The sequence below is a fragment of the Leptopilina heterotoma genome, unplaced genomic scaffold (genome assembly GCF_015476425.1).
Source record: "Leptopilina heterotoma isolate Lh14 unplaced genomic scaffold, ASM1547642v1 Lhet_212, whole genome shotgun sequence".
Taxonomy (NCBI): domain Eukaryota; kingdom Metazoa; phylum Arthropoda; class Insecta; order Hymenoptera; family Figitidae; genus Leptopilina; species Leptopilina heterotoma.
In genome coordinates, this window is record NW_025110930.1 from 297,457 (window position 1) to 358,404 (window position 60,948).

General features: G+C 29.9%; 4 protein-coding genes across 6 annotated transcripts; 1 reads left to right on the top strand and 3 right to left on the bottom strand.

Annotated features, from left to right (window-relative positions):
• The first annotated feature begins 27,020 nt into the window (after positions 1 to 27,020).
• On the top strand, positions 27,021 to 31,644 carry LOC122501577 (tumor protein D52). Of its 2 annotated transcripts, XM_043611143.1 has the most exons (5): positions 27,021 to 27,255; positions 29,083 to 29,234; positions 30,191 to 30,339; positions 30,984 to 31,146; positions 31,288 to 31,644. In XM_043611143.1, exons 1-5 carry the CDS (start codon positions 27,237 to 27,239, stop codon positions 31,414 to 31,416), a joined length of 612 nt encoding a protein of 203 aa, XP_043467078.1. In that variant the 5' UTR covers positions 27,021 to 27,236; the 3' UTR covers positions 31,417 to 31,644. The 2 variants fall into 2 exon arrangements, with proteins under 2 accessions (XP_043467078.1, XP_043467077.1); XM_043611142.1 differs by lacking the exon at positions 27,021 to 27,255 and having other exon boundaries at positions 29,048 to 29,234.
• A 1,046-nt stretch (positions 31,645 to 32,690) lies between these two features.
• Positions 32,691 to 55,785, bottom strand: LOC122501576 (putative uncharacterized protein DDB_G0277255). Of its 2 annotated transcripts, none has more exons than XM_043611140.1 (2): positions 54,519 to 55,785; positions 32,691 to 38,482 (listed from the first exon to the last, which is right to left on the bottom strand). In XM_043611140.1, the coding sequence occupies exon 2, from the start codon at positions 38,351 to 38,353 to the stop codon at positions 36,182 to 36,184; it is 2,172 nt and encodes a 723-aa protein (XP_043467075.1). In that variant the 5' UTR covers positions 38,354 to 38,482; positions 54,519 to 55,785; the 3' UTR covers positions 32,691 to 36,181. The 2 variants fall into 2 exon arrangements, with proteins under 2 accessions (XP_043467075.1, XP_043467076.1); XM_043611141.1 differs by lacking the exon at positions 54,519 to 55,785 and adding an exon at positions 52,039 to 52,164.
• On the bottom strand, positions 43,106 to 43,849 carry LOC122501681. Its single transcript, XM_043611340.1, has one exon. It carries the CDS (start codon positions 43,847 to 43,849, stop codon positions 43,106 to 43,108), a length of 744 nt encoding a protein of 247 aa, XP_043467275.1.
• LOC122501682 lies at positions 43,910 to 45,538 on the bottom strand. The gene has a single exon (XM_043611341.1). The coding sequence runs from the start codon at positions 45,536 to 45,538 to the stop codon at positions 43,910 to 43,912; it is 1,629 nt and encodes a 542-aa protein (XP_043467276.1).
• Positions 55,786 to 60,948: the final 5,163 nt, after the last annotated feature.

The following is a 60,948-nucleotide window of genomic DNA, read 5'->3' on the forward strand; positions in this document are numbered from 1 at the left end:
ATTCTCCATGGTTTCACATTCCTCTAATAGACTCTTGTCTTGAGGCAGGTCGTTTTGTTCAAGAATTATTTCTCCTTCTAAGATCGTTCAAATCCCTTGTTGTCATATTCAAGACTACACGTATGTGTTACTTTTCTTTTTAGAATTTAAACACTGAGAAAAGAGTTTAGTTTCGCCAACATAGCGTTTGGTTCTTATTTATTGTGTCAATAACGTTGTGTTTTGTTTGTCCCAACCAAACTTTAGTTGACACAACTAAAAGCTCCTTTTTATTTATTTGTTTATGTCAACCAAACTGTTATTTACGCACAACAACAAAATTTTGATTACGTAAATACCAACCAAACGTTTTATTGTCAAAACCGAACTATTCTCTCACTCTAATATGTCAACCGATGTTTTAGAATATCTTTAGGGTTACAAATAATCAATTTCAAACCTGATTGTACGGAGTAATATCGTAATTTTTAAGGATAGCAAAATAATGTTCTACCATTCTATATATAGATTTTACCCGCATAATACCGTAATAATAGTACATATCGTATAGCATCTTTTATTTAACATCAAAATTTACCCATTTATATCTCTTAGTGCAAAATTCTTCATTTTTTATATTTATTTAAAATTTTGTTATTCTATATTAATTAATTGTAAAAACCTTACAAGTTCTGTATTATTCAATGAAAAAATTAAGTGTATTAGATTATATAAAAGAAAAAAATTTTAAATATTTTCATTTCGTAATTTACTATTCTCATGACAAAGTACTTATCACAGATCTTAGAAATGACACTGCAGCAAGTTGGAGTGCAAATTATTACAATAAATTAATGAATTTTCGATTTTTCAATAACTCTCAGATATTTGAATCCATTAACTTAATAATAATTTTGTCGATTTTTTGATATCTGCAACACTTTTACACTAATATCTCAGTTATATATAGGATAGTACTTTTTGCAAAATTGAGGGGCTCCATAAAATAAGAGGACGAGCTCCTCAATTATGCGCTAATATACTCAATATAGATACTAGGGGAGTAATATATGACTGCCAATATTGTATTGCTTTCTAAGACTCGGGGCCGCAGTTTTGGTTTTCGGTTTAGCACTAACAATTATAATTGTTGAAATGTTTTGTAATTTTGTGCTTCTCACTAAAATTTCATATATACAAAACTGGTCCTCGAATTCTGGGTCAGTGAAATACTTTCAACACTTTTTCAGCGAAACAATTGAACCTTCGTATTCTATAACTCGCTATCGCGCACCATTCAAAGGCACCTACATGAGCCAGGTTGCAGCTGTGCAATGGACTTGCGCACTGAACAGATTGAGTTATTGGTCACGGAAGTACAACTTTTTTTCGCGTACGATAAAGAAAATATGCACAATGTGCTTTATGTAACAAAAAATGATTGCGATATTTTCATTACCTTAAAACAGTGAAATTGGAGATTTATAGTAAACGAAATTCCGGACTGTATAGATTACTACCTCTTAATAGTATTTGGCAATATTTATTAAAAGTATCCAGGTTTAGCTAGTTAAAAAACAAATCTTAAGGCTGAAACAAAGACGGCAGCACTTGAAAACATCTCATGTAAAAACTGACAGATGAGAGGAATATGCAATGAGAACACGCTTTATAGAATATCCTTTGAAGTTGCAAGAGAATATGTACTATATACCTATACTTTTACATTCTTCGCACTTGCACATGTTTTAGAAAGACTTAATTAATAGAGATGTGTGCTCCGTGGTAGTTTTTGTTCAGGTTCCTGCATGGAGACATATACCATACACTGTCGGGCAGAAAAATGTACTGCGCATTAAAGAGAAACTCATAGAAAACTACTGCGCAGGATGTCAAAAAGTAAATAAATGAATTCAGAATTCCGTAAAATAATTTACGGATTCCTAACAGGTCCCTTTACAAACATTGTATATATACCTACAAACTACAAAGGTTCATCTGTGGGTACATTGTATGGTTCACACAAATGTATTCCGTAGCATCCGAAAAATTAAAAATTTTCTTGTGTATACGATCATGCCAGTATTCCTGCGTATAGAAACCTTTACATGAAGTTTTCTTATAATTGGTATTCTATACAGGAATCTGCAAAGGAATATTCCTTCATTCCAGAAGCTTCTATTTCAAGACGTTATAAAATCAATTTGGATTTAATTAAAAACAAAGTTAAATGCATTATTAGAAAGATAATGAAACAAACGCAGCGTACTAAAAATCAAGGCCCTAAACGCGTACTTTTATTTGGCTTCCCTGCAGGTTAAAGTAATACACAAAAGGCCAAGCGGTTGTACGTTCTATCATTAATGATCCCGTAAAGGAATTCTTAGCTGGGAGACCTATAGATAACACGAACTGCATATAAACATATAACCTATTTCACTGAATATAAAATGAGACGCAACTCTCTCTTTTACCATGGTCTCTATGGTATTGAGTCAATATTAATAGTGGTTATCGCACAATTTCAGAGCCAATAAGTCAGCAACGTTCTGTCTTGATTTTGAGGTTATGTTTGCCGCTTGACCTATGACTTTGACCTTCAGTTATATGCTAAACATACTTTCATGCACGGAGAAAAAAATCAGGGCTTTTCAGCATGGAGTGGTCTGTACCTTTAGCGCATGGGCGCTTCCTTACGGCGAAAGAACGAATTTGTACGATTGCAGCAAGAGCTCGCCCTATTTTAGTAAGGAGCCTTGCTGCAATCGTACGAGTTCGTTCTTTCGCCGCAAGGAAGCGCCCATGCGCTAAAGGTACAGACCACTCCATGCTACAAAGCCCTGATTTTTTTCTCCGTGTGTGAAGGAAGTTATATGCTAAACAGACTGTAGTCCTCAAAACTTTCCGAATTAGCAACGGCGGCGAAATAAAATGATTTTATAATTGATATAGGCATACTAAAGATTATATAGGAACATTTATTGCATAAATTGAAAGAAAAATATAATTTGTAAATTCATATAAAAATGTTTGTAACAAAAACTTAAATAAATATTCAAAACTTGCAGAATTGCTCAATTTCTTTTATTAATTATTTTAACAGTGTGTACCTGACAAAAGAATAACTATGAATAGATAACACCTATTCAAAAATTATGAGGACTATATAGAGTGACTCGACTTATCAATCGCATGATCTTGATTATAATATGATCGTAGTTGAATCATTAAATCGACGAGAAGCAGATGATTGCCCCACATGGTGACTGCCCATATATCCCGCCGAGAATTAATGAATTGATCGTGGGTGGGACTTTAAATCAGCGTGGATCATTATAAAAATTTAAAATATGTATATACGTAGTAATTAGACAATTTTTTGCAATATACTTTGTGGAATTTAATTACATAGAGCCGCCATTAAATTAAGAAAACGAGAAATGCGACAAGACATATTTTGTGAGAAAGAAATTTCAGGAAAACTTTTTCGACGCCTTTGGTTGATGAAATGTTCATTCAATTGTCAGTGAAATATAAATCTAGATGTTGCTAATTCAATTATAATTTAGGTTGGTGGTCAATTTACGAAAAACAGACAGATAGGACTATCGCGGTTTTGCATTAATTCTCAGCAGCTTGATTGCAAATGAATGCGATTCATTCGATGACGTAAAATAATTTTTTGTGAGTTGACCACCTACCTTAATATGATTTCCTTGATATTTATAATAATACTGAATCGATATTTAAATATCTATTCTGCCTGTCAAATAAAATTTTAAAATTCTTCTTTATGATTTTCAATTCATTTAATAAAAAAGAACGTAAAGAAATTGTACTCGTTAATTATTTACTTAAATAATAATTGTAACAATAATAATAATTGTTTATTAACAATTATTTTTTGTTTGTTCAATGCATTGCACAAGTTGAAAAAGAATTATATTTTTTTAAGATTTAAGAAGGAGTTATATTAAATATTTGATAATATCTTATGCATACTGTCAAGATTATTAAACATGTGATATTTTGCAAAGCAGTTTGTTTCTTAATATAGAATTGTCAGAATAAGAAGGACAAGAACTCATCTTTGTTGGTTGTTGCTGCAAAATCGAGCGAAATGAAGAGAAGGTAAGCCATCTGGCAAGGCCACCCGCGAGATCTCGGGCAATGAAATGCGTGAAAAATCAGAAATGCTTAACTTAGAAAGAATCTCGAGAACAAATAGGTTTAAGTATCTATAGGTAGGAAGGTAGGTAGGTAGGTAGATAGATAGATAGGTAGGTAGGTAGGTATAGCTTGCTTGTAAGGTGTAGATGCTGTGGCTGACCACCCGTAGAAGAGAATGGGTGGGAGGGTGGTCGTTGAAATGATATAAATCACAGGAGCTATTTCCTTGCAATTATCGTTAGACACGCTGGCTGTTCGATTTATCAAATTTTCAAAGCATACGCGTAAGATTCTTATTTCTAATAAATTTGTCATTAAAGTAATAATTATATTTACACGTATCTACTTTGTGCAGTACAAGTGCTAAAATGTAAAAGTCCATTTAGTTTTATTGGAGAAATTGTAAATTCACTGAATTCACTGAATTCACTGAATTCACTGTGAATTTTGAAAATTAAGAACAAACAAAATTAAAAGGAAGACGTACACATAATAGTTCTGTCATATAATAAGAGAGGTGGAAAAAAGAAACCCAGAACGAGAAGAGAGCAAATTCCCAATTAGATATACTTAGTGGTTCTCCATTCACAAGTTTGACAGCATAGATGTAGAGGCCCTTCTTTCCAGCAAACCTACAAATATTTTTAAATTTGTCATAGCCAGGTGAAGAAAAACATACATTTCTATCGACGGATATACGGTTGTTAGGATTCGGTGAAAGGGGAGTCCCCAATGTGGTCTGCGAAAGCGAATAATGTAGAATATTGAGTGTAAACTATAGATGATGGAACTTGAAACATCTACATCATACTGGCATTTAGTAGGTATCTATTCATAGCAAGCGGCACATTATCTCTCTATTAAGACTACAATAACATTCAGCTTTACGACCTTTCATTCTTCTGAAAAAATTATGTTGTCACTTTTGTACAATATTCGATTGCAACAAAGATAACGTTTACAAACGTATATTGCTGTACAGATAACGTTTCATGTTGATTCAATTGCTAATAAAAAACTGCTCCTTTTAACTTTATATTTTGTGCTTATAATTTTTTTATCTTGGGCAATATTATGTTTAAGTGAAAAAAATAAGTCAAATCATATTGAAATAATTTTTATTCAAATTCAAATTCATATAAAACAAAATAATTATAAACGCAATATACGTCAACTTTTAGGTCCTTTGGAATTTTGTTGTAGTTTGCCTCCTTTCTATGTGTGGTTTATGGAATCAGCCAATCAAAGATTATTATCAGCTTTTCAAATGAAGGCATTGCCACACACGACTGTATACATGAATTTTCACCTGGGTGTAGATTTTAGGTATATAATTTAAAGAGAATGTGAAATTCTTACAAATTTCCACATAAAAATTAAAAATCCTGAAGCATAATTTAGGAATATAATTTATAACTGTAGCAATTTTTAAAAGTTGATACTAAAATAATTGCTATTAGCAATTTTTATTACAGAAATTACAATATTTACTTCACGCGAAGCTCTTTTTACACAGAATAGTAATTTTTAAAAGAAAAAACTGCTGCCAAGTTGCAGGCTTTGCACTCCATTATGAGTTTAAAAAAAGTAGGAAAAAGTAGCCTTGATGACAAAAAAAAGTAGGAAATAGTAGTCTCGATGACAAAAAAAAGTAGTATACATATATTCCAGGGTGTCGACTAACCGGAAAATCCGGGAATTTAATTTGACCGGGAAAAACCGGGAATAAGTCAGAAATTTATTATATTCCAAACCGGGAATTTTCTCTCGAAATTAGAAAAAACTTTATTATTTTAATTTGTGTTTAAAAAATCGCTTTTTATTTCAATTTTTATAGATATTTATACTGTTCTCTAAATTTTATTTAGATATATATTTTTATTTAAATTCTTCGAAAATAATCAAGGGAAGTTAATCACCGTAATTATAATTTTATTTTTAAAAATTTCTTCGCAATACATTCAATTATTTTCATAAATAGTAAAACTTGAAAAATGTAATTATTCTTGAGAATTTTATTAAAATTCGTCGAAAGAATTCAATTATTTCTAGAAACTGTAATAAATAAAAAGAAACTGTATAAATAACAAGAATTCAATTATTTTCAAAAATTTTTCTTAATTTAATAATTTGTATGTCTACTATTTTAATAAAATTTCCAAAAAGAATTCAATTATTTAAAAATAATTTTGACAAAATTCTACACGAATATTCAATTATTTTCTAAAAAAACAGAAATTTAATAGGAATTGAATTATTAAAAATAGAGTTTATCTAGATTTTTTTTTTTAATCAATTATTTGAAACTTTTTTTTAAAATCCTCGCAATAATTCAATTATTTCCATAAATAATAAAACTCATTGCAGAAATTAAATTATTTTTAATACAATTCTAATCAAATTCCTTGAAAAATGTAATTATTCTTAAAAATTTGATTAAAATTCGTCGAAAGAATTCAATTATTTCAATTATTTCTATAAATATCAAAATTCTTCAGATTTACTAAATTCTTTTGAATATTATTTTTGAAAAATATTCTTCACAAGAATTCAATTATTTATTTATTTATTTAAGTAGTAAACGGAACTATGCCCGTTTATTTATTTATTTTCATAAATTTTCATAAAATTCTAAAAAACAATTCAATTATTTTCAAAAGTAATAAAATTCTTCGCAGAAATTCAATTATGTTTAAAATTTTTTTTGAAAATCTCTTCGCATTTCAATTATATTTATAAATAATTAAATTGTTCTCCACAATTCAATTATTTTCAAAAATTTTATTAAAATTCTACGCAAACATTTAATTATTTTCATAAATATGTAATAACATTCTTTGGAAGGATTCAATTACTTTTATAAATAGTAAAATTCTTTGCAGAAATTCAATTAGTATCAATAAATTTCAATGAAATTGAATTAATCAAATTTTCAATTATAATTATGAACAAACACGATTTTTTTAAAAAATTGAAAAAATTCTTTGTTTAATTCAATTATTTTCCAAATTTTTAATTAAAATTATTAAAAAAAACATTATTTTCAAAAAATTTAAAGAAACTTCTCAAAACAATTTAATTATTCATAGAAAATCTAATACAAAATTTTTGAAACCATTTGTAGATTTATTTATGTTCGAAATCAAATAAATTTAAATTTGATGAGAAAATAAAACCGGGAAAAATTAGGACAAAGTCGGTAAAAATCGGGAATTTAAAGGTTATCATTTGCAAGAAAATCTAAGCACAATTTATAATCAGTCACTATTGATAGAGTAAATGTCGGTAAAATTATTCTCTAATATCTTATTGACGGTCGTTTTTCATTAACGATTTTAGTTTTTAACATTGTTTTTAAATGGAAATTTGAAAACTAAAAATCTAAATGTGACTATTTGTTGAGAAAAGTAGCTTTTAGTATAGCATTAGGCTCAAAAAAGTAGCCAAAAAGTAGCCTCGTATCAAAAAAGTAGCAAATAGTAGCTTTTAGTAGAAGAGTGCGAAGCCTGAAGTTGTATATTTTTTTATAATTTTGGTGCTTATTTCATGAACACTTATTCCTTCCTCATATTAGAGATAATACTAATAATAGTAGAAATATGTGAATAACTTTTCATATATATATGGTAAAAGTGATTCAATCTTTGTTCAATCAATGTATTTTTAAATACCCTACAAGATAGTTATAATAGTTTAATAGTTAAACAAAAAAGTAAAGAAAATGCGAGGAGAAAATGTAATTTTTCACAATTTTTGATTTTTAAAATACCAATAAATTCGAAATTTATGATCGAATCAGGTTCAAAAATATAGGCCAATCGAAGCGTTTTTTAATGCTCTACAAGTTGGTAACGATAATTTTAAAGTTACTTCTACATTTTTCTACAAAATTTTCAAAACATTCTTATTTTCCAAAATTTTTGATTTTTAAAAGTTTTATATCTCCGGTTAATATGGACAAAAAATGTTCAATAAGCGCTCAAAAGATGCGTCTAGGAAAACTCTACAAAATTAGAGAAAAAAATTTATAGGTGTCCTAAAATTTTTTTTAACCTTCGCGCTACCAATTTACGCATATTGCAGATAAAAATTTAATTATTTTTTGAACAAATTATTGTTGTTACACTGAGAAAACTGGATAGTCAAACTTAGAGGGTTATGTTTTAAGTGTTAAGCCTGATTCTCTGGATAGTTAACTTTTTCCTCCGAGTTAGTCAAATTAATCATCGGAGTGTCTATTTATCCCTCCCAAATGATTACGAAAAATTTAACCTCAAATATAGTCTGTTTGTCCCTCCAGATAGTTAGTTGAATACTCCAGTTTTCTCCGTGTATTTACCAACTTTTTACTGAATGCAGAAAGTTGCAGTTTCTTCCTAATTTTGCAATTTACTGAATTCTATATGATATTACAGATAAAGAATAAGAATTGAATTATTCAAACAATTTTTAAACAAATTAATAATTTGTTTATTAATTGTATTCTGTAATCATATAAGGTTTAGTAAATTGCAAAATTAGAAAAAAACTGCAACTTTCTAGGTGCATTATGTAAAAAGTTGGTAAATAACAATAATTTGTTTAAACAAATAAAAAATTCTTTGTGACATCAAAATATATTGTATTTATTGACATAAAACAATTTTACTGTAAAACTTTGATGATTTTATTTATAATTTTTTGCAATATACAAAATATGCACCCAGGCAATTTTCATAGTAGTCTCGAACATATACTTTTTTAATTATGTTATAAATAAACAAGAAGAAATGAAAAAAATTTTAATTTTTTTATTTTTCGAAAGTTAGATAAAATTTTGTTCAGTGACTTAAAATCGCGATTCGATTGATGAAAAAGTCGATCAGATTTACAACTTTTTTCATTGTTCGGTCACCCCGGTTGACCGATTCGGAGCGCGAAAGCTGAAAATACTCTTATATTATGTCCGCACGTGAGACCTTTAAAAAAATTCATCCCTAAAGCTCTTCATGATCTCGAGATATTTATGAAAATGTAATGTTTACACACTCACACACACACATACGAAATTACATTTTTTAAAAATGTCATTTTTGAACTCCTGAGGTCAAATAACATAAAGATATGTCAAAAAATCGAACTGTAAAAATAATTTTGGTATTACAATACTTCCTCTATATGTGGACGTCCACATGAAAAGGGCCCATATTGTCGGTTCTAGTTTTCGAGATAATCGCAATTTAGTAATTTTGGAGCAAAATCTTAATTTTTTTTTATTTTATATTATCAATTTACATGTTTTGACAAGTTGAATCATGCGATTTTAATCGATTTATCGATAATTTAACTGTTTGATTTCATTGGTTCTTTAGAAAAATGAAAAGGGCCCATTTTGTCGGTCATTTGCAAAAGTAATCCGTATTTTAAAAATGCCCAACGGGAAGTTGCCAATGTTAACGATTGGTTCAATAATGGGCCATGCTTGGTGCCCAATGGTTTTTTCTTGGCAAAACAATTGGCAACCATCATTGGACCACCAATGGTTTAAACTTGGGATGATCACGCTACTGCCAATGATCGGTAGCCAAGCATCGGGCCAATATTAGTTGCCAAGGAATCGCCAAGGAAACAAAATCGATTTTCAAAAGCTTGATTTTTTATTGGCAGCCAACAAAAAACCAAGGTTTTGAAAATTGATTTTTTTTAATTATTAATTAAAATTTATTTTTAAAAAATATATTTTTCAAAAATTTATTTAAAAAAAAAATATTTTTTAAAAATATATATTTTTTTAAATTAATAGAACATATTAATTTAATTTGTCACCTCTGGTAAAACAAAGATGAAAGACTGATAAATTCCCTCACTTTATATCTTACAGTGGAGGGATAACTGTGAATGTCTTTGCGAGAGAGGAGCAGGTACTTATATAGAGCCAGTGAAACAGGTCACAAGCGAGAAGAAATCACTAGCATGCACTCTGGCGGCGCTTGTCGGAAGTGGCGCAACGTTGGTTGCCAAGCGCTGTGTCGATAACGTCAGGATATGCATGCGCGCCAGAAAACAGTTCCGACAAGCGCCGCCAGAGTGCATGCTAGTGATTTCTTCTCGCTTGTGACCTGTTTCACTGGCTCTATATAAGTACCTGCTCCTCTCTCGCAAAGACATTCACAGTTATCCCTCCACTGTAAGATATAAAGTGAGGGAATTTATCAGTCTTTCATCTTTGTTTTACCAGAGGTGACAAATTAAATTAATATGTTCCATTAATTTAAAAAAATATATATTTTTAAAAAATAAATTTTAATTAATAATTAAAAAAAACCAATTTTTAAAACCTTGGTTTTTTGTTGGCTGCCAATAAAAAATCAAGCTTTTAAAAATCGATTTTGTTTTCTTGGCAATTCCTTGGCAACTAATATTGGCCCGATGCTTGGCTACCGATCATTGGCAGTAGCGTGATCATCCCAAGTTTAAACCATTGGTGGTCCAATGATGGTTGCCATTAATGTTCCAATAATGGAACGGAGTTCGCCAAGCATGGCCCATTATTGAACCAATCGTTTACTTCCCATTGGGTGGAGGTATAGAAAAATTTAAAACCTCTTGATTTTTCATCTCTAAGGTGTCCTGGACTGTAAACAATTCTTATCTGAATAACTTTCCAGAAGAACCAGAGATATTCATGATAGAATCTTTTTTTCGTAATTGTCGAAATGAAAATTTTAATATAGCGTCAATTTTTTCATAATAGAGACTGTCAAAAATTTTTAAATAAGTTTAATATCTATTCTTGTTCTTCAAATGACACAATAAAATTTTACTTAATCATTAATTTTGTAAAAAAATATTTTTTCAATAGAAAAACTGTCCTTTTTAGAAAAGGGCCCATATTGTCGGTTTTTAAATTAATTAATTAATTAAGGGGAGGGGGTGGTTCTAGAAATTTAAAACCTGTTGGTTTTTTTTTCAAGGTGCCCTGAACTAGAAACAATTCTTATCTGAATAACTTCCAAGAAGAACCAGAGATACAACAATTAGTTGGTATCGCAATCTTTAATTCCGTTTTTCTCGAAATGAGGTTTTTGGCGTTCTGAACTTTGAAATTCCGTAACTCAGCGAATTTTTAACCAAAAAAGTTCTAAGACCACTCAAAATTCTCCAAATTTTGCCAGGATTACACCCATATAGATAACTCCAATAGTGACAAAATGGGCCCTTTTCATGTGGACGTCCACATATGAGGAAGTAATATAATTGTTACTATTTCATAGAAACTGTTATTAGTTTAATGATTTCGCGATGGTTGAAATTGTCAGTGCCAGTTAATTTTCAAGATTTAATGAAAATGTATAGTAGGGTATGCACCGGTTTTGGTCAACTACACACTTTTATTAATTTTACTAGTCTTATGTTACCTCCACTGTTTATTTTTTGATAAAACGTCATTTCACAATTAGTGTTCTTGACAAATTCATTGAATGTTTATAATAATTACATTTATTATTCATGAAAACAAGCAATGAAAAATCGACAAATGGCGCAGTAGCGGGTCAGTATACTGTTCAGTATCGGCGTAGTACTGGAACCCAGTAATGGCGCGACATTGCAGTAATACCGGGATGATAACAATAATAATCAGTACTGGCTGCCGGTATAGGTGCAGTGGTGACGGAATAATGGCGTAATTCTATTTAAATATTGCTAAAGAATAAAAATAATTTACAGAAATAAAAAAAAAATAATACGCATCAACTTTAAATTCAGATTTTCAAGTTCTGATTAAGTTAATATTTAAAACTTCTGAAAACGCAAATCTAGAATATAAATAAAATCCTAAGCAATGGGGGGAATCGAACCTACTAAATTAATTTAATAATTAAAATTAAAATTATTAATAATAATAATTAATTTTTTTTTTTTATTTATTTATTATAAATTAATCAATAACTTTAAATACATTAATAATTAAATTAAGGCCTCTTAAGTAATTAAATAATTAAACAATTAAATAACAACGGTTCAATCACAACAACAAAAGAATGTTTACTTTAAAAAAAGAATAAACAATTAATTTTTATTAAAAAAAATAATTATTATAATTATTTTTTTCAATAAAATTAATTTTCTCACAAAGTAATTTTAATTTTTTCCTGTCAGTAATGTGCCAACATTGGGTCAGTACTGGAATTCCTTTACTGGCACTACGGTATTGGCGCTATACTAATGCATTGTTGCAGTCATTACCGCGCCAATTCAGACAAGACTGGTGCGGTACTGAACCTATTGTCAGCAAATGGTACTAATATGGAAATTTTTCATTGGGGTAGGCCAAAACTAGCAAAATTGACATTTTTATATATTTATTAATTTATTATATTATTAATATTTTTTAACCGTTAAAGACAAGAAATTCAAAAACTAAGAATGGTAATTAATCTATTAACAAGTGTCAGTCACTCATTTTGTATAATTGAAGGGCTACAGAAAATAAGGGGACGAACGCGTGGTTGAAAGGGATAATATCAGTCAGGTAGCAGCGAGCGGCTCAAGGCTTGTCACTGCTACCCGACTGGTAGTATCCCTTCCAAGCCTCGCGTTCGTCCCCTTATTTTATGTAGCCCTTCAATTAACAAGTGACCAAAACTGGTGCATCTATACCTATACCCTATAGCACTGTAAAAAATTTATTGAGTAAATGTCCACGCTGACTAATTTCTCTCATCACATTAAATCCCAATATTTTACTCTTCTTTTAACTCTAAACGCAAGCGACTTTTATAAAATCCGTTGGTAATTAAATTTTAACCCCCTTTTTTGACAATGCATTTTAATCATTTGAAAGATATAAAATCTTTGAAAATATTTACAGACAAACCTGCCGTAATGTAACTATATTTAAAACATTTTTTGTATTTAAGAATGCCCAACATTAATTGAGCGTATGGGAAGAATAACTCGTCGAGCGCGAGACCGTAAAGGATAGTTCCAGTCAGGTAGCAGTGTGTGGCTAAGAGGCGCTCACTGCTACCTGACTGATATTATCCCTTACGGTCTTGCGCTCGGCGAGTTCTTCTTCCCATCCGCTCAATTCTTTTAACTTAGTTTTTTGAATATTGTAAAAATATTACAAAATTAAATTATGAAACAATTTTTTAAGGATTTTTTACTGATAATAAAATTTAAAAATTCCAGTTGCATTCCGACAGGTTTCACTGATGTACACAGTATAGTTTTTCTAAAGATGTCAAATTGAGACAATTAATACTATGAATACAGTTCGCAGTTACATTTAATAAAGGAGTTAAAAAAGAAGAGTAAAATTTTAACTCACTATACATTTTACTCCTCTTCCATTAACTACGAAAACATATACGACTTTTATAGAATCCCATTGAGAGTTATAAAACTTGAACTCCCTTTTTTAGTGTGATGCTGATTAGAATAATTTTTTTATTAATGAAGTAATTTATTCATAAATTAATTATTATGACATAAAATTTGACTGCAGTTTTATGTACAACTAGAAAAAAGACTATAAAAAAATATAATTCAGAAACCATACGAGCATAAATACCCTGTAACCAATTTGTGACTTAGACGATAGTGACAAATACACGATATTGCCATAACGTATCGTTGGGACGATATCGAATTAATAGACCTTGGTTCTGACTAATAGCCTCATTAATTAATGATCCGCCAGTGCGATTAGGATAATCCAGCTTAATTTAGTCATCGCATGGATGCTATTCTATATAAGTTCCACCTACCTACTTGGGGAAAGGAGTCGAATTCCAGATTCGGAAGGTAGATATTTTCTCTCACAGCCGTTTCAAACATTTTTGGTATAGAGCGATATCATAAGGCGTAAGCGAAGCGATGGTAGCGATCACCGACTAGAGTTGAGTCATTTTGATTCGATGTGACACATCTAAACTGATCTGAGCAGCATCGGTGTGACTTTGCCTATATAGAAATTTACAGATAAAAAGTCAAATAAATGCTAATTTATATTTAAAAAAGTATTTTTTCAAATACCAAATAATCGTTATTAATAAAAAATGTTAGATTCATTAGTAATCTTGCTCTAACCTTCTATGGAACTTGTTCAACTTCTTCAACAATGGATGGAAAAGTTTTAGCAACATTAAAATATGTGTCTCATGGATTACTTTAACTACAAACATTTTTATACTACATTGAAAAAACTAATTTAGTGAATTATTTTAACAGAGTTCTGTAAAGTAAAATAGTTGGAATTTAGCGACCTCCGCACTTCAGTAACATTTTTACTCAAGTTCGGCAGTTGCTAAATTCCAACTATTTTACTAGTGAAATTTCACTGACTCAAATTTAGAGGGTGGTTTGTTAAAAATAAGGAAATAGAAACGAGGAAAATATTTTTCTTTATATTTGTTTATTAAAATGAAAATTTATTTCTTTGATTTAAAGAAAACATATTCCAAACGAAAAATATTTTCTTTGAAATACAAAGGAACCTTTTTCTGGGTTTATTTATGCTTGAAACCATATAAGGAAATAAAGAATTCGAATTTAATAAAAAAAATTAAGAAATGTTAATATTAAAAAAAATTGATATTTTATTGAAAAGAGTCATTAAGCTTTACTGCTTAATGAGTGTTAATGAGAGATTGAGAGGTCGGGCGCCCACGGTGCGGGTGATAGCCGCGTATGGTAGGGGAAAGCTACTTCCCCACTCGGGACGCAATCGATGACTGCCCATCAGTTCAACACCTCGCAGCTAAATCAAGAAGTTTTAAGTAAATGCTGCTGATGTTAACCCACATGGAATGACACGAATTGATCTGTTTACCTGTGTGCCAAGCATTCAAGCACGGTACAGCATTACAACTCAAACCTTTTAGTCATTGTTTGCCCGTTGCTTTTTTTATATTTGTATAACCGCTTAAACTCTTAGATTAGTGTGAGTGCAATCTCAAATGTGTGAGCCTTTGCTGGTTGCCTACTTGAGAGAATTGTTTGAAGCTACTACTCATCAATGAGCATTACAGTATGAAGACAACGCCATAACTTCTTATATTCACCACGGAAAAACAAATGAAAAATATCAAAGCTGTACCCAAACGACGGAAGTGGACGGAAGAAAATGTCGGCACAACATTTTTTTGCATTTCATTGCATTCTAAAACTTATGTTAAATTCAAGTAAATATATAGTACTATTATAGAGTTATCTGAAATTGGCTAGTCAGAAAATTGCAAATTATACAGCTATTTAGAAACAATTTAATAACAGGCCCACTGTTTTCTCGAAAGTATCAAATTGATACTAAACTGGATCAAGTTGATGCCAAAAATTTAGAACAATTTTTGATTCATTTTTTATTCATATTATTAAGTTAACAGTGCCCAGGTAGAGAAAAGCAAATTAACAATAACTCCCAAAATAATGTATGGATTTTTGTAACTTTACTTACTTGAGGGCATTTTAATTCTACTGAATTCGCTTTAAACAATTTACTACTTAAGAGTTCTTTAGGTTTTAAATATTAAAAACTTGCATGGTCCTGTACAGAAAATCTTTTAATTTTTTAGATGCTAAGGAACATTTGCAGGAATTATACAAATGCTCTTACACATGAACCTTTGTAATTTCTGATATAGTAGTTTTTGTTCATTTTCATGGAAAAGTACTGCGCAGGATGGTAAAGAGTAAAAATTCCTGCGTGTATAATTTCTTTCTATAAAAAAATCTTCAAGTTATCTACATTGATAATGTTTCCCTTTAAAATATCCTTGTTTTAATATCTTGCAGGGGATACTGGCAGAATCCTATATGTATAGGATACTTTTGTAAAGGATCCCTGGAGGATTCTTCAAGGTTTCTATAGAGGAGCATTAAAGGATATGTGGTGCTTTAATGTAGAAATTTGTGAATTGTCAATGAGAAATATAATATTCTTCATCTTTTATTTGAAAGAGAGACGAAAAATATGTGAATTGATAAATTCTACAAGTTTTGTGCTGAAGAGCAGAACGCAGGCGTAAACATTGTATAGATTAACAGTACAGGCATTTTGGTAAAGTTAATATTATATATATTATAAAAAAATGGAGTGGATTTTTTTTAAGATACAACATTTATAAGACAGCAAATGCTGAAATTACACGATAGATTTTTGAGGTTCAGCACTGAAGCAGACAGTGAATTTAAGACTGATCTTAAATTAAGATTTACTTTTGACTGTGATGAAAGAAAAATAGTAAGTAAAATAGTAGGTACTGACAATGTATTAATATACAGCCATACGTTTGCTGTATTTGCTATATATTTTTTTCAACGTATACATATATGTATATATGTGAGTCAGTGCCACGTCAATGATAGATTTTTACTCAGGAACCACGTCTTTTAAAACTTTAAAAGATGGTGAAGAATCGGTGATCGATCTCTTGTTAAATTGATCTCCCTTTTTAAATTCCATTATCCTCTAATTGGATGAAGATGCATATCCTTTTGTTCAGAACGAATAACGTCCTTGGAACAGCATCACTGACAAGGGTATTAGTAACTTGGATAAGGTTTAATTGTTTTGTCGAGATAATTGAAGAAAAAGAACATATAGCCAGCTGATCCTTCGTCTTGAGGAACCGCCTTACTTGAAAATATAAGTGCTTCATTGTTGAAGAGTATCAAAGCCATCAGAGAATAATCACATGTAAGAATGATGGCATGACTTTTGATTAGCCCATATGAACTGAAAGAACCTGTTAATCTTCTAGATTAATGACAACATATGTTATTAAATTTTTGGTTAAAGATTTTGAAATTTTAATGTATACGAGCAGGTCAAAACTATAAGCTGGGACAAAGGAGTTAATATTATAAATATATTTATTATTTCTAAATTATTAAAATTGTATTTTAAGGAAAAGTATCTTTAATTTCTTCATAGAAAATATATTTAAAGAAATGTTTGTCTAGAATAATAACTAAAAAAAGCTGCTGTAATTATAAAAATACTATGTGGCATGATAAATGTTTTCTTATTCAATAATATTTTCCTTAATATTATTCATGGATCATATAATATGTATGTACAGTGCATTTAAAAAAAGTTAAAAAGGTTTTGCCAAAATTATAATTTTTTCAACCATATAGATTTAACCAGGTTGAGTAAAAGGACCTTTCTCATCATTCTAAAAATCTTAAAAAAATAAGATGAGCTGAAAGTAGTCGAATGACTTCAAAGTATAGTCCCTCTTCCTTTAAAATGATAAGATCTAAAGAATAACACGGAAGCAGTGGATAGGTTCGACAGAACGAAAACTTTCTTTGTTTAAGAATTAAGATAAGAGATCAGATGGAAGAAAAGGTGAAAGAAGAGGTAGAGAGTCTCTTCATATTTGATCATTTCCACAGGAACAAACTGACACACCTTTTCTTATACTCACATTTCCAAACACCTGTTCAAAAATGATATCCATAGACAATTATTTACAATTAAACATAAAATAGAATAATCTATACTTTACTCAGGTACATTTTTTTCTATTGATAATTTCAACTAGAAAAATTGTACAGCAATTAATACCTATACAGAGTTTATTATGTATATTATACCTTACTGCACTCAAAGGAAATAGTGTTAATCCCTTTGAGATAAAGTATATGAGTGGGTCAAAAAAGACACATTTCTACTTTTTACGCTATAAAATATGAATTTAAAATTTTGTTCTTAAATTTCCAATTGGTACAGAAAGTTTAGTTATTTTGCTTGTTAATCCTTGACAGACACTTTTTTATTCCGCATGAAAGGACTAAATTATAAGGGTTTTATAAAAGCAATGTAACTGCCGTTCTTGCACCACCTGGTGGGGGGTAAAAGCCAACTCGCGATTTTAACAAAATATATTATTTTAATTTTGGTATTCTTAGTTTTCCTTTATTTATGTGACAAATAATCTTATTTTTTAAATATTTTAATAAATTTTAAAGAGTTTTTAGTAAGCATAATAAGCAACATTGAATATTATGTTAAGTTTACCTGTTTTCGATTTACAGTACCAATTTTCCGTACATTTTGTAAAAGTCTTCGTTTAGTTTCAGGACAGATACATTGGAATCTAGATCGGTGAGCTCGGGATCGTTGAGACTCTGTTTACATAGTTTGTAGGCGAGGAAAGGTGGAGGGCTAGCGGGGACTTTCAAATGTCGATCAATGCCGTGCCTAATTGTAGAAGAAAAAGGTTCTCAGTGCCCGATGCTATTTATTTTATTTGATAACTTCATCATTATTTACTTTTTTTTCTTTTTAATATAAATACATTTTATTTTTGTATAATGTTTTATAATATTTTGTGATTTATATTAATTTTCTAACATGAATTATTTTTTAAAAGAATGGTGCAAACAAAAAATACTTCGTACGGCCCTGTTTGTGTTGCTTCTCAGTCTCAACTAATCCGCTAGATCGGTGAGAAGCCATCCCCGATTAGTCTCACCGATCTAGATTCCAGTGTATATAGTATATATAGATACCATGTTTCATTGCAACCGCACGGATAAAAATACTTTAGCAACAGCAGCAAATTTAGCTGTGTACGCAAATCATTTGCTATAATACTTAATCTTTAATTGTTATACAAATTAATAATCATTGTAGCTGTAAAAGTTATCCAAGTTAGCCATTACAGCAAACAAGCTAGCTATTACATAACTAATAAGTTAGCAGTACGTGCTTGTGAACCCCGGTAGCTGTTCGCGCATCCACTATACAGTATTAAAAAAGCCAATGAGATCGCGTTTAGAAAATAAGTTTAAAGTGATAAATATTCAATTTTATTATTAGGGAGCGTTCACAAATGATATCACGTTTTTGGGGGTAGGGGGGGGGGTCTCTACTAAACGTGACACAATGTATTTTGTGCAACACCTGTAAGGAAAGTAATACTTTGCATGCCTGTAAAGTAGGCGCAAAACAGTACTTTGCTGCACTAGTGCGGCAAAGAGCTTACTTTGATGCACTAGTGCGGCAAAGTGGTTATTTTGCTGCACTAGTGCGGCAAAGTGCTTACTTTGCTGCACTAGTGCGGCAAAGTTCTTAAACTTTTGGGTTTTTTTGGTGATATACATAGGTATTTGTTTTCTATTTGTAGAAGACCTGTTTTTTACAGTAATATACGCGTAAAAAACCATGAATATTACGTGCGGTAACATACGTACCAAACCCTGCTAAACAGTACGTATGTTGGCGTCAACTAGCGTTTCCAAACAGCTTTTTTATCAAAACCAAAAGGTGTTGCACAAAGTACTGTGTGCAACACGTACGAAAGAAGATTTTCCAACTTCGTGCAAATTGCCGCCCTCGCTTCGCTCGGGACAGCAAACTTTGCACTCGTCGGAAAACAGCTTCTTTCTGTACTTGTTGCACAATATACTATTTACATATGAAATTGCATGAAATTGCGTGACAGGGGGGGGGGGGTCTAAAATCCCGAAAAATTGCGTGACATCATTTGTGAATGCTCCCTTAGTATTTATTTTCAGTTACAAAAGCTTACGAAAGTGTCAAGTGTTGAACTATTAGATTTGTTAAAAGTGTGGAACCTGGAGGATTGTGTAAAAAGATTTGAAAGTATAAGAGCTAAACTTTAATATTATATATGTATCAAATTAACCTCAATTCTTTCTTTTGTATACATTTTCATTTTAGTTTTTCTTATGTACTAATATATTTTTATAAATTAGTTTATTAATTTTATGTTAGAAATTATTGAAAATTTATCTTTTCAGAAGAGAGAATATTAAAAATTCGTACAATGTACACTGGGGTCAAAAAGTTTCAGTACATTTGTACTGATTACTTTTAAATGCTCGCTTCACTTCAAATTCAAATATTTCTGTAAAAATAGATGTTAGAGCTATCAAACTAGGATCATTTTAAAGTTCAATAAATTTAGAGTCAAATATATAGGCTAAGATATAACCAATGTAATAGTGCAAATATTGAAAATATAATTCTTTAAAGTTAGAGATTTTTCGTGAAAAATGCGATTTTGAAATCTAGAATTCAAGCGCACGCCAATTAAACTAATAGCGGATTCGTAATCAGCGAACCCAGAAACCCCCGAGTAAACATTTTCAAGCGAATATAGTCAATTTTTAATTTTGACTTTGAAACATTTTATACAGTAAAGATTATTAATTTTTTCATAGTGTTTTAGCAATGAAATATTTATTAATTTTTAACAATTTGACATTTTTTTTCTTGATTATATATTTTTGGAATAGTGGTTTGACAAATTTCGGCATAAAAGTTCATAATTTGTTAATTTAAAATGTAAATATTGCATCTAAATAGGTGGTACACTGGTGTACCACTGTGCTTCAAAGGGCTAGTTTTCAACTATTTTTTCGTCGTGTAATTAATTTTATTAAGTAAACACGAGAAATTTCGAGAAATAAGAAGGTTAATATAAATAGAAAACAAATGAATTTCACATAATATTTAACGGACTAGCACAAATAACGCGCGCTAAAGCGCGCGTGAAGTTTCTTTGTTTCACTTTTAACATATATATATAACAATAATGTAATTTTTACATTACATGTCACATGAAAAATTAATGAAAGCGTGAATGCCAATGAGACGATAATGAAAAATATGTTCATAACATTATTTTTGACTTATTAATTATCAAAAATAAATAACATTTAATTACAATTAATTATTTATTTTGTTTCTAATATTTTTCTAGTCAAAATTAATTAATATTATTTTCATATCATTAACATTCAAAAATTCAATTATTCAAAAGAATTCTACACAAAATCACTATTTTTCTAAATTTATTCAGGGAAATCAGGAAAAAGTCAGAAAATTTTGTCAAAAGTGCTGGAATAATATTCAATTTCAAGAATTCATAAGAAAATTCTGAATGTTATTCTTGAGCATTGAAAAGATTTTATATATTTCAAACTCTTCCTGTTTTTAACAATAATTAGACTTTACAGATTTAAAATTAATTTTCTTAAATAATTTAATTTTTGAAAAACTATCAAGAAAAAATTATTTTTTATTAATTATTTTGGAATAATTTTTTATTTAAAAATTAAAAAAATAATTGAATTTTATGAAATTTGTATTAAAAATTTTTTTATAAATAATATAAATTAGTAGTAAATGTCACGCCTGCCAAACAAAGTATTTAATTTATTATTATTATTATCATTACTCAAAAGAAATTCGATTATCTTTACAAAATTTCAATAAAAAATTCTTATGAAAAATTACAAAAATGTTATCTTTTGAAATTATTACAGCCCAATGGGAAATGCCAGTGTAGTGCCGATGTTCACCACTGGCTTAGTACTCAGACGATTGTTCGGCGTAGTCTAGCCGAGCCTCGACAATCAGTGCTGGCGCAGTACAGAATTTTTGTTTCGCCAAAGCTTGGACAAGCCACGGCGGCAAGTGCTGGCTGAGTATAGAAAAATTGTTCACAACGCTCTTTGCCAACGTTGCTTTTTTGACATAAACTTGAAAAAAATTATAAAAAAAGTTTATGAATGTTTATAAATATAAATTTATTGAAAAAAATTAATATTTTACTTTTCAGTTGTTCATTTTTTATTCTTATTAAATTTAATAATAACAATTTAACACAATAGTCTAATTTTGTAAATAATAAATTATTTAAACAAATTAAAATTATAAACAAAATTTAAACTTTAATCTCAATAATAATTTGGTTCCTATTAAAATACTATTATACTTCTTACTATGAATAAAAATTATTAAAAAATTACCACGTAATTTAAGAATTACGTAAAATGTTAAATGCAATAAGTAAAGTAATTTCATTATTAAAAATTTAGTTTAATTTATTTTATTTCAATTTATTATTTCTAACGTATCCCTATTTTTTTCTCATCTTTGACTCAATAATTGTATGTCTGAATGATACTAAGATATTAATACTTTACTGTACACACGTGTCGTTAGCATAGTGGTTAGAGCGTTAGTCTGTTAGTCCGTAGGTCGTCGGTTCGATTCCCCTCGTCAGCAATTTTGTTTATTTTCATAGGTTTGTGATATTTCTAGATTCCAATCGTTAGGTACTAAAATATGAAAATCTAATGCACACTTACTGTAATTGTTTATTATTTAATTTTTAGATGTTATAAACAATTTTTTTCTACTTTATTTACTATATCCATTGTTAGTCTCCATCTTTAATACAATTTCTTTGAGAAGAGAAATATTTTATGAATAATAAATATTTATTAATATTATTTACCATTTAGTTGTTAAATTATTTATAATTATTAATTTACGACTAATTAATAACAATACAGCATTTATTGCGGCAATATTCTCAGCCAGCACTGATCCAGTGCTGCGCCAGCGCTGCCTGGCAGCACTGACAGACAGTACTTCGGCAGCGCCAGACGGTGTTATCATCCCAGTGCCATGCCAGTGCTGGCTCTCAGCCTTGCCGCCAGTGCTGCCAGTGCTGGCGCAGTACTACGCCAGTTGTAAATTTCCCATTGGGAGGTGACAGCTAAAAAAACGCGCGCATGTACTTTCTCGTAGTATTAATAGATAATTAATAATAATGCCTATTAACAATAAAAACTGGTACTTAATCACTTAACTACTTAATCACAGAAAATAATTAAAAAATTTTAAAAAATTTCGTTAAAAATTGAAATTTACAAAATATATCACTGCTTTGCTAACATTGCATAAAATTTCATATTTGTGCCTTAAAAAAATGAATTTAAAAATGTTTTGATAAAATTCTTTATCAGACTTAAATTTTAAGAAATTTTAATTATTCAATAAATTATTTATTTTTGCATTTAAATTATTAAATTCTCTAATAAAAATTTCTTTCAAAATGAATTTCAGTTAAAGTTACATAATAATTAAATATTAAAAGCATTATAGCATGAATTTTAAGAAATAATTAAATTTTAAAATGGTTCCAAATCAAATTCTTTAAAAATTTGTATTTTTCATACTTATAACTAACAATTCTGTATAGAATTAATTATTTTTAAAAAGTTTAATTGAATTTTTTTCTGAAATTATTTGAAGTATTTATTTTTTAATTCGTATTTAGTTGAAGAATTTCTGAATAATTTGAATTTCGTAAACAAATGGATTTTAAAATTCTCAAAGAACTTTTTTCAAAAATTATTAAAAATAATTTATTTCTGTGGGGAAATAATAATGATTAAAATTTATTTAGAAAAGAAGTAATTAATGTTTTCAAATAATTTTAGAATTAAAGAAATTCGTAAATAAATGTAATGGAACATTTTTTGGAGTATCTAATCATTTTTAGAGAGAATCAGAATATTCTTTAGAGTCAAAGAAGAAGTCAAAATTTTGTTAAGTAATAAAGTTTTTCATATTAAAAAAAAGAAAATATTTTACAGGATTTACATTTGTTAATTTTCTAAAATGTTTGTTACAAAATGCTAATTTTTTAGAATCAAAAGAAATAATGAATAATATAATAATATTAATAATTTTTTTAGATTAATAAAAATATTTTTGAATTATTTGAGAAATAAAAATAATATTATTAAATTAAAAAAATAAAAACAAAATAAAGAAATGTAATATTATCTATCAAAACATATAAAAAACAAAAGCATAAATTTTGTTAAAAAATCGTTATTTTATATTTTATTTCTATTTTCTATCAAAACGGATAAAAAACAAAAGAATAACCATGACTAACTTCAGGTGTGGACAGACTGGACAGAATGAATACGACGATTATTAATAGTATATTACGATACTAGGCCAGAAAGTTGGATTTCCTGGCCGGCGTGATATATAAAGCCGAGGCGAAGCCGAGGCTTTATATATCACGCTCGCTAGGGTATCCAAATTTCTGGCCGTGTGTCGTATACAATTTTTCTGTATCCCCAGCCGAAAGTACGTTAAATAATTATTGTTTGAATAATAAAATAGCTCAATAAGTTGCCCGCCTGACTTTTGCAAAGTCGAGGCGAAGCCGAGACTTAGCTGGTCGGGGCGGGCATGAAAAAAAAATTATAAGTAAAAAATAATTGGAAGTAAAATTTAAAAAATAGTAAACAAGAAATTTTCTTTTACAAATAAATATTTAATAATTAAAAAATAATAAAAGAAAATAAGAAATTTCATGCATTATTTTGATGACTGTCAGTTGTTTTCAAAACGTGAGCTCTGTATGTAACGTGTCTGTGTGGTTGCTATGCTAACATGTACGTGTGTTGAAATTCTTGTAACCAATCAGAGCGCTCGTTGGGTCTGTCGAGCCGGCCACAAAAGTCGCTATTCCCGGAGCCAAATCAGACCGGGAAGACAGTACTTTCGGCAAAGGGATACAGAAAAGTTAATTTTTGTCCCTGGCTGTTATTTAACCCCCAACAACAGTTTTTCTAAAAGGTATAATAAATTTTAAATTTAGGTCATTTTCCAAAAATCAGCATTGCATACATTTTAAGTATGGTTTTCTCCTTATGTACAAAGAATTACTTTTATTTTCTGTTCCAATAAAAACTATATTATTTTAGATACAATATAACATCCAAACTAGAATCTAAAGTTGCGTATTACCTAATATTATCTTTGCATGGTAATATTATAATGCAGAGAAAAATTTGATATCCCAGTAAGATTACTGTAATATTACAGGTAATATTACGAATATCCAATGTAATGTTACAGTGACCTGCTTGAGACCTGTTGATGGTGGTGGCTGATCGACAGTCTTAACCGGCCTATTACCAACAGACTGTAAGAATCATAGTATAGAAAATATTCGATAGAGGCAGCAGTTGACGGGTTCAGAAAGCATAAGGCCAACGCAAAGCAGGTTCGCAGAACTCGTTGACGATCGAAGCTTAGAAAAAGACACAAATTCATGTCTGTCCTCTAATTTATGTTTTGTGTTCGCGAATATATTCTGCAAACAGGGCAAATGCTCCGATAAAGAATTTTCAATAAGTTTTGATTTTATAGTGCAACAATAGTTGCCTATTTCTTTGGCACATGAGGTATAGAAAAGGAAGATACACATAGATGTTCTTTTCTATCTCGTGTAAATTAAAATTAATTGCAATATTTCTAACATCACATGTAACATTACATCTATTTTCTGAGATGTTCTTCTTGTTTTGTTTTTATGGCCTCTTGTATAAACAAATATAGCCAGTACTAATTTTCTGAGATCATTATTTTATTTTAAATTTTATTCACATTTAGGGTGCGATCCTATGTAAGCAGAATACGTCGACCGAAAGCAAAAAATCATGAATGGAAAAGAGATAGGTAGATATTGTTGTTCTTTTCACTCTCATAATTTTCTGCTTTCGGTCGACGTATTCTGCTCACATGGGATCGCACCCTTAGGCCGCAGTCCCATGGCCACCAGTTGTTTTCTCACATGCGAGAACAATGTTTGACTGGATCGGGGAGTCTCAGCATGATCCAAGAGTCTCAGCACCCGATTCGGAACAACTCAAACACGACAAGCAGAGTAGCTCATAGCGACGTCTAGCGGGAACTATTACGTCTCGGTCTTGTCTCAGTGTAACGTAACAACCCACAAAGCACAGACATTTTCTGCAAGTTTTCCATGCAAATTTCGCAAGTTTGCATTGCAAGTTTGCAGCAAACTTTCATAAATATAAAAATGTCACCCACTTGGCAAGTTTGCACTGCAAGTTTGCAGCAAACTTGGATGCAAACTTGCGAACATTGCATGGAAAACTTGCAGCAAACTTGCAGAAAAATACTGTGCTTTGTGGGAATAAGTATATTGTTTGGTTACGTTTACGTTCCGTTCAAGAGTGCTATTGTCCCAATGCTAATTAAATGGGGACGCGTCGCGTCTGCGTTTGCGTCGAGTCCATTCTGGAACCAACCAAAGACACACACTGTAAAAAAATCTGGTGTAAATTTACTATGTCCGACGTTGGAAAGTTTGGTCACTATGTCCGACGTGGTATTTTTACACGCCGACTGTAATCTACATAACCTGCAAATATTTTTTGAAATAATATTTTCAATCGTAACTTTTTGTATTTATGAAATATAGCCCAAAACTTTTTGTAATATTATTATTTACTTATAAATTAGCATATACTTTCTATAAATGTACATTATATACACTTTTTTACAGTTATTTATAAAAACTTTAAAATTTTTTGAAAATTTTAAAGGAATAAGAAAATTACATTCGCCATGTAATTGTACAGATCGGGGGACGTAATATTACGTCAAAGTGTAGAAATACACGCAATGTAAAAATACCACGTCGGACATAGTGATCAAATTTTCCTACGTCGGACGTAGTAAATTTACACAAAACTATTAAATTACATAGTCGTATAATGTAAAATTATTAAAAATAGTAAAACTACTTTTGGAACGAAATAAATTTACTATACGTACAACCTATAATTTTGATGTGTGAAATTACAAGTTTCGTGTTATTTTACACCAGATTTTTTTACAGTGCACCGTAAAGAAAAAGTCAAAGGCAGGGTTGCGCCGTTACGAGTAACTCGAGAGTTTTTGAGATAAATTACATGGGTTTTTTTACATTTGTAAAATACGTATTTTAAAAGACAAGACTCAACACGATGCGCACGCATCCAAGTAACGTACAAATCAACGAATCACATTCGCAATGCAGGATTTTAAATACTATTGGAAAAAGACCTTAAAACCCAACAGATTACTGACGTCACTGTACGTTTAAAAATCAACGCAACGTTTGCTCTTGGCATTCTATTGCAGACACACCATCATCTCCGGCTTCCGTTCCGTATAAAGGCGTTGGTCTTTATTCAATCCCGACTACAATCTATACATTTCGAGTTTTTCATGGAATTATCCATGTCTCTACTATTCAATCTATAGTCATAGAAATTATAATAGTATTTATTACAGCTACTCATTTTCAGCGTTCTAAGAAATAATAATACAGGATACATTTTTTCATACCGAACAAATTGAATTGTGTCTATGTATTTGCAACTTACTTAAAAGTGCTTTTTTCGTGTATATTTGTAGAAACAGTATCAAAGAAAGTGAAAAAATTAATTTTAAAATGAGTTCCATTCCAACAGGTAAGATGACAGAAAGAAAGATAATTATAATATAAAAACGCAATCATATTGTAATCTATTTTTTAAAAAAATGTTAAATATATTTTTTATTAAAACGAAGAAATTTATATTTTAACGACATTTTTGTTAATAATTATCTCATTTATTAATAATTTTTTTATAATTTTCTATATTGAGCATATGATAAAAAATAGTCGCAATTGTACGTCTCCTGCAGCACTATTGGTTTATTTTTATTTAGGTAAAAGCATAGAAACTTACATGTTTTAACCTCAAAATATATTATTCTTGCTACATTGAATACACTAAAAGTAGACCATTTTTAACGAAATAATTTGGAAAATCATTTAGGAATAATAATAATAATTTATTTTAAATGTTTTAGTCTATATATGTGCCTTACTTACTTCTCTCATTTCATATGTGAAAAATTTGGCATATGTTTGTAGTTTGCATTTAAGTTCTTTGAAAAAAATACAATTCGAAGTCAAGTGAACAATAAAGGGTGATAAAGAAGTTTTATTAAGAAAATATTTATGTTATCATAAGATTCAAATGAATTCAGAACAAATTTAAAAAATTTTAGCTATACATTTATAATTATAGGGGATGAATTTATATTAAATTATATGAATTATCTATACCTACAGAGGAAAGAAAGTGTTCAATATGGTCCGTGTTTGAATCATGGTGTTGTGGATAATGATGTTTTAATTCTAGTGTTGATATAGTTGAAATATTCAGCAGGAAATGATATGTTGCTTTTGACAATAAATTAGGTCGAAAACAATTTTTTTTCAAAAAATGGAAAAGAATCAAACAAAGATTTTAGGTTAAAAAGTATCGTAAACATTTATTTTAACTTCCTTGGTGAACGAAAGAATGAAAAATAGTGACAATTTCATTTTTAACCCTCCGTCACACACATGGGAAAAAATTACGACTTTACACACGTTTAGAGGGAATCCCTCACCACATTGTAAAATAAGCAACATTACAACATAAACAAAGGAATCAACAAAAATTTAGTTTTAACACAAACTTACAAATATGTAGTAAATTATTCTAAATTATAAAATTATTAAAATTAATTTTCGGTCTCAAAAAAAAACATTAATTACACGAATGCACATCTTCGAAGGAATTCCACTTTACATGTAAAAATAATGTAACATTAACAAATAAGCAAAAAAATCATTAAACAATTCATTTTAATTATATTTATAATATAATTTTGCCATTAACCAACAGTGGAACAAAAAATGTTTTGAAAACTTGATTTTTTTATTTAACATAACCTCACTTTTTCGAGTTTTTTCTGGCTTTGAAGCTTCATAATTAAATATTAATTATGTTTAAACTAAATGTTTTTTTAGAAATGTGTTGAGGAGTAAATTGTTGAAAGGTATAGAAACTGATTATATTTTGCAATGAGGAAAACAAAAGTTATTTAAAAAATACTGAAACCGTAGAGGGAATCCCTCCCTAGGTGTGTGACGGAGGGTTAAAAATTCCTAATAATAGTTTTGGACGCTAAGCTTCGATGGTAACTTCAAGAACATAAGAATACAGCTAATAATATTAGCTTTCACAGCAAAAATTCCTATTATATTAAATTATTTAAAGAAGTTGAAAAGTTACCAAATCTACTAAAAAATTTGTTGAATGTACTTTCTTTATTCCGAGGGGTGCTGCATAACCAGTCCTTGTATTAAAATTTCTCATGGTGTAAATATTTAAAAAAAATTATTTTCATCCAAATTACAATCGAATATATTTTTATTATTTATAGATAAATGAGTACATATTATTATTCTTCAATTGTAGGAGAAGATGCATCACTTTATTCAAGCGGTTCTTTAAATTCTATTGGATCTGTTTCACCTTCCACGACTGAGGATTTTACAAATGAATTACAAGGTCTTTCACCAGAGGAACGGGAAAGGCAGAAAGAAGAGTGGAGTGCAGAACTGGCTAAAGTACATATAAACTGGAAATTTTTCTTTATAATATTTACACTGACGAACTGTCTATTTAGTGTTTAATGCCCTGACATCTAAGTTTAGAGCCTTCATCTTCAGTGCACTGGAAAGCTGATTACATTACATTTCCAACCATGTATATAACTTTGTTTTTAACTAAACCCAAATTAATTTTATAACTTCTTGAAATAGAGGCTTCCGGAAGGCCCCTTGTACGTTATATAATTAATGAATTCTTTAATTATTATAGTCCGATTTTTCTCTTAACTCTCAAGGCGTCTACACACTTCCAAGTTTTTGGGCGAACGAGGTCGTGAAAATCTACGTTACTAAATATGATTGGCTTTGACAAAAATTTATTTTCACGCAGCTTTTTGTAGAGCCAATCATATACAGTTAAGTGAATTTTCACGATCTCGCTTGGCCAAAAATTTGGATCATTTCACTTAAAAATAAACAGACTCCATTCTAAATGCAAAACTTATGTCAAATTGACAACCCAATCAGGTAACTCGGACGATTCTTAAATCTTAAATTCATCTAAGACTGACTACTTTCTTAATGGACCGCCATTCCTTCTGGGGTTCTTTTGTTTAGCATTGTTTAAATTCCAAGGCCAAATACTTACCAGAAATACCAACTGAGGGTTTTTTGAAGCCCAATAAGATGTTTTGCTATTAACAGCTTAAGAATCATTCTTGAAAAAACTTTCTGTTCAATTAATCTGTGCAAATATCAGTTTCACTGTTCAGGTGGTACATCACATCGGCTTTTGTATGTATACTTTGAACGAATCTTGTTGAAAAGTATTTTTCCACTGTTTAAATAAAGTGAATAGTAGTAAAATAATTTATTAATACCAGTTAGTACAGATGCTATACATACATTTTTTTATACATATATATGAAAGTAATTATAATGTTAGCATTATGTAATAAAATAGTATCTTTCAGGTAGAAGAGGAAATTCAAACATTGCGACACGTATTATCAAGCAAAGTAAGAGTTTCACATGAATTGAAAAGAAAATTAGGTATAAGTGTTTGGAGAGAATTATCAGAAGATGTCAATCAAGGACTCCGTAATGTTAAAGAAAGTCACGTGTAAGAACTTTAAGTATACAATTTTCATTTACGTTACTATCAAGAAGTTGATGTAATTTTAAAATTCAGATTTACAATCATTTTTAAGCTGTACTTGAAATTTTAGTGTTTTTACAGACATTTTAAATAAGGGGACGTTCATAAACTAAGTTACCAATTTCACAACTATGTAGACAATGAGTCCAAGTACAAGTTTAGTCCGATACTAATGTATGGGATTGGACTTGGATCAATGTTTATACTAAAGCTAATCCTTCTTCCCCCCTCCATTACAAATTAATAATATGGCCAATTCTCACATATTATATTGGTGGATATGGAACAGCCATACAGTATTGCTGTTTCAGCCATACGCAGTGTAGAACAGACATATGTATGTGGAGAACACCAATACTGTATTTTAAGAACATCAATACAGTATTGCTGTTTCAGCCGTTTCAGCTATACGTCCTAACCATACGAGTATATGTCAAAATTGATATTATCATTTTTTTTAGTGTAATTTTATTGTAAACATAATTTCATTTCTCTGAATTTTTTACCAAGTTTATGAGCGAAACCTATAAAAGAAAATAATGTCAAAAATGTAGCATTTGATTGGAATGAAATATTTATATTCCACTGTTAGACAATATATTTTTTAGATTTCAGAAAACAGAATCAGTGTTTAAATCTACTGCAGAAAAAACAACCAGCATTCTTGGTGGTTTTGGAAGTGGACTTTCCATGAAAATTGGTCAAATGAGAAATTCTAATAGTTTCCGTTCTCTTGAAGAAAAAGTCGGATCAGCTTACGAGAATGTAAAGGTATGTACTACTAAGTTAATTATTCGAGAATGCTTCTATACTGGCCAAAACAAAATTTTCTTTCATAATATATGTTTATTGCTTTGATGCGTATAACAATAAGCATACTCTTTAAAACGAAGTTAATATTTTTGTTCATAGACCAAAGTCGTGCCTTCTAGATCTAATTCTACACAAGGCTTTGATGAAGCTTTAAGAGAAGCCGAAGCTTCTAGACGTTCATCCACAGCATCGAACATAACCAATACAACTGATAAACCTCTTCCTTAATTTATTTTATGCTTTAAGTTAATCATAAATTGTACTGTAAGAAAATTTGTCATTTTATCCTTAACAAAAAACTTATATGACTTTCGTCACATTTTTGTACAGTAAATAATTATGTATAATTCAAGTTCTTAAACTAACATTTATTAAATATTTTTAGGAAAAATATTTATTGTATTGAACTTGCGCACTTGCACTTTTTTAATAACACTACATTTGTGTGTACGAAAATTTCACGTTTAAAATTTATTTATTCCCAAATTAAGTTAATGAATTCTAAAACAATAATTTTTACAATCAAACTTACCCAAGTAACATGTGGTAATCACGGATATTACATTAGACACTTGTAATATTAATTTTAATATTTCAGTGATTTTTCAGGAATATTAAAATGTCCGCTAATACACGGTAATATTACATGTAACATTACCTCAATATCAATGTGTAATATTACCTTGCATCGGACATTCTGATATAACAATAACATCACTGTAATATTACACATTGATATTTCGAATATCGAATGCAATATTAAGATATTTTTACGTGCTGCTTGGGTACCTTCAGAAACCATCAAGAATTGTTTCAACCACTTTTAATAAGGTATTTAACTTTCTGACTTGAGTATTAAGCTTTTTAAAAGAATGTTATTGCGCAACAGTTGTAAAGTAACTGAAAGTTATTTTTTCTTTGTGCAATTTTTTCAGACAAATATGTGCGACTCCAGCAGCACCCTCACAGATGACAGAATTACTTGAAACTAGGTAATATGGCATTTATTTATATAAAGTTTTAGAAAATCAACTTTTTGAGTCAAATGATTAATGGCATTCTATGAAGGGGTTAACGCAGCTACAAAAGCTGGTGGTTTAATTGCAAAATAGATGTCACAACATTAACAATTATTTAAATATGCTAATAACAAAAATTGTGTCTTATAAATAAACAACAGTTTTGGTTCAAATAGTTGATTTTCTGAAACTCTATATACCAATAAATGCAATATTACCAAGATTCAAGTAATTCTGTGAGGGTGCCCTGAAAACATATATTATTTTATAAACTTTTCATTTGTCAAATTTCTTGATCGTATCAAAAGTTTTCTTGAATTTTTCAATACAAAATATATTAAACAAAACTTTGTTTGCTTTATTTTCCTTTCATGTAAACTATGGCTGCCAAAGGTTGACCGATCAAAATATTGGGTAACCGTTCATTAATGACTATTAAAATATTGACAATAATTGTAAAAATATATAAACATTTACATTCACAAACAACACTTAAAAATTCTTTTAAATTATTACCTTTAAAAATTTATATTTGCCTATCTTTATACTTTTTTGTCCTGCCTGCACGTAAAGTGTGTTATTTCGTGCACATGAGGCGGCGGGCGCAAAGTAAGTGATTCCCGCCCAGAGGTATGGAGAGCGGGCGCAAAATACATTCCTGCCCGCAGCCATTACAGAAGCGGGCGTAAAATATTTTTTCGCTCATTTGTGCATCCAGTGACCTTAACTTTTGGAAAATGGCATAACATGTCATTTTTAACAATATGGAACAAAGAAACAATTCATTCAAATGTGTGTGCACTTAATAACACACTTTCCATGCAGCAGAACAAAAAATGTTGTTCGCAGCACGGGCGCAAAAGGTGATAGAGTCTCAGGCGAGATTATGGGGAAACCTCGGCGACTCTATACCCTTCGGGTCCCATTGGTTTCCCTAATCTCGCCTTCGCCACAATCACCTATTTTGCGCCCTTAATACGAAAATAACTATTTTAAACAGCTGGTGCTTATAGCGTTTTCATGAAAAATACTAATCGATTCACAAATTAGTACATTAACCTTTTTTCATAAAAACACAATAATTTCTATATTTTGACAATAAAACAATTGATTTAAAGTCATATTTGCTTTAAAAATCAATATATCTTCTTATAGTAAAAAAATATTTTTATAAAAAAAAACATAAAAGGCATTTTTTATTCACTTTTAAGTGTAGTAGAAATTTAAGTAGTCCACAAATAGGGACATTTACCTTATATATTTTTACAATTGTCAGTATTTTTAATAGTTATTAGGCTGCGTCTACAACAGAAAAAATAATGTGTAGAAAATTGTGTTATGTATAGTGTAATCGACCCTGACAGTTGGCAGTGCTAAAAACAATACACATTACACTACAAATTACACATTTTTCTACACATTATTTTTTTCTATTGTAGACGCAGCCTTAAGGAACTTTTATCGGTTAAACACATTATTAATCACGTGTAATTAAATGTGAAGCATGTTAATAAACATTGTCATTGTGAAACATTTTGATTGTCTTGCAGGTCAATTGAGGAGCTGGGTTCTAGAATCAAGCTCCTCAATTGCATAGGTATTACATATTTCGTATAAATCAAAAAATTCTTTTTTAAGTGCAATCTGCAAAAAAATTTGAGTTACATTTTCCTTGTATTTAAATCGAAAAAAACACACAGTTTAGTTTTACTTGACAAGGTTATTACAAACTTATTACATTTCTAAGCTAAAAGTAGAAATGCTGAAAATACATAATATATACTTACGTCATATTATCCGCATAATTTCGTTAAGACTAGAAAATATAGTAACAGTTTAAACTCTACTTGAATCAATTGTAATTAGGGTAGATCGATAGCTTTTAACCACTAGAAGTTAGTTTTAACCAATTTACATAATCATTAAAATTATTATATTTAAGTTTATCTAATTATACGTATTATTATGTATTAATATCTTATGAGATGTTAATAATCACAATAATATATGACGCAAAGAAAATATAAAACACTGACCTAGACATCTGCGCTGGTCAGAAATATAGGTGACAAATCACAAATAACATTTTTTTTCTTTTTAAATTAATAAATTATTACCTCTACAGCATCTAAATCCACACAGCACCGAAACTTTCCTAAAAATTCATTAAAGTTTTACTTGCGAATTTCGAATTAGTTACTTGCAAAGTTTAGTGAAAATTTTGTAAAGATTTAAATGTCCCACTTCAATAAATGTTTAGCGTGAAACTTTCCTGAAAAATGTATGCTACATTTTCGCTTATAAGAGAGAAGTCGAAAATTTAATTTAAATGTTCAGAAAAGTTAAGCTAAATTTTTAGGAAAATTTGACGATAAACATTTATATTGAAGTGGGACATTTAAATCATTACACAATTTTCACTAAACTTTACAAGTAAATTTTTCCAAGTTTGCAAGTAAATCTTTAATAAATTTTTAGGACAGTTTCAATATTGTGAAACTTGCGGCAATATTGTCAATGTTGCTGCAAGTTTAGATGTTGTGGTGGGGGTATATATGTATGTTAATAAATTTAAAAGAAGAAACAAAATTGTTCATAAATGTATATTTACTATTTTGTATACCTAATTATTAATAAAATTAACTAAATATTAAAAAAGAAATTGAATCAAGTTGACGATTAAAAAATAATTTAATAAAGTTTTGTACTGTTGAAAGATTCTATAGGAGCAATAAATGAAGGGATAAGATTTGCTTTCTTCAGATTTTCTAAAGATGAAAAATTTGAACAGTTCTCAATAAAACTAAATTATATTTTATTAAAGTAATGTCAAAGGTATAAATTTTCACTAAAATAAATTGTATAAAAATCTTGAGTAACATAAGTGCTTTATGAATTAAATAATTCTCAATATTTAGGAAAGCATATTTTCCTACTACTAATAAACTTTATAAGTACAAATAAAAAGCTTTATTAAAAATCTCTTTTAAAACCATTGACAACGTAGACAAATATTGTATCTAAATCACAGTTTGTGCTAATAATTGTTCCTTACATTTGTTATGAATATAATAAAAGTCTAATAACAATACGTGTATATTGTTAAGTTATGATATTATTTATATGTAGCAATAATGTAGTCAAATTTGGTTTCCACAGAGGAACAAACGCATCAATACATAATGAAAATGTGTTATACATATAAAATAAACTAAAGTTATTTACTTAAAAGAAAATTTAAATTAATAAATATTAAAGTAAATATAATAATTTCACTTCATTAGAAAGTTATCATAGATTATATATTCGTTGCATTGGTTCAATCAATAAAATACATAATTTTTTACTAACAATACAATAATTTGATATAGAGATTTACGATAAGAGAAACGAAAAATAAGGAAAACGATAATAATAAAATTGTAAATACAATGTATGCTTCTATGAAACACGTTTAATTATAATTAACAGTGAATTGTATTCTAAAAGACTTTGATATTGCATTTCTGTTAATAAAGATTTTTAATTGTTATTATCAAAGTAGGAGTAACAGTTTTTTAACCCAAAGAGTTGCTGCTCTTTCTAAAAAGGAGTATTATTAAATAATTTATTATTAAAATAACTCAATATCAATTAATTAATCAATTAATTAAAAGAGGAGGCAAATTGATATAGAATAAGCTCTTTTAAAGTCATTTAAAATAAGATTTGAGCGAATGTTTCAGATAGTGATGCACGTCGAGTGAGTCTCGCTCAAAAAATATGAAAAAACTGAAAATCTCGGGAAGAACACAATGTAAAAAATGAGTGAAATGTTTTTACATTTATTATTTATGAAACAGGAGATTCTCGACGCATTTCACTTGCTACAGATAAAAAAATAAAAAAGTAAAAAAGGAGTACCATATTTTTAAGGCGTAGAACACATTGTGTATCTTTCAATAATTTTTTACACCGCTCATCACTCAGATAAATCAATTGCAAGTTGGATTACAACTGGCTGCAATGGTAGTAACAAGTTGTGGTTGTGTCCTTCCCGTTGACAAATCGGCAGAAGAATTATTGTTGCTACTGTTATTGTTATTACTACAACTACTACTATTACTATTACTATTGTTATTGCTATTGCTAGTTGTACTAGTGCTTGCATTATTGTTGTTGGCGTTGGCAACATTTGGCTTTTGTGCTACATGTGTCTGGTAATGTTTGGCTAAATGAGCTTTCTGTCGGAAGCTCTTTCCACATAGTGAACAAGCAAAAGGCTTCTCTCCAGTGTGTGTCCTAATGTGCACGTTTACACTATATTTATCCTTAAAACCTTTACTGCAAATACTGCAGTAATGAAGAGATCTTTCTTTCCTTTGAACACTACTAGGAGAACCACTGGGCTGTCCAGATTGTTGTTGATTAGAGTTATTGTTACTATTACCACTACTACTATTAATGCTATTATTGCTACTTAGAAGAGAGGAAGACGATGACGCATTAGCCGCTCCAGTATTGGAATTGTTTGTGCTATTGTTCTTGCGTCTGCAGTATTTCTTGCCGGACTTTGTAGTCGAGCTGGTACTCCCACTAGTAGTCACCCTTGCATTCGTTATCTGGTTAGATGTTACTTGCTGCTGGATTGATTCCGAAATGTCTGATCGGGTGCTGACGGCTTGTTGTAGAATCTCTTGTTGAGCAGCGAGGCTGCTTGCTGTCACCACTGTTACAGTTCCAACTTGGCTCAAATCAGCTGGCAAAGTGATAGTTCCGAGACTACCACTGCTTGGATCCAAGGTGTACATAACTGTTGTGGCAGCAACGTTGCAAACAGGTTCCAAACTGCAGTAGGACTCAACCACTTCGTTCGCAATATTCTTCAGCTTTTCATATTCTCCTGGCCGATATGTAGGTGTGTCTAAGTGAGATAATATTAGATCTTCATCGGTGTTTATTACTTCCTCTTCCAAATGATCTTGCTGCTGATGTTGATGGAGATGTTGATCGGCAATAAGTTGCAATGTACTGCCAGTGGAGGAAGCTGTTAAGGATATAGTAGAATTAGCTTGAGATGTTGAGGATGAGGACACCAAAACAGGAGCAGAAGAACATGTTGTGTATAACTTTCCTTGAAGAGCGCTTCTAAGTAAACTCTCTGCAGAATCTGAAACAACAGCAGAGACTGTTGCTGTTGCAACTGTCGATTCATTTAAGTGGTTTTGATCAGATAGCTTCCAGTCATTATTGTTGTCACCTAAAGGGTTCGGTTGCAATCTCGGTAATTCTTTGCTGTCGACAAAATTCCCATCGTCCGTGGAGTAATGAGTGCTTGGATGATTTGACGTGTGAAAGGAGTTTCCAGAAGAATCTATTCCAATTCTTTCATGGTCTTGTTGTTCCGTTGTTGCAGGCTCTAAGCTAAGAATCGCGTCCAGGTCAAGATTGGGTCTCAGAGACCACGTGTCGGAAACTGTCGGAACTGGACTCTTGCAGCAGTCCAACGCATCCATCGAATCAGTTTCATTGTTGAGTACAGTCAAAGTATAAATGGCGCCATCTGTATTCTGTCTACCATTGTCACTACAAGCAGTTGATACAGAATCATTAACTTGTTGATGTAAATCAATAGAAGCATCGGCAGACTGACCTACAAGTGAATGATGGCAATCCGTATGGTGCGTAGACCAACAGTATTTATTTAAATCTTCAAGAAGAATATTACATGCTGAGTCTTTATTATCTCCAACAGCGCTCCAATAATCACAGTCAGAATGTTCCATTGAAATATGATCATTATTATCGCAATTATTATTTCTAGAATGCTGACTCAAAGAACTGGTAATTGTAGAAACCGGTGGTAATGCAGTCAGAGTATTGTTATTTGTTTCTTTAATGAAAGGCAATACGCGTTCGGTATCTTCCATACCTAACTGTCGATTATGTAAAAAATCCAAGGCCCTACAGTTTTGTGTTTGACGCAAAATACTCTCTTCATTAGTTTCAATTGAAGTACAATGAGGGGGTACTGACTGAGTTCCTTGAGCTGATGACAAAGATTGTGGTGAAACAACAAAATCAAAGAAATCTGTTTTTTCCATATCTTCAGTAACTACAACCCCGCTGCCACCACCACCGGGAGTAAAAGCTTCAGTTAAATCCATCTTGAGCCCAAAACTATTCCCTTTCTTTTATGGTAGTTCTTTTCTAATGCGGATTCCTTTGCTGACTAGACAATGTAAATAGATTATAGCTTAACATCAGTTTTCGGTTCTTAAAAAACTCCAACGAACCTGCAAACAAAAAAGTTTTTTTTTATCATTTACTGCAAGACATTTATAGGACTGTAGGTAAAAAAGAGGTTAAAATTAAAATAGAGATTAATTGATAATCAATAAAATTTAAATTTAAATTTATTAGTTATGAAAAATAAAATATTTTGTTTGAAAACCAGTAAACTTATTACTGACTCATACAGTCAAATCTGCTTTATCTATAACATGTAATAGTACTGTAACATTACTATAATATTACGTGCTACTAGTATTACTGGTATAGTAATATTAAAATATCCGTCTGATGGTCATATTATTACACGATTTATAAAAAAAATTTCAATAAAGTGTAAATTTATTGATTAAACAAAAAAAACTTCTCTTCTTCAATCATTAGATGTACATATTTTATTTACTTTTGTACAACACTAATATTGTTGCAATATTAAAGTAATGTTACCAGGGCTACGATTTTGTAATTTGACTTTGATTTTCAGTGCGACTTTGACTTTCGCATTAACTTTTTTTAGAAACTTTAACATTGATTTGGACTTTGATTTAGACATTGAATTTTGAAAATCATTTTCATTTGGACTTTAACTTAGATTTTGACTCTGATGTTGATTTTGAATTTGAAGTGAAAATAAAACTTAAAGTAAAAGTCAAAGTCAAAGTGAAAATGAAACTCAAAATAAAAGTCAAAGTCAAAGTGAAAATAAATCTCAACGTCCAAGTGGAAATGAAAGTCAATGTCGAAATCTAAGTCAAATTACAAAATCGCACCCCAGGTAATATTACCATTACATTATAACATGAGTGTAATATATTACGTGCTTTTTGGGCAATGTTTTATTGTTTGCATTTGACTTATAGTAAAAGAAATGAAATGGTTAAGAATTTTTAATTTTACATATTTTATGTAAAAATTCTATTGATGTCATAATGCATTGTTATATGTTTAAAAAATGTATTATTGTTATTTATTAATTTTTTTATTACACCAGCAGAAATAGGGTTTTTTATAATTTTACAGTTTATCCACATTTTTCACTAATTCAAATTTAGAGAATAAAGTAAATTTTGAGACAATTTATTTAAACCTACGACAAAAATGAATTAAAAATTATCTGGTTTTGAATAAATGAATAAGTTATAAATACCACTAGAGAGAGCGAGAAGAAAAGAAACACGCTTATAATTTTAAAGGAAAACTCGGATTGACCTTCGCGCTACCAAAGATTTTTGTATACGCGGACTACCGGCTGGCCACCCGGTGTGTCCCAACGCTATTTTACTTTTATGTTCCCAAAACGATTAAAATTCATCAAACTTTTTGTATATAATTATGTGTTAATACAAATACTGTATTTTAATAATGTTTTATGAATATTGCAACATTTACTGAAACGAGTCATAAGTATTATTAAAAAATTATTTCAACAAATTATTCTTGTTATTTAACAACTTTTTCCAGAATGCACCTAGAAAGTTGCAGTTTTTTCCTAATTTTGCAATTTACTAAATCTTATATGATTACAGATAAAGAATAAAAATTGAATTATTATTTAAATAATTTCTAAACAAATTATTGTTGTTATTTACCAACTTTTCCCAGAATGCACCTAGAAAGTTGCAAGTTTTTTTCTAATTTTGCAATTTACTAAATTCTATATTATTACAGGTAAAGAATAAAATAAAATTATAATTTAAACAATTTATAAACAAATTAATAATTTGTTTATAAATTGCAATTTGCAGTCATATAGAGTTTAGTAAATTCCAAAATTAGGAAAAAACTGCAACTTTTTCTAGGTGTATTCTGGAAAAAGTTGGTAAATAACAACAATAATTTGTTTAAAAATTGTTTAAACAATAGTTCAATTTTTATTCTTTATCTGTAATTATATAAGATTTAGTAAATTGCAAAATTAGGAAAAAACTGCAACTTTCTAGGTGCATTCTGGAAAAAGTTGGTAAATACAGTAGAACCCCGGTTATCCGAGCTCGCTTTATCCGAAGTCTCGATTATCCGAGCTGGCGTCAGAAGAGGAAATACCCAATTATCCGAGTATTTCGACTGGCCTAGTTCGACTTATCCGAGTCGCGACATTAAAAAAAATTGGATAAGTGCGAGTTGAACTCGCACTACAATGGCGGGGTCCGTACACAAATATTTAAACAATACTTGCAACATTTATCGGTAATTGGTAGAATTAAAATAAACAATTAAAAAAATATATTAAAATTGTTTGATAAAAAAAAATAACTAAAAGAAATTAAAGTATTGTATAACTAATATTGTAAACAATAATACACGGAGAGACCCACATCTGTAAAAATTACTAAAAATGGTTGCAATGACCGGAAATAAGGGGACTTTTATCATAATGTACTACAGAAATAGATAAATTTACAAAAGAAATAGATACATTTGCTACATTGAAATAGCAAGTTTTAATATTTTGTGTAAGAGTTGTAAATGTAGCAAAAATTGATTATAGTTTTCTCTAATTTAATTAGACAAAATCTGACAAATGAAAACATAGCGAGTGCAGTCATATGGCGCCTGCATTTCTATTGGTTGCTAACTTCGTCAATCTCCGTAAATGAGCCGATGCCATCCGATCATTGACAGTGACTATGTTTCGCGTATGTAAAATAAATTTGGATATTATCTACAATAATTAAATATAAAGTGAAACGTAGGTCGTTCGTTATCTCGGAAATTGACCATTATAAATTAATAAATTTTGCATTTATTCCTGTCCCAAGAACTATGTCTTATAATAAGTTGTTAAAAGTAAACTGCTTTCTCGTAAGTGCTGTAAATTTTCATCATTCAATATATAAGGAAACAAAGATGTATACTTTCAGTGAAATTCGTTGTTGTGCGTGCAGTTGTGTATTAGTGTATTAATTAACCGCGTCTGTACATATAAGTGAAATAAACACGTGTGTGTCTTCAAATATTTATCCAACAAATATATAAGTGTGTAAGTGTGTGTGTGTCTGTGTATGTAAATATCCTTCCAGTTTACCTCCATTAGTCAAGAATTGATGGGAAACCGGCGATAAAAGTCCGTATTTTTTGTTTCACTCTTTCTTTCTGCATTTACAAACGACTATAGTAATTTTATGTACACAATACTTCTGAGTTTACTACAGTTGTTTGGAACTATTGGACGAAATAGTAAGAAACTTTGCTAATTTGGTGAACATTTGTCGGATTAGTGACTTAGTGAAGAAAATAGTAAAAAATACAAAAAGTCCCCTTATTTCCGGTGGTTGCAATGTGAAAATAGTAAATTCTAGTGTGATTTTATACAAAAATTATTAATAATCTCGGTCTCTCCGTGTAAGTCGAAAAACTAATTTTGAAAATTTTGTTCCTATACTTATTATTGTTTACAATTGTTTTAATAGTTGAATTAGTTTTCTTACAAAAAGTTAGAATTTAATTAAATATGCAACTCTACTTAAAAAAATGCATTGGATTTCGTGTAAATGAAACGCATAGATTATTTTACGGATTCTATAAGTATTTATTCAATGTATAGTTTATTACAAAGACGAAGAGCAACTGATTAACCTGGATCTAAGATCGGTTTTCTATCCTGAGATTGTAGTTTAAAAGTGGGGATACAGTGCAAACAAGAGGGGATATAGCTAAATTCGTACACGGAAAAAAAGTACAACTGAAATGGAGAAATTTTTCGCCATAACAGCTAAACATTTCGTCAAAAACGAGCGAGCGATATTGGCATTATCGCTAGAATAGCGATATTGAATTTTACTTGAAAGACAATCTAACCCTACAATGACAGATATAATTAAAATTCTGTGAAAATTAAAATTAAATGCGGATTTTTAATTTTTTTCAATCGTATGTTTCAAATTACAACCATATGAAAGTAAATTATTGAACTTAATACTGTTTTAAAACTAAAAAAACACAAAACTGATATTTATGCTGTCAAACAAGATTTCCATATACTTCCCATATGGCTGACGAATTGCACTCAACCAAAGCTCACTATCACTGAATTGGTTAAACTTTCGGCTAATGTTGTTAAGCTTAATTCCCAACGTTGGTTATGTTGTTCTTTATTTTAATTATATTCCCAATATTGCTCGTTCGCGTCATGAAATTTTTTTCCGTGTACAGTTTCAGGTAAAGGGTCCTGGGCCCTAATTACAAACAGATGAGAAGTCCGTTAAGTGCAATAAAGTTCAGAGTACAATGTCTATTGTCAAAATAGTTTCCAAATCTAAACTCATCTGGCTCTTAATCCCAAAAATAACTTTAAAAACACGTTCAATTTTATTACTTAATCTGTGAGTTTAAGTTATAAAAAAAGGTACTAGACCTAAGTACAGTAGTTGTAAAGTCATAAATATTTTTGACAAATTTTTACTGAAAATATCTATCTTAAATTTATTCATTATTTTGAATATTGTAAAATTTTGTGTACAACACAACATACTCCCCCCGTTGAGAACGGAGTGATCAACTAGAAATTACATAAATTTGTTGATGGGCAAGGGTGATAATCCCTTTACATTTCGTTTTAATTCGCCATTGGCAGTTTTTACTACCACTGTCCGGAGAATGCCATCATCTCCAGGATGCATTTTTATTACTCAACCCAATCTCCATTGCATTATTGGTGGTAAATTATCTTCCTTGATACTTACAAGTGTCCCTTCCTGGATCGAATGTTGACCTTTAGTCCATTTTGAGCGAATATTCAATTCGTTTAAATATTCGTTGGACCACCTGGCCCAAAAGTGTTGGCGAATCTTCTCCAGATGTTGCCAATTGGAAAGCCGGTTTGTAGCAGTTGTTGTGACATCAAGAGAAGGAATACTTGTTAACGATTCGCCGATTAGGAAATGACCAGGTGTTAGAACAAGAAGGTCATTAGGATCATTTGAGATAGGAGTTAAAGGTCTGGAGTTCATAATGGCTTCAATTTCTATTGTAAAAGTATTAAATTCTTCAAATGTGAATAAAGAATCGGTTACTACTCTTTTAACGTGATGTTTAAATGATTTGACACTTGCTTCCCAAAGTCCTCCGAAATAGGGAGAAACAGGTGGAATAAAATGCCAACGCACACATAAATCGCTTGAAAACTTGAAACATTTTGATTGATGCTCATTAGAATTGAACAAAGCATAGATTTCTTTAAGTTGGTTGTTCGCTCCAACAAAATTAGTCCCATTATCAGAAAAAATGTTAAGAGGTTTTCCTCTGCGTGCTATAAATCTTTTTAATGCGGCCAGAAATCCTTCGGTAGTCAAATCGCTGACTACTTCCAGATGTACTGCTTTAATTACGAGGCAAACAAAGACAGTAATTCTAACCTTCGGTAAATTGCCCATTATATACTCAACCTTTGGTGGATTTGTTCGAAAACATTGTACGCATTTACGAATAACCTTTCATACCACACTTCGACTATCCACTACCCAATACTTTTGTCTCATGGAATAAAGGGTCGTTTGAATTCCTGAATGGTGATTCTTTAAATGACAAATACGAATGATAAGATCAGTTATGGCATGAGATTTAGGCAAAAGAATAGGATGTTGAACCGCATATGGCAAATCTGAATGTTTTAATCTTCCACCCACTCTCAGAATTTTTTCCTCATCTAAAAATGGGTTAAGTGGAAAGATTTTGCTTCCCTTGGAAAGTTCTTTTGATTGAGATAATAGTCGAATCTCATTTGCAAAAGATGATGTCTGAATTATTTTAATTATCCTTTTCTCAGCTCGATTTAATTCATCGATATCCAAAAGTTGTGTGTTTTTTCGATATTTAAATCTCAAACAATATGCTACGGCTTTCAATAATAAAGAATAACAAGAAAAGGATAATAAAAATTCAGGCATTATCTCGCTTAACAAAAGACAAACATTTTCTTTTATTTCAGGAAGTTCGTTCATTTGTTCAAATTGAGATTGTGGCCAAAATTCTTCTTTGGTTTGAAGCCAATTTGGGCCGTTAAACCAAAGATGATTTTTGAGAAAGTCGTACGGTAATTGACCTCGTGATAACGCATCGGCTGGATTTTCTTTCGAAGATACGTGTCTCCATTGTTCGGGTAACGAATAATTTTGGATTTCCGAAACACGATTCGCTACAAACGTTTTTAATAAGTGAGGAGACGTTTTAATCCAGTTAATAGTGATAGTTGAGTCAGTCCAGTAAGTAATTGAATCGAATTCTAATTTGAGGTCCTTTTTCACTTCGTCAGTGATTTTAACCAACAATTGCGCGCCGCATAACTCGAGTCGCGGCAAGGAAACAGTTTTTAACGGAGCCACTCGCGATTTTGCATACACTAATTTGACAAGAATTTTTCCATTTTCGTCAAATGATCTTAAATATACACAAGCCCCGTAACCTCTCTCACTGGAGTCGCTGAATCCGTGTAATTCAATCTTAATAAAATCAGAAATTAAAATTCTTCTTTCGAACATAACCTCCTTTAATGCTGGTAACTGATTACAATACCGCGACCATAAGGTGAAAATATTAGCGGGTACTAATTCACCCCAGTCTAATTTTAATTTCCAAAATTCTTGCATTATTTGTTTTGCGAATAAAATGACTGGACCTAAAAGACCTAATGGATCGAAAATTTTTGCTATTTCGGAAAGAATGTTCCTTTTCGTTTTTACCAAATGTGATTCGATGGGATTAACCGTATATTTAATGACATCGTTTTTCGCGTCCCACGTAATTCCCAAAGTTTTTACCGTTTGTTCTTTATCAAATTCAAAATCAACGCATTTATCGTCTTTATCTATGTCGCGAATTATTTCCTCATTATTAGAGGCCCATTGACGAAGATTAAATCCAGCACGACGCATAATCTCAATTAGTTCGTTTCGCATTTGAATCGTGTGTGAAATGGTTTCACCACCAGTTAAAACATTATCGACATAAAAGTGATTTTTTAAAATTTCACGTGCTAAAGGAAATTCATCGCCTTCGTCTTCGGCAAGTTGATAAAGACATCGGATTGCTAGAAAAGGGGCCGGAGACAAACCGAATGTGACCATGTTTAACGTGTACGTTTAAACAGCATCACCTTCTTTCCATAGAATTTTTTGAAATTTTCGGTCTTTTTCGCGAACAAAAATCCGTCGATACATTTTTTCTATATCTGTTATAATGACAGGATCCTTTTAAAATTTATAAAGAAGAGCTTTTAATCGTTTTAAAGCTCTTGAATACGAATTTCCGAGTTCCGGAAGTTTGGAATTAAACAATAGCGCGACCTAATATTGACCGTTTTCAACGCGTTTTACCGTTTTGCGAAAGAATTCTTCACATTCAACTTCTTCCTTCGACGAAGTTACATTTTTATTTCCTTCCTCGATTTCCCAAAAACGAGTTAACGTGTCGAGCAAGTTAATTAAGTTACATTTTGCTGAATTTACTTGCTTTGAATAATTAAAGTTTCCTCCAATTATCCATCCTAATCGCGTTTTTTGCAAAAAAATGTCTTCGTGATTTTTTGATAAATTAATTTGCCCTATGCATAACAGAGACAATGTCGGTCCAGAACCAATCAACACATTAATTGGAGCAGGAATATGAACTTCTGGATCGGCAAGAGGTAAATTTGAAGGCAATCTCAAACTTTCGCGATGTATTGGTTCGCTCGGGATACAATTTGATATAGAAGGAATTGTTAAGAAGTCAAGGGTTTTTTCAAAATCAGTGTATGTTGAACGAAAGGTTATCGTGACTACGTGTTTTGTCACCGTTGTCATATCATTTATAGAGCTCCTACTGGAACCGAGCATTTTCTTTTTATTAAACCCAATTTGTTTGCTAAATTTTCAGTGACAAAATTAGCAGTTGAACACGTATCTAGTAATGCGCGACATTTAAAAAATTCATTATTTCGATTTGCAACGCGTAGGCACACACTAGTCATTAATTGATTGTTGGGCTCTCGAATATTTACTGAAAATGCGTAGGGCTTTGATACAACAGAAGAATCTAGTCTTTTAAATGATCGCGGATGTTAACGTTAACAGGAGTAGAACTTATTTTTAGTTGTTCTGCAAGTGTCAAAAGATCTAAATATGTTTCTTCGATTTCATAACGATCTACTGAATGATCAACTTCTTCATCAAGAAGTTCTAGTTGATCAGCAATATCGTCAAAATTGTGAAAATTAGCTTTAAATTTATATAACCGAACATTTAATTTTATTATATTTGGCGCGGTCGTTTGATATTCTTCAAGAAATTGTTTAAATTTTGTTGCTTGTGCCTTTAAAGTTGTGAACTTTTGTTTATTTTGTCTTATTTGAATCTCTGCCATTTTTTAGGAAGGAAATATTAAAGGATTCGCGAATCCATAAATGAGCGTTACCTTGTAGATGTTCTGCTAGATCCCTTTGCTGCTTCTCGATCCAAATTGCCTCTGTAGTTATTGGAACAGGATTTTGGTCGTTGTTGTAAAATCCAGTATGTTGTTTAAAATTTCACAAACAGTACACGGATTTAATAACTTTCGTATAAACGTCCAATTTCAATTGTCCAATAGTTTTTAATTATTGTTATTTTTATGACACTCTCACTTTACACTTTGTTCATAATGTCACTTGAACGATTTTTAAGAGGTCATAGAGTTGCTTTACGTTTATTAAAAGTGATATAAATAAATTGTACGATTTATTTAACACAAATGCACTTAATGTTTACGCATAGACTGTAAATTACTTAAAATATTCACAGTTAAAACATATTATTTAATCACTTATTTCTTCACCTTTACTCTTCTTTATAGAATCCGGCTCGAAGGACCATGTTTTAAGTAGAGTTGCATAGTTAATTAAATTCTAACTTTTTGTTAGAAAACTAATTCAACTATTAAAACAACAATATTAGATATACATTAGTTTAATTTCATTTAGTTATTTTTTTTATCAAATAATTTTAATATATTTTTTTAATTGTTTATTTTAATTCTACCAATTACCGATAAATGTTGCAAGTATTGTTTTAATATTTGTGTACGGAACCCGCCATTGCAGTGCGAGTTCAACTCGCACTTGTCCAATTTTTTTTTTAATTTTATTTTTAAATTTTTTAAAAAATCTAAAAAAAATTAAAAACATTTTTTTTAATATATTTTTTGTGATCAGACTGTAAAAATATACTAATAAACCCATTTTTAGTTAATTAGATCAAAGAATGTGGAAATTAGAAGAAAAAAAAATTTTCAAAAAATTTTTTAGTTTTTCCTTGACAACGCTATGGCTATTATTACATAGCAAGTTCTCTATATTTTTCCTGTAATATTCGCGTTAAAATACACCAGTATGCCAAATTTTAGCCCCCATGTTGAATAGCTTAGAAGTTAGGGGGGGGGGTGGTCACTTTTTATGCATTTTTGGCCAAAAATCTTGTTATTTCCTCGACAATGACAACGCTATGGCCATCACCTCCAATCAGATTCTCTATATTTTTCCTGGAATCTACGTGTGAAAATACGTATCTGTACCAAATTTGAGCTCTCTAGGTCAAATAGTTTAGCCACTAGGGGGGGGGATACGATTTGGCTACGGACACAAGAGTCTCACCAATAAGGCTATTCAAGTTGGGTGGGGGAAAATTCAAAATGGATGCTAACTGGTGCACAAACATTGTATAGACAGTGTATGGGATAGAGTCTAATTTTTTAAATATCTCGCTTAAACGAAATTTTTAACCATAAGTTTATTAGGATTTTATGTTTCATTTTTAAAGAACATTTTTTTGCAATAATAAAAATCGATTTTATTTTTTTATTGATTTTATTATTGCAAAAAATAGTTATTTAAAAATGAAACATAAAATCCTAATAAACTTATGGTTAAAAATTTCGTTTAAGCGAGATATTTAAAAAATTAGACTCTATCCCATACACTTTCTATACAATGTTTGTGCACCATTTAGCATCCATCTTGAATTTTACCCCACCCAACTTGAATAGCCTTATAGGGTTCCGCAGATACACCGTAGGTGTACGGAACCCTAAAAAGTAGAATAATTTTGAAAAATTCTTGTTTTTTAATAAATTGATAAAGTTATTATGGAATATGAATATAAAAGTCCCTTTCTCGTTTATCGTAGAGACTTTTTGAAAAATAAAATGTTAAATTACATATACTAAAATAAAAGTCCGTTTTATCCGAGTTTTCGCTTTAACCGAGGTAGGTCCGGTCCACATTAGCTCGGATAATCGGGGTTCTACTGTAACAACAATAATTTGTTTAAACAAATAAAAAATGTATTGTAACATCAAAATATATTGTATTTATTGATATAAAACAATTTTACTGTATAAGTTTAATGATTTTATTTTTATTTTTTTTGCAATATACAAAAAAAACACCCAGTCAATTTTCAGTATTCTCGTGCATACTTTTTCAATTGTTATAAATAAACAAAAAAAAATTTATTTTTGTACTTTTCGAATATAGATAAAATTTTGTTCAGTGAGTTAAAATGTCGATTCGATTGATACAAAAGTCGAGCAAATATACAACATTATATGTATTACTTGGCCACACCGGGTGGCCAGCCGGTAGCGCGAAGGTTAAAATGATACTAATACATTATTAATTATTATCATTGTCCGTTATAATTTTTTATATTTGAAATTTATTGAAAAATTAAACTATGGAAAAATGGAGGACTCAGTCCGCTTGGGATCGAAACCCAGGACCTATCAATAATAACCAGAGATCCCTGAATAGGCACATCGCACAGTGGTGCGAATTATTAGTATTTAGGGGTTTTAGAAGTCACTGGTTACGAATATAAAGTCAATTTGTAGAAATTGAATACGGCGGATCCAATGTGGCGACAAAAAAAACCATTGAAAGCTATTTCATTATCACGAGTTTTTATATCTATCGCGGGTCTTAATAACTAAGGCTGGAGTCCCATGATAGCGTTTTGCGTTGCGTTTTGTAACTGGGCAATGAGTGTGAGAGAGATACAGATATATGTTTGCTCTATTTGCACTCATGGCCTAGTTACAAAACGCAACTCAAAACGATGCCACGGGACTTGACCCTAAGACATACTCTTTTAAACTCTTATTGTTAAAAATCTTTTATAGATTCACACATTTTTCACACATTTTTCTTAAAAAATCGAAAAAATAATGTATTTTGGGGGTAATTTATTTCCATAGAAAATATCACGGGGTAGAAATGTGAAATTTGTAGGTTTAGTATCTAGTTTTTCATAGGTAAAGAAATTTTGTATTACAGAAAATTTAGAGGAATTAAAATAATACAAATAATATTAACATCAGGTTCGTAATTATCGATCTCTAGAACCCCTAGGTTCCTAATTTTATAAAAATTTAATAATTTTTCAAAAAGTTTATCCCACAAGATAGGGGCCGTTCGCAAAGTACGTCACACTATTTTGCATAATCCCCCCCCCCTACCCACGTCACAAATTTTACATGCTTTAGCGCCATTTTTTCTACAGAACGTCACAAAAAATGAATTCCACCCCCCCCCCCCCCTCTAAGGCGCGACGTAGTTTATGGACGGCCCCATACCAAGGTGTTGTGGTAATTAGTCAGTTTTTTCAAAATGTAAGATGCCATGTTGGATCTGACATTTTGGATTTTTAAAATTTTGCCCTGCTCTTGATTATTTACAGTAACCAAAAATATTCCTAAGTACTAAATGTGACGCGACCCCAAGAAAGGTACCTAAGAAGCAAACGAATTATAGGTTGGGTTCGAGTTAGATTTATCTTGATTAAAAGTTCGTTTTTAATTATTTAAATTTGAAACCAATATTCATTAAATATTTTGAATATAATAAAGACTTGAAGACCAACAATTTTTAATTATTAATTGATTCTCTTTCTGTATTTTTACTCAAAAAATTTAAAACATAACCTCAAATTTTTTCCTTCTTAGGAACGTTTCTTCGGGTCGCGTCACAAATATTAGAAAAATGGAGCCTGCAGATTTGTGGAAACAATATTTATCTTTTAAGCCGTACCAGTCAAGAAGTTAAAAATTTTTGATGACATAAAAATTTTGACTTTTGTCCAGCTAGAATCGCAATTTGTTAAATTTGTACCACTGTACACCCAGAGGAAAAATATTATTTAAACCAAATAAAATTTATTTCAAACAAATAAAAAGTCTAGTTGGTTCTGAGACAAATATACCATTTCTCTGGGTTCTCTGGTTCTCATCTATCAATATTTTTTCAGTGTAAAGTGCAAAAAGTTTGTCCAATGTACGAAGTAGTTGAAATTTTTCAAAACCTCATACTTCATTCGTTATACAGTTTTATAAAATGTGCTTTTTGTTTTTTGTAGGTTAATCATCTGTCTTTAGATTGTATTAGAGTATAATTAAATAGTCTATAATACTTTAGATAGTTTTAATTTTTCTGTTGACATGCAAAGAAAAACAGGGTAAGGAAGAAAGTAGCACCTTGTTACTTTCTGGGCACACGATGAAGCTTGTACAGCTGGTGAAAGTCATTACGTTTGACATAGTAATTGTTAATTTTGTTTAAAATCTTTAAACTAAGTTATTTTTATGTTTTACAAGTTTAATGTAAATTTTTTTAGTTTTTTACTGTTTAGGCTAAAAATGTGTTAAAAAAAGGTTTCATTGATTTTTTTGAAACTTGTTATCCTAAGTTTTTCGGGTCCCAAGTAAAAATCTAATACTGCCATAGTACTGACCCAAGACTGGAAAAATCCTGGCTGGTAACTCTGTCAGTGCTGATTTTATATTGGCAGTCAGTACTGGGTCAGTATCTTTATAAGCTAATATTATAGCCTGTTATTTGATTATTATTAAAGCATGGGGAGTAATTTATTGAATATTAATAATTATTGTCAGATTAATTTTACGAGGCCTTTAAGGTATATTACATCCTCTAAACGCTTTTCTATAGAATTTTTTAAAAATTTGCCCATACGTTCTTATTATCATTCTTGAAATATTTGTAAAATTTTCACCGCACGGAACCAGAGATAATCGCTATCAAAGTTGCGTTTTTTGCAAGTAAAACGTAAGTAATTTATAAAATATAAATAAATATAAAATAAAATTTATAAAATTTATAGTTTACCGTCTTGTTTTTTTACAATTATGAACTAAAGCTTCTATTTTATGACGTTATTTGTATTATGTAGCACCCCCACCTCTGTGATTTGGCATATGTACGACATAAGTATGTATTTGTGGTAGTAAGTACAGGTTGAGCTAAAAGTATAAGAACTTGAGGGGGAAAGTATAGTGCGTTCAATAGCATTACGAGGCAACAAACTTTTGACTCCGATTACAGGGGATGTGATACCTTAAACGGATTTAAACAGGTGTTATTTTAAAAAACTGTATTTTATAAGGACAACATGTTTCGACAGAATATGTTGTCCTCTTCAGGCCATTTGGCTTTTAATTTTAATTTTTACTATGATAATGATAATAAAAATGACAACATTTTTCCTTCAGAATCGGAACTAGAAATTTCATAAAAATTTTTTTTTTAAAATTAAAAACTTACCTAAATAAGAGGAAATGTTGTATATATTTAAAAATTACATAATTATTTATTTATTAAAGTTTAAAAAATCGCACATGGTACTGTGGTCATGCTATTGAGGTTATGTTAATTATTTAGCGGGAAATTTCTCATAAAATTTCAATGAAATTGAAAATGAGATTGAATTGAATTGAAAATGAAATTAAGCTTACTTTTTGGCGGAAAATTTGAATTTAAATTAAAAGTTTGAAATTAAAAATGAGTAAGAGTTACTCAAATTATTTATGTCAGTATTATTTTAATTTTTCTAAAGAAATTTTTTATCAAATTTCTAGTTCACCGATTCTAAAATATCATCTTCATTGCAGGAAAATGTTGTCGTTTTTATTATCATTGTCAAAGTTAAAATTAAAATTGGACCTGAAGAGGACAATATATATTCTGTCGAAACATGTTGTCCTTAAAAATTAATCATTATTATTAATATTTCTGTAGGAAATAAACTTTTATTAGTTTCAATAAAAATGTAAATAATTATTTGATTTGCTATTATATTGAAATAAGTTTTTTAAAAAATATTTTTCTTCTTTTCTTTCATTAAGTTAAACAAACTATCTTATTTATTTAAAATAAATGAGTAAATTAAAATTTAAACTTATAATTCATCTAACACCGTTAACAATAGTACATAGAACATTTAAAAGTGAAAAATCTCGCACGCACGGGGCATCGAACCCCAGACCTCGAGGACGTAAGTCAAATACGCATACCACATAGCCACACAAGTTTGGAACTGACATCACGTCAACTTCCTTTTGAATTATGGGACCGTTATATACAGTGCTATAATAATAAATTTTATATATTTATATGCATTTAAATAAGTAATTGTATATACATTTAACAAAAAAAAATTTATTATAAATTAAAAATATATAATAATAAAAATTTTTAAATAATTAGTTAATAATAATTTATTATTGTATTATTATGATATACATATTAATTAATAATAAATTAATTAAATGTTTGATGTTATTATTGACGAATGTTTCAAAATCTTGAAAATATATTTTAACAGTTAATAAATCAAAAGTTGTTGTTGTTATTAATAGTGGCCGGTTTAATAATGTTTATAATACCATAATAACAGATTTTGTTTTTTTAACTCCTTCGAAGTACTTATTTGTGTTTACGCTACTTTTCTGCCAGTACTAATTTTAATACTTTTTTAACTCCGATATAGTACTGATTCGGTTTTGGAGTCGTTATACTCCCAGTACCTACTGATCGGGTTTTGAAAGTCAGTTCCGATGGTCAGTACCATGCCGGTGTTTAACTCCGCACGGAAAAAAATTTTATCTGAAACAGCGATAAGTTTCTCTAACATAGCGAAAGTCTTAACTAAAACAATTAAACATTTGTCATTTTTTTAAAAATTCAAAATGACGGAAAATTTTTCAAAATTGGTCGGATTTGGTTGAAAATGGTTAATAAAATGTTTTTAATCACTTATTTTTTAAAGGTTTACTCATACGTGCGTCATACACAGAGAAAACTGGCTATAGTAATGGCGTTTGTCTGTTCATTTCTGATAACTAAACAGTTTAGTTAATTTTCGACATATTGACTGTACAATCGAATTTACTAAACAAGTAGCTTTTTTTCTTTTGTTTATGCTAAACAAATAGTAGAAAAAAATGAACGTTTTATTATGGTTGGGTACTAAATTTGATATTGTCTCTGTGTAAGTATTGTTGGTTAAGTAATAAAATCGTCAAAAAGAATTTTAAGAATTCAGGTATCATTTTACGTTGTTAGATTTTGAAAAAATTATTGAAAAAGGTTTGTTTACTAATGTCACGTCATTTAAAGCAGTTATAAATAAACGAAAAAATGTAAATAAACCTCAATTTTTTCATTAAATATGAGAAAATTAGAATAATTGTGAAAAAAAATGTTCTGAACAAATTAATTGTTCTTGTTTTGTTTTCTGAGAACGTGTTAAATGCAAGGTTTTGAACCACCCGTAGGGCAGAAAACGGGTGGTCTCAGTAAAATGAATAAATCTTGGGATTTTCTTTTCAAATTTATTCGATTATTATCTTCTGAGAAATTTAAAGCAATATACCAAAAATTTTCTGTCAGGACTTTAGTTAGATTAAATAATATTCATCAATTTTTACTTAAAAACTTAAAATTGTATAATAGTAATTAAGTAACTAAGGCATCTAAAAATTGGGTATCTTTTCTTCTCCGTGTATTGGAAAGAGTCAAAACGCATTTAGGCTCAGCGAGCTCAACCATCTGTTTTCTATATGTATTGCTCTGACAGTAAAAGCGTTTTTATTTCACTGAAATAATTAGATCATTGATAGAGCTAAGGATATTTTTCATAATAGTAAAAATACGAAAATACGATAGGCAAGTTGCAAACAGGTATGTAGGTATACTAATTTTCTTCATTTACAATTTCTATGAAGTTAAATGTATATACGAACCTATACATAACTGAGAGACATCATAAACTCCTCTTGAATCGTTGTTTTAACATGGGTAACTTTTAAAAAAAAGAGCAATTAGATTTTATACGGAGCATTTTCTGGTTGCAAATAGTTGATGCATAAAGTGCATTTAAATATGTAAACACTTAATCTCGAAAGCACAACGAAGAGTAAAGTCAATGGTGAGATTATAATTAGTGTCTACTATGAATGACACGACACTAGTATATTTAGTTCATATGTTAGGTCCTGAAATAAATCTTTTATTTCAATACTGATTGTGAGGGTAATGATAATGCTGTCAATGATAATAGCAATAAGATGATGAAGACGGCTTGCTTTCACTCGCGTCCCTCGATGCTAACAGATGTTCAGATACTCCACTTTGTCACCTTTTGTCGGTCATTGCGCGTGCCACAATTACACCACTCTCACTTGCACTTTATTATTAATATATATATATATATTGTTTTTTGCAATTCTTTAATTAAAAAACGAGCAGTGAATTTTAGCATAGAAAATGAATGTTCATTTTGTATTATATTTGTGGCGCACACACATACGGCGCGCACACCCACGCAACATATATAAATATGTATATATATTTATTTATTTATATTTCTATATACACACATTTTAATTTGTATAAAAAATATACAGAATATATAGCAGACAATATACTGATACTTTTTTACATAAATAAGGTTAAAAACGAATTGTTAATAATTTTTTGCATAATAAAAATCCAGTAATTTGAACAAAATGTCGCGCACAATACAACCATAATCCTTTAAAACATTCATGAAAAAGTTTAATTGTGCTTGAGCGAAAAGTTTGGAACTCAATGCACCTATCAAGGAATGAAAAAAGTTGAAAGAGTTTTAAAAAGTTTATATAGTTGAGAGTAGGGATGTATTCTTCAATAATTTCAGGTTAGGTGTAGGCTTGCGTTCACAACAATATTGCGGCATTTGAATAAAACTCTAAGCTTCTTGAAAACACATGATGGATTTTAACAAAATGGTAAATCCGAAACAAAACCAATAGTCACTCACGCACATAAAATTAGTCAATTGGTTTGATGATAAAATTTGAAGAAACCTCGCAGCTGGTTGAAGACAACCGATCTTTCTAGGGAGCGCGCGCGAGTGTTCTCCAGCACTATAGTAGCGTTGCAATGGTATAGTATATAGAGAGCAGCAGCAGCAGCAACAGCTATTACCTACAGTCTACCCAGAGTACGCTTTTCAAACAAGTTAAAATTATATCGACAACCGACAGCGGTAGTTTAGCGCTACGGCATGTATTTTGCCTCGGGCTACTCCGTAGCGGTACTTTCACGTCTCTCGCCCCTCGACCCGATCACAGGTCTTTCCTCATCACATGAAATACTCCCCTCCCCCACTAACACTATTTCACTCATACTAATTCCTTTTTCCTTTTTAAGTGTCTTTCTTTCTTCTTCACATCTTATATATCTACAATTTTTATAAAGATAAATGTTAAACGCACCACAGTCCCAATAGTAATAATAATCATAATAATGATAATAATAATCAACTTTAATTAATTAAATATCCTATTCGAGAACGTAAAATTGTTCATGTATTTCACAAATGAAGCATGAGAAAATTACACATTAAATTTATTTTCAAGTTTTCGCTTCAACTATACAGAGAGAAAATAATACAAGGTGATAGTTTCTGTCCGTTCATTGAAGTCTCCGTGTCAGCGTAACTCGCATATGGAAAATTATGAAAGATGCAAATCAATAAATATAGCTAAATCTACAAGTTCTTCCTCTTTCTTTTTATAAATTAATAAGAATATAATGTAGATTAATGTAGATGTAGATTAAATAAATAATAATCATAGAGGACAACATTTTATAATTATAGGATTATTTAAGATGCATGTTGCAATTAAAATCTAATATGCATAAAAAATCGGAATTAAATATTTATAAAAAAATAACATGCATCCAATAAATTTGTATGCATTATAATATTATATAGCAAACATAACTTTGGACAAGTCTGCCGTTTTCAAGCGTTATACAAGGGAACAAACCAAGTTCACTACACGGTCTCTGCTCCGTAAATACATACAACCACAACCTACTTACGTCATATCCCTGCTTTTGCCGTGTTAAGTTCTTGTCGAGTTCTTGGTACCGTTAGGATGTGACTACAACAAAAGAACTTTTAGAACAACAAAATTTAAATTATAAAACTATATAATATACAAATGTATAAATAATTTGTAACTTATTTAATTTCATTTAAAAAATCCCAAAAAGAACACAAGTATTTATATACGCGTAAATAAATGATAAAGCACCTTAAATATAATATACTCAATTACTAGAGTTCGAAATAAAAACAAATACATGACATAATGTAGGAATAATAAAATACGTGGATTATTTATAAAGAGTATAATAATAGTACAATATCGGTACTTTTATATTATATATATATATATATACACCGCATAAACTGTTGGTTGGGCTGACCCAATTTGTCTTCGGTCATTGCCTATACAAAATACTGTATAGTACCTGGTACAATCTGAAGGTATGGACATAATTAGTACAATGCCTTTACTATAAGCTGGTTATCTGCGTACATAGTATTAAAAATTAATCAATATATTTTCAATTTTTTCAACTTGAAAACAATACAGTTTGAAAAAGCACAAAATACGTTTCAAAAATGCATTCATTTTAAATAATAATTGGGGTCCGCCCCAAGGTAATATATAATTACCAGCAATGTTACAGTGACATTACTGTAATATTACGTCAATATTTCCGGTAACATCGCCAACAGGCGGACATTTTAATATTACAGTAATATTATATGTACGTGCTACTTGGGTGACCTTGAAAATATTGGATTGGTTCTAGTTTTCGAACGCCTGTAAAACAATAAAGCAACACATTAAACAAATCTACATCTGACAAAATGAAAACATAAACAGGGCTCTTTAACACCCAAAAACAAAAAAATAGATATTAATTGTCCACTTAAAATACTTGGAAATAATTTTTTGCATGTAAAAACTACACGTATTGTTTTCATGTATGTAATCTCTTGGATTGTCATGACAATTATTACTTAGAGATTTTGTAATCAGCGACACCGAAAACCCAGATTTAGAAAACATATATGTACTGAATTTTAGAAGTACATACTTACCTCATAGTGTTGCAAGATTCAAAAGAATTAAAAAAAATTTCGATGCTACTCGATACAATTGTACGTAAAGAAACACATTCAAACTATTATTTAATTAATTATTCAACCAAAATTTCTTGTTAAATATGCGCCAGAATTTTTCTACTAAAAAAATTTTAGGCTATTTTTCAAAATAGTGAATTTTCACTGATCTTACCAAAAATTTGTACTTTGTATGTTAACCAGAATTCTCAAGTCTTATTACCCATAAATTCCCATAAATTTCTATCCACGTAGCACATTATCTTGCTGCAAGCTTCCCTTGAGGATATACACGGAAAAGTGTGACTGTACGTGCTACTTGGGTTATGGTTCACAGGCTGTCCCTATCAAAAAGTTTTACTATACACGCAGAGAAATGGTTTTTGAAAACCAAGTTAAAAACGCTATTTCACATAGTAAAATATCGAATCGTTATGAGATATAATTAAAAAAACTACCAGTTCTAATATTAAGTACTATTTCATGATTAATAGTGCTATTTGTACATAGTAGAAATTACCATTTTTTAAAAATGGTATCTTGAATTATTTTACATAGTTTTTTTAACTATGACGCGTTAGATGTTTTGCAAAGTGTGTAGTTATTTCAGTTAATGCTTTAAAGTATCTTTTACTAAAGTATACAAAGTATGGAATATTATTTTAAATACATCAAATACAATTTAAGAAAAGGAGAAAATATTATTTACAATACGGCAATTATGATGCTAGTCAGTCAAAATAGTATCTTACATAACGAAAACTCTCCATTAAAAAGTGTTTTATAACATTAATGCATATTATTTTATGCCATTAGAAATAACTAAAAATGTGTATTTATAATAGCAGTAAGTTCTACTTGTTGTAGGAGTTTATACTATTTCACATAGTAAAGAAATCAAGGAGAAAAATTGCTTCTTAACGTCTGAATATAATAGCTGCAAGACCCTTGCGCTATGAGTGGACCGTACTATTTCACATAGTAAAAGATCTTTTACTATGTGAAATAGTACGGTCCACTCATAGCGCATGGGTCTAAGACCTACTAAACCAAGTTAACGCACTGATTCAATGAATAACTGAAATTCTTTTTTTACATGGTGGACATTACCATTTTACACTGTGAAATTACATGTGTTCACAACACAGTACATTTTTTTTGTAATAGAAATGGCCATCAGCATCGTTTTTAGTTCTAAAAATAGACTTTCTGTATACCAACGTGTACTGTATACATTCAGTCGTCTCTGAAAACTCTAAACTTAAAGACGTTATTCGTAAAATTATTTTAAATTAAAATTTTTATTATTTAAATTTAATAAAACATGCATAAAAAATTAAAAAGTGAAATAAATGTTTGTTTGAGTGATTAAACTTTTCGCGAAAAAATCGTTATTTTAAGTACTTTTTGATTTATACATGAACATATATATAGTATAGTGTTGAATGTTGGCGTCATGACGCCAAAAATGTCCTGAAATACTAAAGGCGCTATCGAATTTAAGGTAAATATTTAAAAATTATAGTACTATTAAATTAGTTAATATTTAATTAATTAATTAAAGTTACACAAATTAACACTGCTTTCTGAACATGTAACTTGGAACTATTAGTATGTCTGTATACAGGATATTTGAATATTCTATATATATTTTATTTAATAAATGCTGACTTTATTTAATTTTACAGACGCTCAAGATGCAGTGCTTTTACACCTTTTGTCTACCATGATCACACCAACACAGATGAAGTACGGATCAACAAACGAAAAGCGAAAAACTAACCAAGGTGCAGCAGTTTAGTTTGGAAAAAGTTTATAAATGGTACAGTTAGTCATTTGAAAACATTGAATACATTGCTAAAAAGTGAATTTAATTTTTAAGATGACGTCAGTTTTTTCGTAAAAAAATGAGCAATTTGAAATTGTGTAATTATAAGCGCAAGACTACAAATTAAAACCATTATAATTAAGTGTATTCATTATTTTAAACTTTTGCTGTGTATATATTTATTTTAGATTAATAAAAATTATTATTGATGATTTAAATTAAAAATTTTACTTTTAATTTATTAAAACTTTTGTTTCTAGCAATTTCAGTTATTCCACAAAATTACAATCCTTATTTAAAATAGTTAAAATTTCCATGAATTAGTGAAATTTGACTGAGAATCAGTGACTCTATTCTCGCGATTTGAATCAGTGAAATTTCACTGAAGATCAGTTAAAAATGATTGAAATTTCAGTCATTTTTCACTGATTGGCCAATTAAAAAATATCTGAAATTTTCAATATGTGTGACATAAATTTTCAGTAGTTTTTTAATTGTCGAATCAGTAGAAAATGACTGAAATTTCAGTTATTTTTAACGTATTTTCAGTGAAATTCGACTGAATTGTCTGAAGACAATTTTACATTATGTTCAAAGTCATTTAGCACTAGCGTCGTGCACTATTAAAATAGTGGAGTTTACCATGTGGTTCATCGCGCAGTCATTCATTTAAAATAGTGGAGATTACCATGAGGCATAGCGCGCTAGTCTTTCTCTCATAGTGGAGTTTACCATGATGCATAGCGCGCTAGCCTTTCTCTCATAGTAGGTTCAAGTATTTGGAATTGTTATATTTTCTAGGCAGAAAAGTTACCTTTACTATTTAACCAAGTTCCAAAAAATATTTACATAGTTGGAACTAATATAATTAATAATATCAAATACTTTGATACCATAGTACAAAATACTCAATAAAATATTACACTTTACGATTAACTCGATGTGTCACGAAAATACTATGTGAAATAGTTTCAGCTTCTATTTTTAATAGTAATTTTAACTGAAAATTTTTCTCCGTGTAGAATTCACTTCACACTTTTTCAATTTCCTTTCATTTTATATGAGTGAAGTTAATTTAACAATGTAATTTTTATCTTGTCAAAAAATGATATATTTCTGTTTTCTAGTACTTATTTATACACACTTTCAATCTGAATCAGTGAAAATTTCACTGATTTCAATTCAGTGGCCCAGTTTTCTTTAATTCATCAGTGGAATTATTATTTTAAGGGCATTGTTTATAATTTATATATTCCACTGATTCATCAAAGAAAACTGGACCACTGATTTAGATTTAGAGTGCACCCGTGTCTTCGAGAGATTTTTCCTTACAAATAATATCTTAATGTTTATAAACTTATTAAATATTGCATCTACA

What these genes read in the sequence shown, in the direction of transcription:
- LOC122501681 (XM_043611340.1), bottom strand. Translation starts at nt 43,849, where the DNA reads ATGGGCAATTTACCGAAGGTTAGAATTACTGTCTTTGTTTGCCTCGTA.
- LOC122501576 (XM_043611140.1), bottom strand. Translation starts at nt 38,353, where the DNA reads ATGGATTTAACTGAAGCTTTTACTCCCGGTGGTGGTGGCAGCGGGGTT.
- LOC122501577 (XM_043611142.1), top strand. Translation starts at nt 29,052, where the DNA reads ATGAGTACATATTATTATTCTTCAATTGTAGGAGAAGATGCATCACTT. An exon ending in GGAGTGCAGAACTGGCTAAA is followed by an intron (nt 29,235 to 30,190) that starts GTACATATAAAC and finishes AGTATCTTTCAG; the next exon opens with GTAGAAGAGGAAATTCAAAC. An exon ending in AATGTTAAAGAAAGTCACGT is followed by an intron (nt 30,340 to 30,983) that starts GTAAGAACTTTA and finishes TATATTTTTTAG; the next exon opens with ATTTCAGAAAACAGAATCAG.
- LOC122501682 (XM_043611341.1), bottom strand. Translation starts at nt 45,538, where the DNA reads ATGGTCACATTCGGTTTGTCTCCGGCCCCTTTTCTAGCAATCCGATGT.